Source organism: Salvia hispanica, chromosome 3 (assembly GCF_023119035.1).
Source record: "Salvia hispanica cultivar TCC Black 2014 chromosome 3, UniMelb_Shisp_WGS_1.0, whole genome shotgun sequence".
NCBI classification, from domain to species: domain Eukaryota; kingdom Viridiplantae; phylum Streptophyta; class Magnoliopsida; order Lamiales; family Lamiaceae; genus Salvia; species Salvia hispanica.
Genome location: NC_062967.1, coordinates 44,640,459 through 44,711,019, shown reverse-complemented (window position 1 = coordinate 44,711,019; position 70,561 = coordinate 44,640,459). Strand labels below are relative to the sequence as shown.

The 70,561-nt window shown below is 38.1% G+C and overlaps 7 protein-coding genes and 1 pseudogene across 14 annotated transcripts; 4 read left to right on the top strand and 4 right to left on the bottom strand.

Annotated features, from left to right (window-relative positions):
- Window positions 1–5,903: 5,903 nt before the first annotated feature.
- Window positions 5,904–8,330, bottom strand: LOC125215246 (cation/calcium exchanger 4-like). The gene has a single exon (XM_048116609.1). The coding sequence runs from the start codon at window positions 7,998–8,000 to the stop codon at window positions 6,135–6,137; it is 1,866 nt and encodes a 621-aa protein (XP_047972566.1). The 5' UTR covers window positions 8,001–8,330; the 3' UTR covers window positions 5,904–6,134.
- A 5,315-nt stretch (window positions 8,331–13,645) lies between these two features.
- Window positions 13,646–18,296, top strand: LOC125216858 (protein trichome birefringence-like 16). Of its 2 annotated transcripts, XM_048118630.1 has the most exons (6): window positions 13,646–13,876; window positions 14,464–14,700; window positions 15,460–15,594; window positions 15,992–16,153; window positions 16,722–16,917; window positions 17,231–18,296. In XM_048118630.1, exons 2-6 carry the CDS (start codon window positions 14,547–14,549, stop codon window positions 18,054–18,056), a joined length of 1,473 nt encoding a protein of 490 aa, XP_047974587.1. In that variant the 5' UTR covers window positions 13,646–13,876; window positions 14,464–14,546; the 3' UTR covers window positions 18,057–18,296. The 2 variants fall into 2 exon arrangements, with proteins under 2 accessions (XP_047974587.1, XP_047974588.1); XM_048118631.1 differs by lacking the exon at window positions 13,646–13,876 and having other exon boundaries at window positions 14,572–14,700; window positions 15,447–15,594.
- Window positions 18,297–22,784: 4,488 nt separating this feature from the next.
- On the bottom strand, window positions 22,785–26,541 carry LOC125211730 (protein LAZ1 homolog 2). Of its 6 annotated transcripts, none has more exons than XM_048111637.1 (9): window positions 26,395–26,541; window positions 25,874–26,058; window positions 25,348–25,415; window positions 24,665–24,773; window positions 24,188–24,369; window positions 24,021–24,109; window positions 23,691–23,940; window positions 23,307–23,540; window positions 22,785–23,194 (listed from the first exon to the last, which is right to left on the bottom strand). In XM_048111637.1, the coding sequence occupies exons 1-9, from the start codon at window positions 26,502–26,504 to the stop codon at window positions 23,012–23,014; spliced, it is 1,410 nt and encodes a 469-aa protein (XP_047967594.1). In that variant the 5' UTR covers window positions 26,505–26,541; the 3' UTR covers window positions 22,785–23,011. The 6 variants fall into 6 exon arrangements, with proteins under 6 accessions (XP_047967594.1, XP_047967596.1, XP_047967597.1 ...); XM_048111639.1 differs by having other exon boundaries at window positions 25,348–25,404; window positions 26,395–26,536; XM_048111640.1 differs by having other exon boundaries at window positions 25,348–25,404; window positions 26,333–26,445.
- Window positions 26,542–29,405: 2,864 nt separating this feature from the next.
- Window positions 29,406–33,433, bottom strand: LOC125216865. 2 transcript variants are annotated; one of them, XM_048118643.1, is made up of 3 exons: window positions 33,134–33,433; window positions 30,466–30,587; window positions 29,406–29,901 (listed from the first exon to the last, which is right to left on the bottom strand). In XM_048118643.1, the coding sequence occupies exons 1-3, from the start codon at window positions 33,393–33,395 to the stop codon at window positions 29,581–29,583; spliced, it is 705 nt and encodes a 234-aa protein (XP_047974600.1). In that variant the 5' UTR covers window positions 33,396–33,433; the 3' UTR covers window positions 29,406–29,580. The 2 variants fall into 2 exon arrangements, with proteins under 2 accessions (XP_047974600.1, XP_047974601.1); XM_048118644.1 differs by having other exon boundaries at window positions 33,260–33,433.
- Window positions 33,434–41,105: 7,672 nt separating this feature from the next.
- Window positions 41,106–43,785, bottom strand: LOC125210293 (pollen receptor-like kinase 3). Its single transcript, XM_048109845.1, has 2 exons — window positions 42,429–43,785; window positions 41,106–41,798 (listed from the first exon to the last, which is right to left on the bottom strand). Exons 1-2 carry the CDS (start codon window positions 43,783–43,785, stop codon window positions 41,242–41,244), a joined length of 1,914 nt encoding a protein of 637 aa, XP_047965802.1. The 3' UTR covers window positions 41,106–41,241.
- A 3,819-nt stretch (window positions 43,786–47,604) lies between these two features.
- Window positions 47,605–48,653, top strand: LOC125210292 (annotated as a pseudogene).
- Window positions 48,654–54,555: 5,902 nt separating this feature from the next.
- On the top strand, window positions 54,556–55,494 carry LOC125211081 (protein TIFY 10A-like). The gene is made up of 3 exons (XM_048110767.1): window positions 54,556–54,834; window positions 54,926–55,108; window positions 55,187–55,494. Exons 1-3 carry the CDS (start codon window positions 54,696–54,698, stop codon window positions 55,333–55,335), a joined length of 471 nt encoding a protein of 156 aa, XP_047966724.1. The 5' UTR covers window positions 54,556–54,695; the 3' UTR covers window positions 55,336–55,494.
- Window positions 55,495–62,861: 7,367 nt separating this feature from the next.
- LOC125211182 lies at window positions 62,862–65,413 on the top strand. Its single transcript, XM_048110888.1, has 6 exons — window positions 62,862–63,246; window positions 63,586–63,679; window positions 64,118–64,236; window positions 64,316–64,423; window positions 64,793–64,891; window positions 64,967–65,413. The coding sequence occupies exons 1-6, from the start codon at window positions 62,932–62,934 to the stop codon at window positions 65,021–65,023; spliced, it is 792 nt and encodes a 263-aa protein (XP_047966845.1). The 5' UTR covers window positions 62,862–62,931; the 3' UTR covers window positions 65,024–65,413.
- The last annotated feature ends 5,148 nt before the right edge of the window (window positions 65,414–70,561 follow it).

Here is a 70,561-nt window from a genome sequence, read left to right as displayed (position 1 = left end):
TTATATACATTATACAAATAAAAGTAAAATTTAGTGAGGGATAGTTAATATTAAGCATATCACAACTAATAGTAATTATTTAAAAGTACAAAATTAAACCCAAATTATTAATTTGTGTGGACAAAAAATTACAAGTTTAATGTATAACAATAATTAATGCTCATAATATTTCATTCAATGGAGTGGTAGAGATGTTGGTCTCTTGACTCATAGGTCATGAGTTCAACTCCCACCAAATGCAAATTTTATAAAAATTTTAAAAATCTAGAAAACTGGTTTCCGGTTCTCGGCCATACAGGTCCGGCCGGCCGGTTCCGGCGATTTGATGCGCTACTGGTTTTATAGTGCAAACCGGACCGGACTACGCACCGGTTCGTGGTCCGACCGGTCGAGCTGGCCGGTCCGGTCCGATTTTTAAAACATTGCTTGAGACAGAGCATGGGCAGATCTAGCCTATTAGAAGGTGGGGCAAATGCACCTCCTCAATTCTTCTTTATATTTATAGATTTATTATAAATTTTCAAATATATGTATGAAATTGCACAAAATGTCCCTGCTCAAATATACTCCCTCTGTCCTAGTTTTGGAGTCACATTTTGCCATAAAAGTTCGTCCCACATTTAGAGTCACATTTAGAATTTTTCATATTTGGACATAAAATTTTACCCCATTGTTCAATAAAATTACACCCAAATGCCATTATCTACACAAAATAAACCAAAAAATAAAACAAAAACTTAACCCCCCCAAACCCCCTCATTTGACTTTCATTTCTCTCTCACTCCACCTTCCCGTCTCTCTCTATTCCTAATCGAAGGAACCCTATTCGGCTCCTACTATAATCGTCGATCTAATTCCGACGATTACTCCATCACCGTTCGCTTCTCATGGCTGATGAATGGGATGCTTTGCCAGAGTTTGAATCATTGCCATCTTTCGATACACCCCCCGGAACCCTAATTGTCCTTGATACACCACCGGAAATCATTGCATGGTTGGGAAATCTAACGAGCGGTCGATTGGTACCACCGATCGGGAAATCAATGATGGTTTGGGGGCGTTGACGGGTCTGAGGTCGTCGAAGAAACTGAGATTCCCCCACCGGCTGAGGTCTTCGACGGATCTGAAACCCAGCCACCATCTGAGGGCTTTGACGGGTATGAACGTCAACCACCGTTCCAGCCCTATGATGACTCTGAAATGCAGGCACCGTCGAAGGTCTTTCACGGATCTGAATGTCCACCACCGTTCCAGGCCTATGAAGACTCTGAAATGCAGGCACCATCCTTCCCCTTTGACGCATCTGAACCTCAACCACAGTCTTCATCAAAGGTGGAGTACACCGAGAATGAAAAAGCAATGTTGTTGATCTTGTTGCCTAGCATGAAAGATCTTTTCTAATCTGTGAGTATTTTTTCAATTCTAAGCCACCCCCTGTGTAGGGTTTGGAGGTTGTTTCAGTTGAATTGATTGAGGGTTATTGTTGTCTTGGCTGTGTTGGTTTGTTTGCTACTCCATGATGAAGTTTTTCTGATAAATTACATGTGATAATCTGTGTATTCATTGCATTGGTTGGTTTTTTGTAAACTTAGCCACCCCTTTGATGGTTTGGAGGCTCTGATTTGCAATTTTGCTCCTGTGATGAAGTTTTTCTGAGAGTTTTGCATGCTCAACTATGATTCCTCTGTATTGGTTGGTTTTTGGTGAACTTAGCCACCCCTTTGATGGTTTGGAGACTTTGATTTGCAATTTTGCTGCCTTTGGTTGGTTTATTGTTACTCCTCTGTGATGAAGTTTTTGTGAGAGTTATGCATGCTCATCTATGATTCCTCTGTATTGGTTGGTTTTTTGTGAACTAAGCCACCCCTTTTGGAGGCTCTGATTTGCAATTTTGCTCCTCTATGATGAAGTTTTTCTGAGAGTTTTGCATGCTCAGCTATGATTCCTCTGTATTGGTTGGTTTTTGGTGAACTTAGCCACCCCTTTGATGGTTTGGAGGCTGTGATTTGCAATTTTGCTGTCTTTGGTTGGTTTGTTGGCTCTGATTTGCAATTTTACTCCCCCGTGATGAAGTTTTTGTAAGAGTTATGCATGCTCATCTATGATTCCTCTATATTGGTTTTTTTTTTTTTAACTTAGCCACCCCTTTGATGGTTTGGAGGCTTTGATTTGCAATTTTGCTGTGTTTGGTTGGTTTTTTGGCACTGATCGTATGTTTACTCCTCTGTGATGAAGCTTTTGTGGGAGTTATGCATGCTCATCCATGATTCCTCTGTATTGGTTGGTTTTTTGTGAACTTAGCCACCCCTTTGATGGTTTGGAGGCTCTGATTTGCAATGTTGCTCTTCTGTGATGAAGTTTTTCTGAGAGTCTTGCATTCTCAGCTATGATTCCTCTGTATTGGTTGGTTTTTTGTGAACTTAGCCACCCCTTTGATGGTTTGGAGGCTTTGATTTGCAATTTTTCTATCTTTGGTTGGTTTTTTTGGCACTGATTGTATGTTTACTCCTATGTTATGAAGTTTGTGTGATATAAGCACCCCTGTATTAGGTTTGGAGGCTTAAGCCTCATGATGAAACTTTGCTGAGGGTTTTTTTTAAAAAAACACACACCAACCATGTCTTACACTTGGAGTTCATACAAAATGCAACTTCTAGAGCTATAAGCAAGCCTAGTTACCCTATCCCAGAATGGAGCCTAGTAATCCTAACCCAAAATGAAGGCTATATCCCAAAAAACAAGTTTACATCCTAAACACCAACCTATTTTGATGCTTATACTGTAAACCCCATGATTCAAGTGGCCTAGCTAGAAATCTAAAACATTGATTAGATGCCCTATGTCATATGAGACGCCCACATCATTCTCAGGGAGTAGTAGATAATCCAAGCTTTCCCTTACTAGATTCTCATCAACTTCAAGTGATGTAGGAAGCCCCACTGTCCTTCTCAGCCTTTCTCTGTTCAAGTGGGGTATTTTGTAGTTGTTGCCCCCATGCACTTCTAGGATCTTGCCGAAACAGCTTTGCAATGTTAAGAAAACATTGTTCAGAGTTTGTGGTGTGAGTTCCTCAAAAGAACTCCACACATTACCCAATAATTGATCTATATTTGTGGCTAGTTTATCATCTTGTAGTGATTGTATGGCCCTAAAAAGCCAAGGTCCAATACATTGGTGTCTGGGAAGTTGGCTGGTTGGCTAACTAGATGGAATTTGAATCCATCTGAACTTGCAAGAGCCTCAAATTGTGAGTCAGAGGAGTTTAGGTGAGGTTTGCCATTGTCTTGTTGGATATATATCTCCTTGCTTGCATTGGCTGGCCACTTAGCCTCGATTGCTGGAATAATCTGTGCATTATGTATGAATGAATGGCTAAGTTATGACATTACCAATGTCTGATGGGAATGTGAGTTGAAAAAATATTCATACCTAATTCAAGAGACATTCTTCCATTGCTTCCTTGTTAGCTGATGGGATAGGCTTTGTCTCCAGTGTCTCTCTTGGCCTATTCTTTGACTTCCTTTTGGCTGGAACTTGTTCTGTGAATGGGAATATGCCTATTTTACCATCAAAGATGGTCTGCCCATCTGTGCCAAACTGTGGCCCACTTACAGCACACGTTAACATCACTTTTGTGATGAATCTTTTTGATTTGCAAGACCTGTAAGGCTCATCCTCATCCGGCAACAGGTAGTATCTGTCTGAAGCCTTAGTCATGTAAAACCACTTATCATCAATATGAATTGTGTTGTGCATTGCATGATAAAGAAGCTTCCCTTCATCTATAGCTGGCTGAATATGAGTAAGACACCATCTCATTCTACTGATTTTGTTTGCTTCAGTGAGTGCTGGCTTTATGGCATTTGTATGTGGCCTTATCAGGTTTTTCTTTGCCCATCTACCAACTGTGCTTGCTAACTTCCATCTTACTAGCAACTTTTTTATAGCATGATCTCTCAAGAAAAGACAATTTTCTGAACTTATCTTCATCAAAATTTAGTTTACCTGTCTTCTTATTATATCCTGAAGAGGCCCATCATGACAACAGGTTTCTCATCTTCAATGTGTTGCTTGGCTATCCCCCAGTTCAAATGAACCATGTGGCAGTGCTCCAGCTTGGCATTGTTGTTGAAGGAACTACACAATATGGTTCTTCTCTTGGCTGCTCAAATTCTGGGTGGCCCTTGGCCCCTGCTCTGGTTCTGCCTCTTGAAACTGCTCCTGCTCCATATGTTGCTCCATCTCATGAATATGCTCATGCTCTATCTGTTGCTCCATCTCTTGCTCCATCTCCATTGCCCTATGATGAGATTTCTCTAAGGGTAATTTAGCTATAAATACCTTTGGTTGGTTTGTTGGTTGGTGGAGTTCAAGTTGTTGGAGTAATGGTGGAGTGAATGTATTTATAGGTGCAGTTTAGCTTATATTTGGTTTTGGATTTTTCCCTCCAAGTGATTGTAATGAATTTTTCCCTCCTCAATTTGGAGTTTGAGTTAATGAAAATTGAATTTGGTTCCCTCTTTAAATTTGTTGAGATGTGATGGCCGAAAAAACAAGGGTGTGCAATGTGTGAAACATTTTTTTTTATTTTAACTTTGGCATAGCTTAAATTTTTGTAAATAAAAAAGAGTAAACAAGTTGGAAAATTAAAAACCATAAGTTTAAATCATTTAAACAACCAAACTTATAAGTAAAAAAAAACAATTTTAAAATCTAAAAAGTAAACTCATCTCACTTTCCACCAACTCACTTCATTTATTATACACTCCACCATCTCACTTCATTAATTACACTCCACCAATTCCTTAAAACCCTTGTCCTAACTAATTGTGACTTCAAATATGGGACGGAGGGAGTATAAAATTTCGTATAAATAATTTTGCCCCTCCTACAATAAAATCCTGGCTACGCCCGAGAGACAAGAGTAAAAATTCCATGATCTTTTCATACAATGTTGGCATAATGATGTGGTGTACCTCACGTCCTCACCATTAACTTCTTGACAAATAGAAATAAATAGGGCCCACATGCCATATGAATTGAACACATATTATTTTTTAAATTGACGGAATAATAAGTGAGTAAACGTCCATTTACTCATTTTATGGAAACATCCGCATAATGATTGGCTCTGCATGGTTGCACGAGTGGCGTGCTAAGAGGCCGCTGCACACGAGTCGTGCAGGCAGGGACGGAGCTAAATGAGCTCAACAAGGGCCAAATGTCCTACTTCAAAAAATTTCATTTATGCTAGTTTGAAATATCCTTATATATACTCTTTCTCGAGTCCTTAAAATGCCTTTTATGTATATTTTTTCCTACTTATATAGAATTCCTAACTTCGTCCCATGCTTGTAGAACTCGTGAAGTTTCATCTTATGCATGTGGTTATGAACTAAGAAGGAAATAATATACTTGTATTAGTAGTACCTTCAAAATGTAGTAATACTACTCCCCTCCCGGTTGAATTTCCAATTGAGTTATAGTAGTAAGAAATAAGATGAGCCTATTAAGACTAAAGACAAAGACAATGACATTTGCATTTTAGGATATTGGGGGTGTGGAACATCCCAAATTGAACATATGCAATAGAATTCGCGAGAATATTTAATAAGGGCACAATAGACAGATTTATTTATATATTAAATAACTTTACTTACTAATAGATATAGATTAGAATTGGTCTTCAATTGAGTAATTTTTAAGAGTTCAAATTCAATCAGAATTGTGACTACCGATTACAATGAGATTCTATTAGTTAAAACAATAATACTATAAACAACGGTACTAATATAACATTATTGCGGTTAGATAAAATAAAACGGATATTATCGGCAGATCAAATTTTGTCAAACAATAAACAATATTATAATATGTTTAGTGTTCCCTACATATGTCAGCAATTAAATAGAAACTCCTATTTTAGGATTGCATTCAATTACTAACATACCCGCTGACCTAAGCACACACCCCTTCAACATTTCATTTATATACAAACACTAGTTAGCTCTACTTCTACCCAAACCAAATCTAACTAATCAAAACTGGAAACTTCAAAGTATACACAATATCTAATTCCACATATTGCAAAGATCCAACACAACACACTTAAAATTAGCAACACTTTTTCCACATCAAGTGATTGATCCATCCCCAACAGCAATGCAAACTCTCAGACTCAAAAATCCCAAGTAGATCACCATTAGGCCAATCCCCATCAGCCTCGTAGGCCGCATATCGTTCCGTGGCAAGACAACGAGCGCCCAAACGAGCCCTACGGTTAGGAAACCGAGCGTGTAGTAGAGAGTGCTATCCTCAGGCACCACGTAGGATGCTGGTTTCTTGGACCAAGCTCCGATGAGCAACGAGACACCCAGCCCAACCAAGATGTTGAACATCGGCCCAGCATAGCACCCGGACATAGCAACCTGCACGCCATGTCCCCCGTTCAGGGCTATGGCCATATTCGACATTAGGTCACCCATCGAGTTGCCCCATGCCAAGATGGTCAGCCCCAGCAGCGACGCCTTGATCCTCATGATAACACCGAGTGCCACCATCAAGGCCACAAGCTCATTCGCGATCATGTAGAACCAGACAATGCTCATCACGAATCCCCCAAGAACCCATGGGAGCAATAGTTGTGTAGGTGGATGTTCAGTACTGGTGAATATAAGCGCGAGGAGGCCAAGCGTTGCCCCAACTGCAGCACCAATGAGGCATACAGTTGTGTTAGCAGAGCTCCAGACAGACGCTACTAAAATGGGCGCAAGAAACGCGCTACAAACAGCACATGTTTTCGACCACCTTCCCTCCTCAACAATGGGAATGGTCAGCCTTCTAGGGATGGCCAACGGCATCTCTAGCAACTTACAAAGACCGGACCAAGAGCACCACGGCCGCTCACACCTACTATCCTCCTCCTCATTCCAACCCCACAAAACCTTTTCACTTTCACCATCACCATTTTTACCAGGCTCGTGGGAGTAAATTGCGACATGCGACGACCACATCCAATGGGGAAGCCTCGATTTCTCAAGATACGGCACACCATCACCAGACTCTAGCAAGGGATGCTCAATATCCACCTCTGCGTTCCTACAAAGTGGCAATAAAGGCCTCGAGCTCCCACCATCCGAAATCAACAACACCCTCTCGCGGCTCCTCAATAGCTCGTTCGCAGCAACACAGATGGCGTAAAACACGTATATCAAGGCAAACAATATAGCCCCCCAAAGGCTCACCTCACCCACAAACAAGATTGCCCAAAGTGACACAATGGCAATGAGGAAAAACCCCACATCCCTCAGAAAACACCTCCTATCAATCTGCACATTCTTATCAGCTACACACAATGAAACAGTCCCAACCACAATGCAGGTCACAAAAACAGCCCCTCCTAACACACTATTCAGCCCCACATCGCCCGAATCCCTCCCCGCAAAAGCAGCAATGCTAGCAAACACATCGGGAGCCCCGTTCCCCAACGGAAGCAGAGTCACCCCTGCAACCGTTGGGGGCAATTTCAACAGATTTGAAAGCATCTCCAAACAACAACAGAAGTAATCAGCTGCTGTATTCCCCAACAAGTAGAACAACGCAAGCAACCAAATCCCTAACACTAAATACCCCAAAGGCTTAACCTCTGCACAATCGCAGTAAAAGAAAATCAAGTAATTGATAAAACCTCCTGAATTGCAGTCTGGATTAGCCCTCAAATACTCGCATTCTGTGCTAAATCCACTATGCTGGTAAATTTCGGTGCAAATTGTGGGATTTTTGCTCGATTGGAAATTCCTCCCCTGCGTGATCGGGTCAACAATCGATGAATTTTGAAGACGATCATCGCTCACGGCTGTCTTCTGGTGATAGCTCAGCAACGGCTTCTCTGTAAACGGACCCCCGTTTTTATACACGAAGAAAACAAGCAATACCAATACGCAGAGCCCATTACAACTTCCCCGAAATTTCGAACGATTAAGACAACTGAGAAATCCCATCGCTCGAACCCCACAATTGGACTGGTGAAATTAGCAGATAGCGACGGTCAATTTGAGGAAGAAATTCAAAAAAATCTGAATAAATGGGCTAGTGAGGGTGAAATGAAAAGGACTGGGATTTCAATTATCAATCGAAATTCCCCATAAACAGCAGATGAAAAGTTTCGATTTTGATCATGAAACCTGAAGCAGTAGAAGAGGCGATAAAGGGGGAGGAGGATTTCAAGTGTGTGGTGTTGCAGAGAGTATGGAAATTGCAGACTTTTTGGCCGAATCTCTGTGAAAAACGACAAATAGGATCGTTGAATTTAGATACTATAATTTGGAGTAAAGAGAATAATTAATAAGTAAAATAGAAGGAGAGAATAGGACGCGTAGATTAGCGAAGAAGCAAACAAGAGCGTGTAAACGGGGAAGACGACAGGACAGGTGGTGGAGTAAGGCTTCATTTTGGAATATGGAAAGGTAATGATGACATGCTACGTGGATTTTATGCTTATTCCATACACATTGGAATTTGGAATCATTATTTGTTTTCTCTATTATTTTTACTACTTTAGATTAAGATTCAATTATTTTATTACTATGTTAATTCTAGACATCTAAAAGAGTAAAATATCTGGTTCAATAATTTAAGAACATTCCATATCATCGAGCAGGATCGATCACTTTAATTGATTCTAATAAATGGCCAAGATCTAATAATTGACAAACGTTATATTATTACAAAATTAGTAGACATATTTCACCGAATCAAATAGTACTAGTATTATAAAACTACTCATATCTAATCTCCCAAATTGCACACTTCTTTAGAGAATATTTCAAGTGGGTAATTAAAGTAGGTATATTTGTCGGCAAACATATCAAGTAGGAGAACTATTTGTCTTTTTTATATTTTTAATATTACGGTTTATCTATGATAATACAAATGCAGTATTATTATATATACATATATTATTTTTAATTATATGATACTCGGAGCATCCATAAGACTCATCTCTCTACCATTTAAACTTGATTATTTATGATGTCATACAACTTTTTACTCCATTTCTTATTCAAGAGGTATTGGAGCATCCATAAGACTAATCTCTCTACCATTTAAACTCTTAATTATTTATGATTTTATACAATTTTTTACTCCATTTCTTATTCAAGAGATGAAATCTATAAGCAATCATCTTTCTAACATTTCTTTTTAACTATTCATGTATTTAACTATTTTATTTTATTTTCATTTTTTCCCAACCTATATTAGTTTAAACTAAATACTAGTATATATTAAAATCTTAAAATAATATATTATTACACAGTTGAAATCCTAAAATTACAATTTACTATAAGCGATAAAATAATAACTCTAAAATCGAATAGGTAGAACAAGCCATTAACAAAATTTTAGTGGAAAGCAACTACTACTGCTGGCGAGTTGCACTGGAAAAATATTACGGGATATTGGCTACTAATTGTCAAATCTCGATTTAATATGTTCAATTAGATCTTCCTAGAGTTGGGTATGGGTGATTGAATCGCAAGTCGATGTCTGATGTTGCAAGAACTCGCAGAATGGTGCCGACGCACATTGGTGTGTGGGACCGTTTGCAGTGGAGCTTTCAGTTGTGGTATCTTCTTCAAACCAATTTGTCGCGTTTGGTCATTTGTCTTCAATTGTCATATTATACAATACACGCATACATGATGCCAGAGAAGACTCCATATACCTAGAACGGCTAGATAGTACCCTGAATGCTCTTGCATCTGTGCAAAAAGAACACGGATGAGCTATTGTGGCATATTGAGTGTTTTCACGAAGGTCGGCTACCCCAAATAGATATCATTAGCTAGATAGTACCCATGTTCTAGCATTGACGGTTGGTCTAAAACATCGGTGAAGACGTCAGAGTGGTTCAATATGTTGATATTATTATTCAATCCGGGGACCCCGAAAAATGCATGCTAAACTCATAGGCGGTAGTCGGCGACTACCTCTAGCACAGTCATCGAGTAAGAGCCTTTGTAGCCGCTTGTGTATCCTCCCCTTCCCCTCTATGGTATGAGACAATTCTTCCATTATCAATGCATGTAGTCAATGTTGTCAAGCATCCCGAGGAAACCGTGGCATGTTTCGTGAAGATGAAGCAATTGGGGACAATTTTAGTTGGTGGGTTGGCGAAGATATTCCACCTCGAAGGTTTCGCAAATGCCTAGATTCGGAAGCATTCAATTACTCATCGAAGATATCCTACATTTGCCCAGTAGCAAGTTGTTGGACTGCAGATGTACACTTTTGTAGTGTCGTAAAACTCTGCTGGCCAGTAATGTCGTATCGTTCTTGGAAGTACTTGTCACAGACCACCAACATATTTGTGATGCGAAAAAATAACTATTGGCGAATGCGGAAATGGCGTCGGAAGTATTCCTTTCCCCACCGTGGTTGCTCTGAAAATTAATCATGAACGAGTCTTTGAGTGCCTCCTCCCGATCACAATGAATGTAGCATCACATTACAAGGTTGTCATAATACTCTTTACTACACTAAGGCAATGAACCTAGCTAATTCCTCATCTTATATCATACTTGAATTGAGAATAGAAATTAGAAAGAAAATTGAGTGAGACAAGAGTTTTTTTTGTGTAAAAAAAATTATGTGATGAATGAGGTATTTATAGATGATTTTAGAATGAATTGGGGGATGAAAAATTGAAAAAACAATAGTATGACGGTTATATTTGGGAAAGTGAGATAATTTATATTTTTTGTAATTAATTCCCATTTAAAAATTTAATTTTGAAACGATCACCACCCAAAAGTTCTTTCTTTTTTCAAACGGGTGCATTTTTTTTAAGGCGGATACGAGGTCTTCCACTTATATAATGCCACGTGGGGGGGCATGTCTCGCTGGCTCACCTTCTCCTTCCTCTTGAAGGAGATGCTTCCAATGTGTCTCCTGCGCATCTCGTCTCGCCGAGATGAGGCCAAGAGTTTTTTTCTCATCGTTGTGGATGCTATTAGTTGTAGGGGAAATGATTTCAACATACCTTATATGAGCACCACCCCTCGTTCGGTATACTTTTAACGTGATTGTATTGGTCTACTCTCTTTGTTCTGTTACTGTTGGATCATATTTCTTTTTAAGTTGTCTCATTACGCTTGAGTTATTTTTTTATTTGAGGTAAAATACAACACTCTTCATCTCTTTTACTCTATTAAACACACTTCATATCTTTTACTTTATTTTCTCCTACTTTATTCATCTCTTATCTTTTCTTACTTTATTTTCTCTCATACTTTATTTGCTAAACTTCGTGCCCAAAGAAATACTTCAACACTATTGGACCCGTTTAATAAGAAAGATAGAGAGAGTATTGTTAGAGTTTTGTATACTTCACATTTCGAGTGATTGAATATTGTAAAAATTCTGATTTTATGTTCTACGGAATAAAACAGATTATTTTATCATAATGATATTTTGTTTTTATATTTAATGGTTGTTTTTACGTATTCCTATTGAAATGTATAAGAAACAAAACAAGTTCAAATCTTTGGTCAAATTATGACCTGAAAATTGGAAACATATTATTAAAACACAAAATTTCAAATTATTTAAATGTCTCATTTATATACTAACATATTTTTGTTCGAAATGACTTTGTTTCATTGAAATACATTTTTTTCTTATTTATTTATTCTAATTAAATAATACTCCATCTGTCATGGAGGCGTATTTCTTTTTGGCTGTCTCATTGTAAGTGACAAATTTCCTTTTATGACAAAAATTTTTAATCTTTCTTACTATGTCATCTCTCCTACCTTTTCTTTTTACCTTTTTTCTCTCCTACTTTATTTTCTCGTCAATTAATAACTAAATACCACTACCTAAAACACGTGTCTAAAGAAAATGTGTCATATATAATGGGACGGATGGAGTACTACCGTTTTAAACATTATCAAAAACATCATTTTATATATATAGATGGGAATAGCTATTTCTTTTTCAAATTTTAATTTATTCATCCGAATTTGACCGAACTTAGAAATTCAAATAACTATTTTTAATCTGTCCCTAAAAGTATACTCTCTTCGTTCCACTTTAGGAGTCCGGATTTATCATTTTTGGTGTCTCACTTTAGGAGTCCCGGTTGGAATATTCCATAAATAGTATTAGGCCTCACATTCCACTAACCTTTTTTCACTCACATTTTATTATAAAACTAATATATAATAGTAGGACCCACATTTCACTATCTTTTTTCACCAACTTTCCTTTACATTTCTAAATACTCGTGTCAAACTCAACCGAGACTCTTAAAATAGAACGGAGGGAGTAAATTATTTCCATTTGCCGATCAGTCCTTTAAAATTAGAAATTTTGTATTTTAATTTTTTTTTCTTGAATAAGATAAAATTTATTCTCAATTAACAATACTTAACACTTAAAAATACTGTACTATTATTTTTTTTAATATTAAATTTATAGTTTTCATTAAAAAAAAGATGTCGGCTGACCCAACTCTGGTTTTCGGTGCAAACCGTCAAAAGGTACGCGATGAGTTGGGCTTGATGGGCTGATGGCATTTAATGCATAGACTATTTTGTGGAAACATCCTAATTTTCGAATATCTCTCTATCCATCAACTTTATTTTAAATATGGAGAGAATAAAGCATGGGAGATAAAATAAAATATGAAGAAGAGTGTTTTTATTTTTAGTAATGAATATTTTAATTGGGACAGTAAAAAAAATTGTCATATTAAATAAAATTGAGGGAGTCTTCCTCTATTTTAATTATTTATTATTCTCTTTATCTCATTGAAGATGATCCACTTTTCTTTTTAGTCTGTTCCAATCAAAATGACCAATTGCTAAAAATAGAAACACCCTTCTCTCTACTTTATTCTCTCTCTTACTTTACTCTGTCCCCATCATACACAAAATGAAGACGCATAAATTCATGTGCCGCCCAAGGAAAGAGTCATCTTCCTTGAGACGAAGAGAGTACTATCTTTTTCATAAAACAATGTCAAAAAAGAAACTATTCTTTTATAGTGGCACGATGGGAATTGAAATTACTCAATTCTATTTTCTAGATGATACTCTCTTCATCCTTTTCTTTTTCAGTTTGTCTTACAAAAGAAATCACATTCCTTATATGAAAAAAGTTCACTTCCACATCAAAATAAATATACCACATCTGTCCATAAAAAATAATCAAAGTTATAAATGAGACGAGTTTTAATGTGCAATTGGCAAAATAAGAGAGGAAAAAGGAAAAAGTGGTGAAAGTAGTGTTAATAGATTGTGAAGTCCACGTTAGAATGTTGTGTAGGATTAATATTTGTTTAAAACTTTTCATATTTAGAATTAGTCTAATTTTATGAAAAGAGGTAGTATTAATTTTTTTTTCAATTCACACACAAAATAACATTTCTAAAGATTGAGTGCAATTGCTAAGTGTGCCATTTATTACGGGGGAGGTCCACGTGCAGTCCTTGATTAAATAAAGAGTAGTAATTTATAATTTTGAAATTTAGTTATTTACGGGCGGATTAGTGCCTGACTTATCAATCATTAACATTAGACATGAAGAATACAATGGTCTCCACTCCATGATTTATTATTCTTCCCCATCATTATAACAATCTGCAGTAACAGTAAATTAATTATATAATTAAGGCTTAATCTTGTCTTAGTTCTTCTGATTCTATAAATTATTATCGCTTTGATTTAAATCATCGCCTCTGATTTCCTCCTCGTCTCCCTCCATCATCTCTCTCTCTCTGCGCAATTTGATGAACATTCTTTCGTGAAGAAGACGCGCAATTTTCACTGAATTCGGGTTGCATCCCGTAAAGATCCACGCCTTCTGATTCCTGGTAAACATTGCTGGATCGGTGGCTTCAGTTTCTGTTTTTGATCGATCTCGGTTTGTGTTTGCGATGTGTAGTTTATTGCACTGTTTATGATTTTTGTAGAGTGCGATGAACTGTGTTTACTGTTTTGGCTGTGATGTGAAATTGGATGAGTTGGCAGTTGTCGTTTGCATCTTACGTTTGGCATTTTTGGGAATGGTGAATTGAACTCGAATAAAGAATTGAAGCTTTTCTGCTATTCATACTTCTAGTACTCGATAATCGAGATCTGTTGTTAGGTTATTAGTTAATTTGAGAATAATTGTTGGTTCCAGAAAAAAAAAAAAAAAGGATGATGAACTCAATTGAGCTACAAATAAGTAAACTGAACTCTTAATCGGAAATCGTGTGATACAATAGAGAGTTCAGTTACTTAATTGTAACAAATTGTATGCCATTCATCGGTTATGAGGTGTAGCATTAAGCACGTTAAAGGGTAGATAACTATCTAGAGATGAAATTCTATGAACAAACATATAATTAGTCATTAGCCTGTGCGTTTGCAACGTACAATTCACGCTGAATTTTTTTTTACATTTCATATTTTGCAGTACCTATATTTCTGTTATCATGGGATTTGCGATCCTGATGATCGGATGAGTCTAAATCTGATTGCTTAGAGCTGCTATTAAGGATGAAACAAGGCATACAAGGACTAAAGATCCCACAGGTCTCCCTCATCCTCATTGGTTTAGTCTGCACGACTGTGCTTGTATTGGCATGGACAAAGAGCTCAGTTCTCACCGCTTTCATGCCATCTCCGGGTCGCGTCCTGCCACCGGATCTGGGTATGCTGCTACTATATTTTTCATCCCATCACCGCTTTTAGTTGTGCTTGTATTGGCATGGACAAAGAGCTCAGTTCTCACCGTTTTCATCCCATCACCGGGTCGCATGTTTTTTGCTTTCTATGTGTCGGTACAGAGTATGGAAATGTGCTATAAGTATGTACATGTCACATGATATTTAATTTTGTGGTCTCTATTCAAGCAAATCTGGAAAAGAATAGTAAGTAGCTGATATCGTCCACTTCACTTCACATTGTCTCCAAATTTACCTTTACCTGTTTCTGCCCACTCTATATGTTGGATTACTTGATCCATGTGGCCTGTGTTTGCCAACAAGAAAAGAAGTTACTATCTCAAAGATTTTTGGAGCGCGAAGATGAATGTGAATTGTACTTTTGAATGCAAATGAAATAATTCAATGGAGGGAAAATGATCACTGCTAGAGTGCTAGTCTTGTGCTCCTTCGGACACTGTGATCCAAGTGACTAATTCTGTATTCGAATTGTGCTGCTAGATTTTCCAGGTGTAACATTTAAAATATTTGCAATGATTTTCTTTCTCTATGTTTCCAATCTTCTCTATATGCATAGTAGTGAGTTTATGCTTCACTTTGTTCTTTTGAATAGTTATGGTGCTCCTTTTTGTCGAATTTTATCCATGTCAAGACTTCAGAAATCAGAAAGATCTGAAAATATTGCACAAGTGATGAAACTATTTTAATTCTGTATTCCCCTTGACTGTTATAGATGGTACATTCAGGTGAAATTTTCAAGGGTACCAACATTTCAGCACAGACAACATTGGAACAAGTTGAATCATTTGCTTCATCCGGTGGGATAGAACTAAAAGGCGAGGGAGAAGATATTAGTAATAGTAAAAATACCAATGAAGAAGGTCTGTATAGTCTTTCATCTGGTTCAGCTATTACAATAATTGGCATTTCTATCATGGACTACTAGAAAGGAGATTAGAGTTGTACTATTAAATTTTAATTCTTTCAACATCTTTTTGGTGCTGTTTTCTATCTGGGACATCCAGTGTAACCAACTCTTTCGTACGCTAAGTTTCAAGTGTGTTTCTTTCTCATCGTTGTAATCCCTTCTCTCATTTTATTGGTAGAAAATAAGATCAACATGTGCACTTTTTCGTTAGCATCTGTATATATGTAGTTTCTTATTCACAAATCTGTTATGCAAGCACTTGTTTCTGTTCATATTGTTTCATACAAGCACAAGTTTCCTTTGTGATCTGATTCCTTAAAACTTAGTTCTTGGTAACTTTTTATCTGCAGAGAGTTCTCCGAGTGTTCTGAAAGGAACTGGATCTGAAAAACCACCAGGAGGAAAAAGTAAATCAAGAGAATCAGAGATTGTTCCAGAGAACTCTCCTTCTGTAAAGTCATTTGTCAAAGGAAAGCGAACAGAAAACTCGTCAGCTACTATTGGAAATAAAGGTAAAATACGATTATGAAACATCTCATCAAGCTTGTCTGTTTGGAGTGTATGCAATCAAAGAAAGAGGCTATAGGAGACACCAATTTTTTTTTGTATAGATAGTATAAGAGTGATTGTTCTTTGGAATAGAGTAGGCATTCCTGCAAAGTAAACGAAAAGTGGTAAAAGACAAAATATACTCCCCTCCTTTCCAACTAAGTTGAGTCATTTCATTTTATGACAAAAAACTAAATATCCAATCACTCTTACTTTATTCCATCACCTACTTTACTCTCTCTTATCTTTCCTACTTTATTCATCTCTTCTACTTTTCAACACAATTTCTAAATCTCCATGCCCAAAAGTCTTGACTCAACTTAGTTGGGACAGGGGGAGTAATCAAGAGTAAATTTTCAACTTAATATATTTCTTGAACTGTCCCTTGGTTCTAAGTTCAATTGGCCTATTGTGCTTTCTCCCTTCACCTGTAACAATCTTATTTTAGATATCATATGCTGGATGGGTATCTCATGTCATGACATAAAGAATGTTGTTTTCATTTTAGCTAACCCATCTTAATCATTTTAGGTTGTAATTATGCCAAAGGTAAATGGGTTATTGATGATAATCGTCCGTTGTATTCTGGATTTGGTTGTAAGCAATGGTTGTCACCTATGTGGGCTTGTCGCCTAACACAACGCATGGATTTTGAGTATGAAAAGCTTCGTTGGCAACCCCAAAATTGCAAAATGAAAGATTTCACAGGACCCAAGTTCTTGCAGAGGTAAGTATTAGCGACTGAAAAAACTCATTCATTTGTTTGCTGAAACTTAAACTGCCTGAGTCTGCTTTTTAGAATTTACTTCTCTTGGCTCATTCATCTCTAACTCGTTACTCAGTGACAATATTGGCGAGCTGTGAAAATTTCTGAAAAGATTTGAATTGCACATGTTAGCAGTGCAGCTCTGTTTAGCTAGAAGTGTTGGGTGCTTTACGTTTGTCTGTAAATATATATTGATATGCGTTTTCAGCTCCAACCACAGAGGTTTTTCATTGCCATGTCATTGTGTAAATTCTAGCACTTCTATTGCTTGCAGAATGCAGGATAAAACTTTAGCTTTCATTGGGGATTCACTGGGTCGACAACAGTTCCAGTCTCTCATGTGCATGGTAACAGTTGGGGAAGAAAGAGCTGATGTGCTTGACGTTGGGCGTGAGTTTGGTCTTGTTAAGGCTCGTCATGCTGTAAGACCAGATGGATGGGCTTATCGGTTCCCCATTACAAACACAACCATCCTTTACTATTGGTCAGCTAGTCTCTGTGATTTGGAACCTATTAAAGGGTCGAACCCTGTCGATTTTGCCATGCACCTGGATCGCCCCCCTGCATTTTTACGGCAATATCTTCATAAATTTGATGTACTTGTCCTGAATACAGGACACCACTGGAACAGGGGAAAACTTAGTGCAAATAGATGGGTCATGTACGTTAACGGTGTCCCTAACACTAATAAGAAGATTGCAGATATCGGGGGTGCCAAAAATTTGACCATTCACAGTATTGTGAAATGGGTTGATTCACAGCTCCCGTTGTTTCCAGGTTTGAAAGCATTTTTACGGTCTCTATCGCCCAGGCATTTTTTCAACGGGGACTGGGACACCGGAGGTACATGTGATAATACCACGCCACTTTCCGGTGGAAAAGAAGTTCTAAAAGACGACTCTAGTGATCCTGTGGCTGCACACGCGGTGAAGGGAACGGGTGTTAAGCTTCTTGACATTACTGCTTTGTCCGAGTTGAGAGACGAGGGCCATATATCCCGGTACAGCATTAAAGCCACAGCCGGTGCGCAGGATTGCTTGCACTGGTGCTTACCTGGTATTCCCGATACATGGAATGAAATATTATATGCGCAGATTTAATGAGACGAACCCAGGGTTCAGCAGAATCGCGTTCGAGATCTGTTCTATGAAGGGAAGGAGCTACAACGGGTAAAAAAATGATGGATGCGGTCAAGCCAGAGCTGGGGCCATGAGATCACAGAGGCTCGAATCAACCTTTAAAGAGAAAATAGCTATGTACTACTATTTATAAAATGATTCTTCTCCTCTCCTTTACCTCTATAAGAGTTAGTAAAATGTTAGTAAAATACTATTTTGATATGTTATTCGTTACTATTCATACTATGGATGAGTCAAATTGGAGAATGAAAAGGTATACCGTCTCATTTTCGGGTGGGGATCCTCTGCTGTGCAAACTGCACAACAGCCTGCACAACAGCCCCTGTTACACCCATGTGAATAAAATAATCAAATTAAATAATCAAATCAAATAAATCAAATAAATTAAGTAAATATATGCTCCTTCCGTCCCATTAAATATGCAACATTTGTTTTTCGGCACAAGATTTTAGATGGTGTTGTTTTGTGAGTTAATGAAGAGAGAGTAAAGTAAGAAAGAAGAAAAAGGAGAGAGAATATTGTTTTCAATTTTAGAAACGTTTCATTTTTAATGGAATAAACTAAAAAAGGAAAACGTTTCATTTCTAATTGGACAAATGGAATATTATTTTATTGTTATGTGAGCAACATCACGGTCTGCTGTGCAAACTTGCACAGCAGGATCCCCACCCCTATTTTTTGTTTCTGTAAATACATATATTATTAAAAATGCATGTTTATTAAAAAATGCATGTTTATAGTATTTTGTTTAGGACACATAATATACAATGTTTGTAAATACATATATTATTAAAAAAGTGAAGCACAAATGCACAATATATACTACTAGTATTTTGTTTTATTTTGAGTTAAAGTTAAAAAATGAAGCATAATCATATTTTTGTTTCACATGAAAGTTTTGATATAATCTTAAAAATTAGTTTGACTCGAGTTCGGGAAACCTTATTTTCCGGTAAATTGTGTAAACCTTAATCTTTTGGGAATTAAATTTGTAATATTATTCCTTCCGTACTGTTAGAGCATCCACAATGCCGGCTAGCTGGTTGCTAGCCGATTCGCGTCGCTAGCCGGTCGGCTAGCCTAACCATTGCAAGCGGCCAGCCTGAAATCGGCGAGAAAATCGACGTGGGCTGACCGATGCGCTGGCCGCCATTGTGGTGTGCCGATCGGCCAGCGCCCTATTTCGTTTATTTTTTAAAATTTTTTGAAAACCTATATAGACGCGATTTTAATTTCATTTTCATTTGCACCACTTGTTTTAACGAGTTTTCCCTCTCTCTAAATTTTTGTACAAGAGCATCATCGAGCGATGGATCACAACAACGAGTCCAGTCCAGCCTACGAGTGGATCTTAGACTCCCACGATACCCGTGGGATCTGGATGGGGCCGAGATGAGCGGGCGAGATGGGCCCGAGGATTTAACGTCCCTTGGAATCGGTTGATGGGGATGATGGGCTGGAGTGCGGGGGGGAGGGGGGGAACCAGGGAGGATGCCATGGGGGATGCCGGGCGACGGGCAGGGGTGGAGAGGTATGCCCCAAATGCGACGGCAGCAGATGATGCATCGGATGATGGGGATGATGCCCGTCTGCGCAGGGAGGGATGCATCCCGGGATGCAGGGGTCACCGGGGGGGACATGGTCTATCGTCCCTCTCTGGATCTTTTGACGGCTTCATCTCACACGTCGATCCAAGTGGAGACGCAGTTCACTGGCGATGATCTTTTGTCATTGCATGACATGGGGATCGATCTCGGGGATCCGGACACTCCCGTTCCAGCGGGGCGGGCCGCGCCGAAGAAGAAGAAGACGCGGGGAAGGCCAAGGCGGTCGGCGAGTCGTCGCAGCCCGATGTTGACGACACCCCCACCCGGAAGAAGTGGACGGAGGATGAGTATGCCGGGGGTGGCCAAGGTGTGGTTGACGGTGTGCGACGATCCGGCCCCCGGTTGCGAACAACCAGGCGGGTCGTCAACATGTGGCGAAGATTAGAGCTGCCTGCGGGAGGAACCGCCGCACGGGAAGGACTACAGCGGGGAGGAGTGTCGGAAGGGGTGGGAGCGCATCGGGGCCGCGGTCGGCCGTTTTTCGGGGTTGTACGCCAACGCCCTCCGTCGGCTCATTAGTGGGCGGAATGAGGATGACACCCGGAGGATAGCGGAGAGTCGGTTCCCCTTGGCGGGGAAGTATAAGAATTTCAACTTCTGGGAAATGCTATGTGTTGCTGAAGGACTCCGAGAAGTTCCGGGCGGGGTGCGACGCTGGGTGGCCGAAGAAGCGAGGCTGAACTATTCCGGCGACTACAATGGGCAGCAGCGGCGGATCCCACGACCTCCCACCGGATGCTGAAGAGTTTCGGTCCCCTCCATCCTTTGCTCGTCGCCCTCGCCTGGTTGGATAAAAGCGGGCGCAACGGGTAGCGAGGGGAGGATCCCCCCTATCGCCTCAGGAGGTCATCTCGGCACCCCCCCCACGCGAGTACACCTTATTCTCGCGTAAAAAAACGGAGGAACGTATGTACAAGGTCTTCCAAGAGTAGAAGGCAGCAACTGACCCCACGGAGAAGATGTTTCTCCACTTGATGCTCGAGAACATGCGGGTGGATTTGAATGCCTCGAGGGCACTGGTGGGGGGTTCCGACGTGGGCTCAGATACCCCGGGTGGAGGCGGCGACGGCGACGAGGAGTAAAGAGTAGGCGGGGCTCGTGTGTGGAAGCCCTTTATTTTTTAAAAAAATCATGTATTTTTTTTAATCTTTGTACTTTTTTTTTAATGAAATGAATTAATTTTCCCGTATATGTGTCGTAAATTTAATTCCGTAATTTAATCGTAATTTTAATTCCGTAAATGTAGTATTTTTTGAATTATTTTTGTTGCGGTTGGTCTATGGCTGGCCTAAATCTGATGTGGCAGGTGAATTTTTAGTTCTGCTGACGTGGCAGGGAGAGAGAGTGGCTGGCCTATGGCTGACATAAAGCCACTGTGGATGCTCTTATAGTTGAGTTATATTTTTATTTTGAAAACTTCCATCATATAAGTACACACATGATTAATTAATTCACTAACACTACTACAATGATGTAGACCCTACAATTCACTAACAATACTTATTTTACTTTTTTTCTTCTCTTTTACTCTTTTTCTCTTTTTCTCTCTATCTATTACTTCCAATCAAAACTCGTGTCATATACAAGTATATCTATTTTTAGTGGACGAAGATAGTATTGCAAGTAAAATATTAGTGTATTTTTTCATCATTTTTAAAATTATGGTAAAGATCTGAATTGACTAAAAATAAAAAATTAGTGTATTTTCTCATAATATTTAAAGTTTATATAAAAACCTGAGTTGACCAAAAGATAATGTATTTTTAAGTTATTAGCCCTAAATAATTATGATATGCTATATGTTATCCTAAGGTCTAGGGCGTGATCAAGTGCTAACTAATTCCCAATTCATTACGAACTTCAATATAGTGTATTATTATTATTTGCTCAAAGACAAAATTTTATCAATATAGTGTGTAAATTTAAATATCAACATAAAGATATAAGTATATCAATATTCTTAACGCGACTTTTATGTTGTTTAACATACAAAATTGAGATTTTAGATTGGAAATTAGTTAGCATTTTAACACGACCTAGTTATCCTATTTTCTGTATATTAAATATGTAAAATAAATAAAATAAACAAATAAAAATTTACTAAGTATAAAATAAGACTCTTTGGTAATCTCTTCGTCCGTCATTAGGAGTCACAGTTTACCATTTTAGTCCGTTCGCCATTAGGAGTTCAGGTTCACTTTTACTATTGATGGTAGGTACACCACACTTTCCACTAACTCATTCCACTCACATTCTGTTATAAAACTGATATCTCCTCCGTCCGCCATTAGGAATCCCGATTAACTACTTCAGTTAGTTAGTCCGTTCGTCATTAGGAGTCTCAGTTTACTTCTACTAGTAAACCTCACGTTCCACTAACTCATTTCACTCTCATTTTATAGCAAAACTAATATATAAAAATGAGTCTCACATTCCACAATCTTTTCCATCCAATTTTCTTTATATTATTTCTTAAAACTCATGCCAAACTTAAATGGCATTCCTAATTGCGGGCTGAGGAAGTATTACATTGTCTTTTCTCATCCACTATCTTTTACCTTTCTTAAAATCTGTGTCAAACTTAAATGAGACTTCTAATGACGGACAGATGGAGTAATAAGTATAACCATACTTGGATGATCCTGGAACTTGTCTAGAAATAACTTTAACGATCGACTTCGGCGCTGCTAATCTAACTTTTCCATGAGATCCTGTGGTTCTTTTATTTTCACATTCAAAAGCTTCCTACTATAAATAAAACTTTGCCTATTAGCATAAGGCTTTCATTAGAAGAAAAAACACCACTGGAAGTTGTACCACATGATCGCGCTACTAAATCTGAGAGAAGAAAACTTGGTGCACTCTCCGTCCCTTATTAATTGAAGCCATTGACTTGACATGGATTTTAAGAAATATAATGGAAAGTGGGTGAAAAAAAATGTGGAACGTGCATCCTATTTTTATATATTAAGTTTATAATAAAATGTGAATATGATGAGTTATTGAATGTAAGGTTCATTGCCAAAAGTAGTAAAGAGTAAGAGTGTCAATTAGTGAGGGGACGAACGAAAAAGGAAATTGGTGACAAGGGAAAGGAAGGAGTAATTTATTAATTTCTAATTAATGAATAAAATTTATTTCGTGTAACAGGTACAATGTAAACCTTAAAGTTGAGTTCCACACTAAACTGCATGCAACCCATCCAAACCAAATGATGTTCATTGCTAAGAAGAGGGCTTTTCCGGCATTGATCTAAACAGACAATAGTTGTATTAACATGGGATATCTGTAGACAGTACTTACGTTTGCTCAGTCTGGTTCCTTTATGATATTCTTGTAGTGTTCTCTCACCAGCGGCAGCTCATCTTTACTACCTGATGGTGATGATGGTGACGACACTGAGATATGATGGAACGTCTCCTGGATCTTCGTCATCCCATCATGCACTGGCTCAATTGCCTGGCTGATAGTCAACACGACATCCTTCACAACCTGCGTCTCAAAATTGACAACCTTCATCAACATCTATGTTTGCAAACAGACGAACTTCGCCTATGTAAATGTTTCATGATTCATGAATTGAATGGGTAATGGAAAACCTGACCTTATGGCCTCCTTCAACGACAATATCCTGAACGCTTTCTGTTATATTTGTTCCGTGTGCCTCGACCTTGGTTTCTGTTTTCTCGACAACTGACTCTTCTTCTTTATCACCTTCATGTATCTCAACTACAGCAGTTGTATCTTCGGTGGTAACCTTCCCATAGCCTGATGCCGGTACAAAATGATAGGGTTTTGCTGAGAAGACAAATATGTGAGCTACAGCTGCAATTGCCATCTGTCAAAGAGAAAAAAGGAACAGAAGCTCTATTTACTGAAAAATGTTACAAAAAAGCAATGAACATTGTATTTAAGAAATGCTAAAACGTTGTTGAAGTAGCACAGGCAGTTACTAAGATGCATGAGCATGAATTTCCATGGTGCTCACCTCTGTGCAAATCATAAAATCCTGCAGCCCGGATTTAAACTTTTTCTCCTTTGGCAGAGCACCAAAATTGCACAACAGGACAATGCCAACACCTTGCCACCATGTTGCAAATACAATAGCCTTGAAGCTTATAAACTTCGCAAGTGGTTTTATGGGTTGGAGTTTTCCGTGTGTTACATTGTAAAACTGGATGAGGCAATACAAGGCCCACATCTGGCTAAAATTCAAAACGGTTGTTATATATGGGTACCTGATAGTATAAAACAAATTGTGTTAATAAGTGGCCAAAACTATTCGCTTCGTTAACAGGTTTAAAAACATAAAACATACCCACAGTTCCACTTAAATTCTCCGTCACCATACACTCCACATAGCTCAAGGAGAAGTGCTAAGAGTGCGCAAAAAGTCTTCAAAATCATCTGTCAAGTGTCCAATACCATAAGCATGTTTCAAGTAAAAGAACCATAACTGCGATAAGGATAAGCATGGGAATTTACATATTGTACTAAACCAAATCTTATTATAGAGAACAACTCCTTTCCAAGCAAGCATGGATGAAAGATAAAGTTGCAAAATGTCCCGTGTTGTAGTTGTGAACTCTTTTCGTTTTCGAGCAATGGCTTGCTAAGTTGCTTCTTTGCTTCATCTTCAAGAATCTCCATGACTTGCAGTTCACCGCCTATCAAATGTTATTTCCATGTGAACAAATTTAAGACATATAATCCTGATACAGCCAAAATGAATCTAATAGGCATTCTGTAAGTTTTCTTCATTGAGATGAATAAATGGAAGTTTTTTTAATTGATATGTATGAAAACGAAATCTTCCTTTTGTTTTAATGTAAGTGCCAAATAACAATTGTTGGAAAATTAGAATTCTAAGATGAAAAATAAATAGTAGTAAACAAAAGAAGGATGAAAAATAGCCTATCTGAATCTTTCACATCTACAGCCATCCGAATATGCATCCCTTACCGAGGCACGCAACCAAGTAGCTCCCAAATGCATAAAGAGCAAATGCTTCATAGCAATTTCTCAATATATCACAAGCAAAGGACAAGTTTGCATTCCACAAGGACAAAATCTGGAAAAGAAAGATCATTTATCAAACTATCATAAGTAAACAATAGGACGCATCCTCATGTTATAGTACATAATATATATAACTATATACTGTTGGGCTGTCATGAAAACTACTGTGGTGTGAGAACGTGAGAAATTGCACTTAACATATAAAGTTACTAAATTTGCAGTTCGATTATCTATATTCAAGAAAATAGAATTCTTGCCCCTCTTGGGATTCAATTCGAACCAAGGAGCTGCTTTCACCATAGCCAAAGAAACTATAGATATTCATGAATGTCTGAAAATAGTTCTCGTTTCTCACAATATATGTCCTTTCTCACAAAATATGTTAGTTCTCCCAATTTTGATGCCACCTACTGATAAATGAAAAGAAAACTACATAGGTGACTTCAGTGGTAGGATAATCTTGGAAGGATTAAAGTACTAATCCTTTAATCAATTTTTTGTATTGCAAATCCAATTTGTTATGCCTTTCATGAAAGGCTATGCTGAATAGTGCCACAGTATATATGCTCATTTTTTCACAAACAATAATATTAATACTAAGACTAAATAACCAAGAATACACTTACTGATTGAGTTGCGTACACTGGCACTATAAAGATAACAGCAACAACCCATTTTTGCTCCTGACGAAAAACTAAGACGAATTAGTGAGGGTTAATTACATCCAAGTAAGGCATACCACCATAGTTATAACAGTATTACACTGTGATTAATGCAAGATATTTCCCATTGAAAAATCCAATACTGCAGCTTCTGTTGACCAAATTTGAAATATGATTTTTATATTCTTAGGGGGGCATTTACTTTTGAGGAGTACTCCATATTATTGAGTATGTGAAGGATAAGCAATGGACTAGCAAAGTATATTTACTTTATCAATCTTCCCTCTACTGAAATTCAACACCCTAAACGCCATAAAAAGATTAAAATACACTCTCAGTGAGACATGAATCAAGCAAAATTAACTCAAATGAAAAAAATATATCAAAGGTTTAGAGATATCCCAAAAATTTCAATCTATGCTAGTAAACAATGTATCCTCAATGTGACAGAATAGAGCAATTAAGATAAGGCGTTGAAGGTGAGACTAACCGAAGGTCTGGTGTACCAGCGGAGATGCTGGAAAGTTAGGAGAAATGAAAGAAGTAATGCTACAGAAACAAAGCAGGCAGCAAGGCATAGTGCTGGCCAGTAAAGATCTGTATAAATGTCTGGATACACAAACAAGTAGAATTCCATTCCACTTGCATCTTCTGCTATGCAATTTCAAATTCAATCTGCCAATATTATGATTGACATTGTGAGTAGAGAGAGTATGAGCAAAAATGACAAAATCAATCAGCAGAAAAATCACGAACTCAATCCTCCAACTTACAATAGAGAGAAAACAAAAAATGAATTCGAAAAGGAAGCAAAAGAGAAGGAAAATTGAGTAATTATGATCATATCATTCTCCAATCGTATTTCTAGGTAGGGAATGGTAAAAGCCCCTTGTAGAACCCTCAATTTCAAAATCTCGTACAAATCTCACTAATTTACAAAATGCAATACCGAAACGAAGCGAGAATAAGACGAGAATGCGACAACAAATAAATGTTGGAATATATGCGTACTTAGTGTTGGAATTGGGGTAATCTATGGAAGCATAAACAATTGATAAAAATGGAAATGAAAAGGGGATGAAGTAGAGATCCAGTGGGATTAGTCGCAGAGATAGAAGCATGCAGAATATCAACACGTCTCAGCAAAGGTGACACGTCTCTATGTTTTGATTTTCTTTTCTTAACAAGATGGGTAGTATAGTATAACCTTCCAATTTAATACCTCCATCAACTACCAATACATTACATTGTTATAACTCTATTTTTAAATAAATATCTACATGGAAATGATATGCAATATACAACCACCATCCGTGAGCAGTTTAATGTATGTTTTGTTCTGTTCAAGAGCATCTCCAATGGGACGGATGTCCCATCGTCCTTTCCGACAGACTTTTCAAAAGCACTCTCTGCCACGTTATAAGGACCTTCCAGAACACTGCTACGTCATAAGGACATCCAACTGCACAGTGGCGGACATCCACAAGGACATGTCGGACTTCCACAATAATAAAAATTCACAAATTCACCAAATTAAACAATTTACGGAATTAAAATTTAAACACGAATATGGGGAAAATGCAACAATTTTTTTTTTTTTTTAAAAGTATACATATGCGTTGAATCTATATAGTTTGCCGCTAGTCGAACGGGGGTCTTGTACAAATGGAGTTTGCAACGAGCCGTATATATAGAGTTTTTTTTTAAAAAAATTAAAAATGCATCGGGACGTCCGTCGGTATGCCACAATGGCGGACGTCCGCCCGCCGTCGCGATGGACGTTCCGGGAATGCCGCGGATCTCCTGTGTCCGCATCCGCCCACCCCCGCCCCCCACGCTTAGAGCATCTCCAATGGTACATAGGCCAGCAATAGGCTAGCCATTCTCTCTCCTGCCACATCAGCAACACTAAAAAATCTACCTGCCACATTAGATTTAGGCCAGCCATAGGCCAACCGCAATAAAAATAATTCAAAATATACTACATTTACGGAATTAAAATTATGATTAAAATACGGAATTAAATTTACGAGACATATACGGAAAAATTAATCCATTCCATTAAAAAAAGTACAAAGATTTTATAAAAAAAAGTACATGATTTTTTTTTAAAAAAAAGGGCTTCCACACACGAGCCCCGCCACTCTCTACTCCTCATCGTCGTCGCCGTCGCCGTCGCCGTCACCTGCCACGCTGCCAGCCGCACCCGTGGTATCCGAGCCCACGTCGAACCCGCTAGCCGTGCCCTCGCGATTTCCAAATCAACACGGATGCTCTCGAGCATCGAGTGAAGAAACATCTTCTCCGTGGGGTCAGTGGCGGTCCTCCAATCTTGGAAGACCTTGTACATCTGATCTCGCGTATGGTTACGCGAATGTAGAGTGTACTCGAGGCGGAGGACTGGGGCGGAGGATCTGGACCTTGCGGGGCGATAGGGGGGATCCCCGCTTCTACTCTCGAAGGTGAACTCCTTATACTTCCTCGCCAAGGGTGAATCGATTTCGGCTATCCTCCGGCGTCGTCCTCATTTCCGCCCACTACTCTGAGCCGACGGAGGGCGTTGGCGTTACAAATTCGCAAAATCGGCCCACCGTGACCCCGATGCGCTCCCACCCCTTCCGGACCTCCTCCCCGCCGAAGTCCTTCCCGTGCGGGCGTTGCCTCCTATAGGCAACGCCTCCGATCTTCGCCCACATGTTGATGACCAGCTGGTTGTTCGCAACCAGCGGATCGCCGCACACCTCCAACCACCCCCTGGCACCCTGGGTGTACTCATCCTCCGTCCACTTCCCTCCGCCGCTCAAAGGGGTGTCGTCACCAGCCGGCCGCGGATGACTCGCCGATCGCTTTGGCCTTCCCCCGTCTTCTTTCTTCGGCGCGGCCCGGGCCTCGCTGAACGGAGAGTATCCGATCCCCCGAGATCGATCCTCATATCATGCAGAACCAATGGTTCGGCTAGCCGATCGACCAGCGCGAAGAATCGGCTAGCCGGTCGCTAGCCGACCATTGGAGATGCTCTAATGGCGGATGTCCCGCGCGGACTTCCCGCACGGCGGTCCGACGTCCGCCGGGACATCCTCCATTGGAAATGCTCTTAGTAGTATTTAATTTATTTTAATATATTAATACTTTTTATTGACATTTTCAGTTTTATATATTTTTATATAAATGCGCATCGTCGGTTTTTTTTTTTTAAAGTCGTTTTATTGAAATACAACAGCAGTTATAAAAATGAATGATTTTCAACTACCAAAAAACCAAAAAAATGAAGTATTCTATTGTGAAAAATAGCATACTTCACAATTTTAATAAAAGTATCTTATTTTTTTATAAGTACTACCTTGGTCCTAGAATAGGAGCCCACATTTGACTCGGATTTTAAGAAATATAAAGAAAAGTGAGTTGAAAAAATTAGTGTAGTAAAGGTCTCACTTTTATTTATTAGTTTCAAAATGAATGTGAGTGGAATGATTTAGTGGAATGTGAGACCTACTTACTATTTATAGTAAAAGTAAAAGTGAACTCTTATTGTGGGACGGACTAAAATGGAAAAGTGGACTCTTATTGTGGGACGGAGGCAGTACTAACATCTACTAATTTTTGGTTACTCCCAATATTCAATGCGTCATATATATATATATATATATATATATGATATCAAATTCGATTCCACTGCAAACTTTGCAAAATCAGATGAAATATTGAAAGTTTAACAATCCTCGGGAGATATTTCTTCTACTCCATAGTCTACTATTCATTTAAAAATGCTACTGTACTAATTTATAAAGGAACTCAATTGGAGTTGGAAAAAAAGTGTTACATGTTGGCCTAACAGTAGAATAGTCAATGTTTACGCCAAAAGTCTCAAGTTCAAATCATGTACCTTAAATAAGATATTGCAATTACCAAAAGAAAAAAAAAATGAGAAGTGATGCTAATCTGGAAAAGTGTGATTTTAGCATCCAGGTGATGTAGAAGTGTTTCCAACATTTTCAATGTTTAGAGATTGGTAAGTGGGAATATGATCAGAGCAAAACTTTATTCGTACATAATCAACAAGCTGTATAAATATCCATTCATCATAGTACAAAATACAAAATAAGAGACCAGATCAACGTAGCATGAAAGAAAAATTCATGTGAACACCTCAAATCATACAGTGAAACATCATTTGTTGCAGTGACACGTAAAGGCAATTCATTCAGCCAAGGTGAGCATAGTGATGAGGGACTCGTACTTGGGGAAACGAGAGACAAGCTCAGTGCGGTTTGCCAGCTCAAAATCATCAAACTGAAATGCAGGCGCGCAGGTGCATCCCACAAGAGAAAAGTGTGCTTCGTGATCCCTTGTGGCTCGTTTAACAGCGCCATCAGATGAGATGTCGATATCCTGTGTAGGGAATGCGCCGAACCAGACATTTGGAGGCACCATGTGCTGAACTACTTGATTGTCAGCAAGTGGATCGGGTCCAAGGCATGTAAATTTTACAGTCCCATCATTGTCATTGAGTTCTACCACCTGAGATGAAAATTGGCATAACATAAGTAACATGACTTAAGCTATTGTTTTAGTACATGACAAAATGAATAGTAAAACCACACTTTTTCAGCTTACAAGATTGCATATATATCACACGAGGCAAGAATCATGTGACAAAAGAAAGGAAAATCAAATCAGTACTTCTCTACATCTTTTAGGATGCATTCTCTTTGGTTGCAAATTTATTTCGAGAAATAAGAAGAGATGGGATAATTGGTTCCCACCATTTTCATCCCATTCCCATCTTTTTGTATCCCTTGTTCTCTAGGGAGAAAAAAACATGATAAAATGTGATAGTATATTTCATGGAGTGAAATGGAGGGAAAACAAGCTGCCCAAAAAGAAAATCCTATCCTGCCCAGGGAAAATTATCCACAACTTACTGAACATGTGAAAAGATTGGGAAATAGTGAATATATTTGTTTTCCACCTTTTCCATAAAGAAAATGTCCCTTAAGGAATCAGTAATCTGAATCCAATTAACCATAATGCTAAGATTATTTGAGCATTCAGATATCATATTAGAGGTCGATGTAGACATACCGTTAGGGGTTCTCCCAAGTAAAAATGCCAGACTTCTGCGCAGGGAATGCGGTGGAGGTGAGAAACACTTCCAGAAGGCAATAGGAAGTATATGGCTGTACTGACAGGTCGATCAACCTTATCTGCAGGAAAAATTAGAATCAAGACTAAGAAAAATAGATGAGGAACTAGTACTACACCCACATTCTACATGTATTAGTATTCTTGAGTTCTAGTATAGTGAATAACAATGATAATATTCCAGCTACAAAGCCAAAAAATTAATGCAGTGGAGCAATGAATCAGTTGAGACACTGCTTTGTTATCATAAGATGCTTTGCACGCTTGTCGTGGGGAAAATCATCCCATCACCAAATCTAAGCAGCATGAAATTCTCAGGGTCAATTGCCAACAAATTCTTAATATTGAGTAAGCAAATTGAAAACATTCTTTTGAATTTCAGTATAAAAAGCACACTTATATATGGAAATTTGATTCACCCCTAAAAGTTTAGTTCCTTTGCTCCACCAAATATCTTCTGAGTATCACCTCATTTATGACTCTGTATAGTGTATACAACTATACATTCAGTTGTTTACTTTTAGCCCCGACAACTTTCCCTTTTACTCTCATTGTATCACCATAACAATTCCTACGCTTTGAGGGAAAAATACTAAATTGCTGTTGGCCACTTGGCCTTTCATAATATTAGGAAAATCATTCTATGAAACATCAACAAACACTAAATTCACCCATAAAAATAATAAAAAGGGGAAATTCAATAAATTATTAAAACACAAACAAAAAGGGAAATTCAATAAATTATAAAAACACAAAGGGAATAAGTGATGATAGAGTTTGGGGGGTGAAATGAAAGTAACTCCAGTGCGTGGTGGATTAACAATCCATTGCCTTAATCCACTTGGCTGTACCTATATCTGCCCCTGACCCTCTACTAAAAACTAATATTACTGTTTCAATGGCAAAACAACTTAACCCCTGAAAATTTCTACAACCCCAGACGGAAAAGAAGCAAAATCTAGGGTGATTTGAATTGAAAAAAGGAAAGGGAAGTTTGTCTTCAATCGCCAAAATTCTAATAATGCATGAACATTGCAAAAAAAAAACCCATAAAACTTCGTAGAGTTCCAACTTTTAGTTGCATAGCACTGCTACAGTAGTACCATAACTTATGCATGGAAGACAAAACAAGCATACAGTTATAATAATGATTTTTATAAGTGCAAAGTGCAAACTGTACAATTATAGTATATATATTAACTCAACATAAAATATTACATGTAATCCCATTTTTAACTTGAACATTAACAAATTCTGCAAGATACAGTTACTCTTGCAGGTTTAACCAGCAGAGAGAGGAAGTGAAGGCAGATTGACTTTAGAACTTGTATGCAATGCTAGTGTAAACATAATTTAGTGAGAATAGAATGGTTAAGAATATTTGCACTCCAAAATTAAATGCTTCACAAAATTATAATCTGAAGTAAGAAACAAGTGGCAGCCACTAAGATGGTTAAGAATACAAGGTTGGCCAAGAATTTCCCAAAATTTTATCTCTAGATGCCTAGATCAGTTGAAAGTGAATCAAGCGATCAAATGCTCTACTTGGTGAAAATAGACTAAATGATGCGAGCAGCATTCAGCACGTGACACTGGTTTAGATGTACGAAACCATCTACAAAATTGGGAAAGGGGACATGGCTCAGAGATGAGCCAACATACTTTGATTTGTTTAAAAGACCTATGTCATGTTAAGTCCTAACTTGAGTTCCCAACTGAAAAAAGTGGTTGGAATTGGTTAATCTAATATTCCTTATTAATACGGTGTTTCAGTATCTTGAGTTTGATTGAAAATTGAAATTGATGCAAAAGAGGACTGAATCTATCTAAATTGAACATGGTTGATCCCATATTCTAAGGTCACGTATTTTTACCTCAATACTAAAATTTCCCCAATCCTACCATTTTTTCATTTCAATGGGATATGAATCGAGAAAATTTAGCTCAAATTGTAGAGATTATCAAGGGTCTTGGGCCTTGTGTCTATTTCTATCTATCTAGGCCAATGCTAAAATATAAACGCCCGATGTTTGTTCAAGTTCAGCTCATTAAAATGTTTGCACACTTCAATGTTAATGTTAAAATATTGTCTTCTGTAGCATCAGAAGAGTCTCTTGGCACATCTAACCAATTATTTATAGGACTCTTAAACTGTAAAAACACTAGTGAGAGCAGGTGGAAAATTGCCCATTCCCAGGATACAAATGCCCATAGTCTGATCTTATGAGTTCTAAAATGTGATTCTAAAGAGATATAACCTTGATTGATTTTGGCAGCCAACGCACATCGCTGAGATCATCTAATAATCTAATCATAACAGATAAAATCCATCGCAAAACTAAAACTCTGTACTGGGGGACATACATGTTAAGCAATTGTTCATGAAAAAAAGAGCAGAATGGATATAACAGTCATAATTTTATCAAAATTGGCATTCAAGTTATTGAGTTCAACATAAAGTTCAATGAAGGCATAGTTCATTGCTAGTACTGTTGCTACATCCAACAAACCGGCGTTTCAATTGATGCATTGAATAAAAAACTAATTACAAATCAGCTTAGGAAATTACAGCAATTACGAAGACCTAAAACAGGGAAAGCAAGCCCACCGACATACAAAATGAAATCCACTAAGAAATAGAGAAATTCATGCTCAATTACGGGGAAGTAATTTGAGACGAAGAGAGTGAGAAAGCGAGTAACGAAAAAAGTAGAGAAGAGGGAGAAGGGGTTACATTGTGGTGGGAGATGAGATTTAGAGAGGTTAACAGTGGTGTCTCTGAATGTTTCAGAATAAAACCCTCCTTCTGGATGAGGTTTGAGGTTGAGCTTTGCCACGACTTTAGAGCTTTTTGGTGATGTTGATCCCATTTTCAATCTCTATCGCTTTACTCTCCATCCATTCTCTCCTGTTTATATGATGCTACTGTACCACCTACTACTTCCCTCTCTTTTTTTTTTGGTAATTTTTATTCGGGGACAAAAATATGCATTATTTCCTTATTAGTCGGTCTCACAAAAATATGAATTTTTTCAATTTGAAAACTATTTTCTCTACTAATATTTTAATTAATTTTTTTCTATAACTCTTTATTACTTTTTTAATTTAAATTAAAACTTGTGTTTATAAAAAAAATGCATATTCTTTTAAAACAAAGAGAGTAATATTTGAGTTAAATCTAAAAGTACTTCACGCTGCGTATCTTCTTATTAGTGTAAAATAATTGTTTCGTGGTGTATCCTGCCAAAATTATGTAGTTGCATATAGTGACAAACGTAAGGAGGATAGACAATACAAGTATCTTTATTACTATGATTCGCTAGTTACTACACGTGATAATACGTTCGGACAACTAAATTTATATTTTCTTCAAAAACTAATATTTCCTCCATCCTATCAAGATGGCCGTATTCTTGAATGCCACGAGATTTTAGGAAGAGTTGTTAGATGAAATAAAGCAGAGAGATTTATATAATGATTAGAGCATCTGCAACGCTGCCTCGTTGCGGTCTCGGTCTCGTCTCGACGAGACGAGACGGCATCGAGACAGCGTTGCGGCTCCCGTCTCGTCTCGGCACCCGACGCGTCCTGGCGAGGCCAGCCTCGAACTGGAGAGACACACGCCCGACGCCACGTGGCGCGCGCAGGCGGCTGGCGTGACGCCCACTCGCCGACCCGCGAGTGGGCGTCGGATTTATGACGTCATAATTCAATTTTTTTATATAAAAATCAGATTTTTCGAAAAAAAAAAAAAAAAAACGGTAATATGAACGGTCATATTTTTAATTTTTTTTTTTATATTCTATATATACTCTTCTCCATTCTCCATTTTACACACAAACACACATCTATTCTCTCATCTCTCTTTCTTTCCTCTCCAATCACTTCTATAAAATCATTCCTTTATTTTTTTCTTCTCCCAAATTTAATCAATTATGGATCCATTTGAGCAAATGCGTCGAATAATGGAAGAATCGCTAGAAGAAGATCGATGTAGGGAGGAGGAAGTCGTCGCGCCTCCTAGGCGACGCCGGACATACATCCACCGTAACCGGGAGGAAGCCGCCGCAAGGTTGGAACGTGATTACTTCAGTCCGAACCCGGTGTGGGGAGATATCTACTTGTCGCCGTTTTCGTACGTCAGGCCCGCTATTTTTGCATATCGCGAGTACATTGGCGGCACGGGAAGAGTTCTTTAGAGAAGGGTTCGACGCTGTTGGCCGTCCTAGCCACACGACGCTCCAGAAATATACTGCGGCGATCCGTCAGCTTGCTACTGGACAAACGGCGGATGCGTTCGACGAATACCTGCACGTCGGAGAATCCACTGGCGACTTTGTTTGTTGAACTTCTGCAAAGGCGTCCGGGCAGCCTTGACCGCCGAATTTCTGAAGAAGCCAACCACCGCAGATTGTCGGTTTCGCTCCGTCTTCACGAACAAGTGCACGGATTCCCCGGGATGCTCGGGAGTGTCGATTGCATGCATTGGCAATGGAAGAATTGCCCCCGTGGCGTTGAGGGGGTCATACATGAGCGGCCACAAAGGCACCCACCCCACCGTTATACTCGAGGCCGTCGCCGACTACCGGCTATGGATTTGGCATGCGTATTTCGGGGTCCCCGGCTCGAACAACGACGTCAACGTGCTCAACAACTCCGACCTCTTCGCTGAAGTTCTGAATGGTAAAGCGCCGGCCATCAACTTCGTCGCTAACAATCGCCAGTATAAAATGGGGTACTATCTTGCCGACGGCATCTATCCGAAGTGGCCAACCTTCGTGAAGACGTTCAACAGGCCTGCGGACGAAAAGCAGTCTCTTTTTGCGCAGAAGCAAGAGTCTGCTCGCAAGGATGTGGAGAGAGCGTTCGGGGTTCTCCAAGCTCGATGGAACATTATCAAAGCCCCGGCTCGACAGTGGTTTATGAAGAATATGGTCGACATCATGTATACGTGCATAATCTTGCACAACATGATTGTCGCCGACGTAGGACCTGAGGCGGGAAATTGGTTCGACCCTGAAACCCCGGGAAGCTCAACCGCAAGTAGTCCGCCTCGAACGGGAGTGCATCCGTCTTTGCAAGAGCGGTTGTCTATTTGGGCCAGGACACGTGATTCTACCGCCCACGCCCAACTCCAGGAGGATCTAATGGAGCACATTTGGGCAAAATTTGGCAACCGTTAGATGATCGTCACTAGAGAACTCATTCTTCTGATTCTTTGCCTCCATTTTTTTTTATTTGAGTTTAAGTGTGCAATTTGTAATTTCTAGTTTTTTAATTATGTCTTTTTTATTTTTTTAGGTATTTAAATTTTAATTTTATTTTATTTATAGTGAAGTGTGTTTTTTATTAATTGAATTTGTTGGAATTAAAAATAAAAAATGAAATTGAATGAATAGTTAAGAGATGGTTAAGAGATGGAGGGATGCAGGTGTTGTCTCTTAGTTAAGAGATGAGCTGAAAAGTACAGTGGGGCCCATGAATAGTGAAGAGATGAGACAGTTAAGAGACGGATAAGAGATAGCGTTGCGGATGCCCTTAGGTGGAGTAATACTCCCTCCATCACTTTGATTTGAAGATTTTAATTTATTATGATTAGGTTTATAAACTACTCCATTCGTCCCACATTTGTAGTAACATTTAGTTATGGCACGAGTTTTAAGGAATTGATGGAGTGTGTAATTAATGAAGTGAGAAGTGGAGTGCGTAATAAATGAAATGAGATGGTGAAGTGAGATGATGGAGTGTGTAATAAATGAAGTGAGATGGTTGAAGGTGAGTCCCTCTTTGACTTTTTGGTTTTTTATTTTTGTTTTAATTTATTTTAATATAGATAATGACATTTGGGTGTAATTTTAGTGAATAATGGGGTAAAATTTTATGTGCAAATATGGTAAATTCTAAATGTTACTCCAAATTTGGGATGGACTTTTATGGCAAAATGTTACTACAAATCTAGGACGGAGGGTGTATTGCTTTATTATATTCATTTTAAGTTATATTACTTATATTTATATACCATGTATTGCTTATTTTATTATTTTATCTTTTTTTAATAAAAACACAATTTAAACTCAATTTATCAAAAGTTAAAAACTCCAAAAATCTTATTTTTATCATAACTTCTTAATAATAATCATAAAACAAAATATTAGTAGCAAAGAAAGATAAATGAATCAACTATTAAAATTAATGCTCGTGCAACACTGTCAAATTTCTCAATTTTAGCTAATTAAGTTTTCTCTCCGGTTTGTAAGATCAATACTTTTTCATTTTAATCAATCCCACAATAAGAGTCACACTTCATTTTTTACCATAAATGATGAGTTCTCACATTCCACTAACTCACTTCGCACACATTTTATTATAAAATTAATATAAAAAATTTATCACGTTCCACTAACTATTTCAACTCACTATTCTTTACATTTCTTAAAACTCGTGCCCACAATAAGAATGCTTCCTATTATGGGACGGAGAGAGTAATGCTCAATTGCTATGACGGATCCAAAAAATTAAACTCGTGGGGTCAGATGCTAATAAGAATAATTATATATTTGTTAAAATAATTATTTTATATTAAACAAAATGATTAAATTATTATTTTAAAAAAATATATCATTGACTTGTTTAGCAAATGTTCATATTTTTAAGAGTAAAGGCCAAAATTGGTCCTGAACATATGCTCATTTTATCATTTTGGTCCTAAACTTTATCTTTTGAATTTTTTGGTCCTGTACATTTCAAATCGGATCACAATTGGTCCTCCGTTAACTATTCCGTTAATCAACGATCAACGATTTACAATCAACGATTTTAATCACAATTTTGACCAACTTAGGCAATTTTTAATTATTTAATCATAAAAAACATTAAAATAAAATCATAAATTATTGATAGGGGATGTAGAAAAGCCGATCACGAACGATCGAAGAGCAATTTAAACAGAACAACAAAAGCAGCTACAGTTCCATCTCGTAAAATCGAGACCCACAATACGAAAGAGTTAAACCAAAACAGAGTCATCATTGGTTGAAGAATTACTACTGATTTCCACGGTCATTGTTGTTGACAGGCGCTGGATATTTGAGTGCATTGAGCTCCATGTTGCGGAGGGCAGCTTTACCCAGATCAATCCCACACATATCCGACAACCGTACGAGGTATAGCAAGACGTCTGAAAGTTCTTCTCCGACGTGAGTTCTCTCTTCCTCTTTCCACCTAGGAAGCCCTTTTGCCACCTCCTCTTTCCATTGAAATATTTCCGACAGCTCTCCCACTTCTCCCACTTCTCCCACCTGCAACCAATTCTTCTTCTACAATCAACACTACAAACAAAATACTTACTACTTTAAGCGGAAAAAGGGGATATATGCCAAAAACCCTTTTCGATTTTTCTTGCCAAAAACCCTAGATCATTTTTGGGGGAAATAAAGTTTATAAATCAAAAACAACAATATGTAGGAGTACTTCATTTTACCAGAACAATTACTACCTCCGTCCCGGCTAAGATGGCACATTCCTTAGCTGGCACAGGATTTTAGGAATTATTGGTTAAAGTGTATAATTGGAGAGAGAGAAGGTGGGTGTAAGTATTAAAGTAGAGAGATAAAGAAAGATGAATATTTTAATAGGAGTGAGAAAAAGTGGTTGAGTGTATTAATTGGAGAGAGAAAGTTACCAAAAAAGGAAATGTGTCATCTTAGTTGGGACAAACTAAAAAGGAAAACGTGTCATCTTAAACGGGACGGAGGGAGTATATGTTACGAGGGAGAAGAGAATTAGTGGAGGAAGAAGATGAGAGTGGCAATGAGAACAAATAATTTATGATTTTGTTTAAAAAAATAATTTTGATGATTAAATAATTAAAAGTTGCTTAAATTGGTCAAAATTGTGATTAAAATCGTTGACTATTAAATATTAACGGAATAGTTAACGGAGGACCAATTGTGATCCGATTTGAAATGTACAGGACCAAAAAATTCAAAAGATAAAGTTTATGACCAAAATGATAAAATGGACATATATTCAGGACCAATTTTGGCTTTTACTCTATTTTTAATTAATGAAAATTCCTTGTACTTTTTTTCATTACTTTTATTCTGACTATCTTTGTTAATATTTTCGGTGTATTATATTAATTATATTTGCAAATATTATAATTAATCGTATTAACTAAAAATGAAAATAAATTCAAAAACGTAAAAAGGCAACGGACATCTTTAAGCAACTCAAGCATATTAAATAATACTCCCTCCATTCCATAGTAATGGAGGCAAAACTTTTCGGCACGGAGATTAAGAAAAATTGTGTTAGGTGAGTTAAGTAAAGGGAGAATAAAGTAGAAAATGAAAAAAGTAGAGATATGAAGAGAGAAAAAAGTAAAAGAGAGTAAAGTATGTGTTGAAAAATGTGTTGACTTTTACTAAAAAGGGAAACGACTCTATTACTATAGAACGGACGGAAATGGAAAAATGTCCCTATTACTATGGAACGGAGGGAGTACTAGTCCAGAGCCTTTGTCCTAGCGGCAAGAAGGTTAGACATTATTGTACGAAGTGCCGAGTTCGAACACTCTCGACTTCAATTGTAATTTCTAGAAAAATTAAAAGTAAATATTAAGTACTAATAAAAAATTATCCAAAAGCAAAAAGAACTCTTCGATCTAGTTTAAATACTAAGAATATATTAAAGAATTATATTTGTTGTCTTACGAAAATAAATTCAAACTAACGCCACCATCTAAACACCCTCTTACGCAGTTTAGCCATTCTTTTTCAAAATTCTCTTTACCAAAACAAACTTGACTCATACGAAATTCAAACTTTGCCGTTTTATTCTTTCACAAGTAATCCACTCCCGAAATTCTTTTTGTCTTCCTCTCTTTATTTCTTTAATTTTCCAAGTTTACTTTCTTATTAATTTCTCTTCAGAGTCCGAGCTTCCGTGGGTCGGAAGTGAGGCTTCCGTGGGGCGCCAAACATACGGATAGAGTTTTCCGGTGTAAGCATGGACCCGCGGTGGGGTCGGCCAACCCCGCCCGACCCCACCTGGATCCGTCTCTGTCGTCCACTATGATATGTCCATTTTTTCCATTTTGAGATGTTTCATTCTCAGTATTTCATCCACATTCTTTTTATATTCACTATGTTCTATAAAAATAAACAGTTTTAAAAAGACACACCGTGATTGAGTTATTATGTTTCTTAATATTTATGATCTAAAGTTCTCATTCCAATTTCAATATCGTCACTCGTCAAGGTCTACTACTTGCTTATGTTAAATTAATTTCGAAATATCTATTCTTAACCATGAACAATTGTAGGTTGTTACATCAAGAGTTACTGAGTCAATTTGATTTGAAGATTTTAATTGTAATGATTAGGTTTTATTAAGTGCTCCATCCATTCCAAAAGAATATGCATGTTGGGTTTAACCAGATTTTAATGTAAAATTGCTAAAATAAGAGAGAAGTAGAAAGAAATAGTGATTAAAATATTGTTAGTAGAGAATGAGTCTCACCTTATCAGAGAGATAAGAGTTTTCAAAATTAGAAATTGCATATTCTTATAGGATGAACTAAAAAGAAAAGAGTGCATATCCTTGTGGGACGGGGGGAGTATTGTTTCATTATAATCAGTTAAGTTATATTCCCTCTTTCTTTACAAAATAAAAAACATTTGAAATGACACGAGTTTTAATATACAATTGGTAAAGTAATAGAAAGATAGAAAGAAAAAGTGATTGTAGTATTGTTACTGGAGAATGAGACTCACCTTATTATAGTGGAAAAAGTTTTCTTCAATAGAATTAGCCCATTTTTAAGAGATATTCTTAAATGACAAATTTGGTCTAATTCTAAGAGATAAAGAAAGTATAACTTATATTTGTATAGATGGTACTTCAATTTTGTGTATAGATATACATGTTCTATTATTTTAGTTTTGTAATTTATTTGTCTAATACTACCTCATCCCACATTAAGTGTCACATTTAGTGTAGACACGAGTTTTAAAAAATAGAAAGAAAAATGGATTGAATAAGTTAATGGATTATAGGTTCCACTTATATATACTACCTCTGTTTTTTAAAAATAGGGAGATGTGAAATGACACGGTTTTAATGCACAATTTAGCTTTAAGAGATAGTGAGAGGTAAAGTAAGAGAAAGAGAGAGAAAAATTGGTAAAGTAAGAGAGAGGGAGAGAAAAAAGTAATTGAATTAATGTTAGTGGATAATGGGGTCCACTTTATTAGGGATGTAGAAATTTCCTAAAATGGAAAGTTTGAAAGTTGTTATTTTTAAAGAATGTACTAAAAAGGAAATAGTTGTTATTTTTAAAAAACGGAGGTAGTATTAGATTTTATGATAAAATGTGAGTAGAATTGGTTGGTGGAATATGAGATCTACTTACCATTTATAGTAAAAATAAAATGTAATTCTTATTGTGAGACAGATCAAAATGGTAAAATGTGACACGTTGTGGGACAGAGGTACTACTTATTAAATATGCTTTTAAAATTATAAACTTAATGTAATAATACTGTTTCTCATTTTCATTGATCAATTGACCATGTGAGTTGAGTACAAGGAAAATAAAATAAAAAGCAAAAATAAGAAAAGAAACGGATACCTGACATCTACACTTATCCAACACAAGGTGTACAAGAAAAATGAGTATGAATTCTACAAAAAAAAGTAGTAGTAATTTGTTTATCAAAGTTGAACGGCCTCTATACTCCTTATCGCCTCCCTCATTTCCATCCTCGCCTCATGATCCTCCTCAACGCAGACAGCCCCAATACACACCATCCTCTCCATATCCGCCACGTCGCCTCCCCCGTTAACAATCTCGGGATCAATCAGCTCCGCCGCCTTCCCATCGGCAACGGCCTCCTTGGCCAACTTCACCAGGTCGGTGCCGTTGCCGTTGTTGTGATACTGAGACGGGTATTTCCCCGTCATCACCTCGAGGATCACCACACCGAGGCAGTAGACGTCGCTCTTGGGGGTGATCTGCTGGTGGAGGACCACCTCGGGGCTCTTGTACCCCTGCAGAGACTGCGCGCTGCTGCTTAGGGAGTGGAGGGAGTAGTCCGTGAGGAGAGGCTCGTGGTTGCTCGAGAGGAGGATGTTGCTCGACTTGAGGTTTCCGTGGGGGAGCTCCAGCTCTGACAGCTCCGTGTGGAGAAACCCCATCCCTCGGGCTATGCCTTTTATGATTTTGAGACGCGTCGGCCAATCCAGCTCCGCGTGGGCGATGCCTCCATCACCTGTATTAATATAAGGATCTAATGAAACGAAAATTTGAAATGACCTAATATAACAAAATGTATTGATCTGATGAAACGAAATACTGGATAGTGATAAATGCAAACTCGCTCTAAGAGCATCATCAACGCCGGACTTTCGCCGGGCGACGGACCGCCGTCCGCGGCGGACATCCGCCATTGTCCCGCGGGTCGTCTGCCCATGCGGACGGACATCCGATAATTCTATTTTTTTTTTCAAAATCAATATATACGGCTCGTTGAACTTCATTTCACTCGCACCACTTGTGAATTTTTTTTATTGCGGGAAGTCCGCGCGGGAAGGCTATGGGATGTCCGCTACTGTGCAGTGGGAAGTCCGTATGACGTGGCAGTGCTGGGAAGGATATGGGATGTCCTTAATGACATGGCAGGAGGTGTTTTTGGGAAGTCCGTCAGGAAGGCTATGGGACATCCGCATGCATTGAGGATGCTCTTAGATTTCAAGATTTGTAATTTTTACGAGTTTATATTTTATTACATCCCACAATATACATTAGTAAAGGACTTCTAAATGTATTTTGTAAACGGAAATATAGTAACTCGACGATTTCTATTATGAAAACAAAGTGAAAAAGGAGAAAGAAAGAGTACCATGCAACACAAACATGAGGCTGCCCTTGGGCACAAACTCGGTAACCAGAAGCTTCTCCTCTTTCCGGTAATGATACGCCAACGGCGGGAGAATATTCCGGTGCCGTATCCTCCCCAGCCTCCTTATCTCAACATCAAACGCATCCTTATTCAACTTATTCATCCCCCTCATCCTCTTCGCCACCACCGGTATCGCATAATTCGCCATCGTTGCCTTATACGACGACCCCATCCTGCTGTTTCCGAGCACCTCCGCTGCCGCCTTCATCAAATCCGACATCCCAAACACCCCATTCTCCTCGTTAATCATCACAAGATCACTCGACTTCCCATGATTGGAGTGAGCCTTTTTAGTCGACCCATTCTCACTGTGGTTTCCAACCCTCCGTGAGGACCCCACCCCGCGCCGGTTTATGCTCGGCGCGTGGACCTCCACTGCGTGCTCGTGGTGGCTGTGCATGCTCGGATCCCTTCCGATCATGCTAAACATGTCACTCTTATCCTTTTTTTTAAAGAGTATCGTGACCACCAGCACCGCCACCACAACAGCCAGCACCACCCATTTGGTGGTGGCGCTGGCCATCATGATTGCCCCCCCGAGGGGAGGCAATGTGTTGGCCACAGCCTTGCATGGCTTATTGATGGCGACCCCACAGGCGCCAGGGTTCCCCTCAAATGCAGCGGCAGGAAACTGCCTCTGCATGCTATGAGGGATTTCCCCTTCCAAATTGTTGAAAGATAAATCCAAAACCTTCAGTGATGCCTGATCCAAAATCGGGAACGGGCCGGAGAACCGGTTCCTTTGCAGCAATATCTCCATCAGGCTATCGAGTTGCTGCAAAGAACCCGGGATCTTTCCAGAGAAGTTGTTCGTGTAGAGCTCCAACTTCTTTAGCGACCCCATGTGGGTGAAGAATCCGCTCGGTATCTCTCCGGAAAATCCATTTCCGGAGAGGAAGAGCGACTTCAACGAGCCGAGCCGGTTGAATTCCGGGATCGGCCCGGAGAAGCTATTCTTTTCCAAGCTAACAAATCGTAAATTTTCCAATTTCTCCAACGGCACAACATCGATGGTAGTTTCTACTTTATTCGAGAGGCCGAGGTTCATGAGAAGGAGCGACGAGACGGTCGTATCGCTGCAGTGGATGCCGAGCCAGGGCCGATCCCGGGCGCACGGATCGGTCCCGGCGACCCACGTGGGGTCGAGAGATGATGAATCCTTCAATGACGCTTTGAATTGGATGAGATGGTCTCCCTCGACGCGGAGAGAGAGAGAGGTTGTTTGAAGGGAGAGGACGAGGAGAGAAATGATGATAGGACGAACAGCGGCGGTCGTCGTCGCTGTCGCCGTCGTCATTGGATGGTGTAAGGAAGCCTCTCTGAATTCTTTTTTCCGCACAAGGCGGTATGTGTAGCTTAATTTCCTTGGAATGATGTGTCATCATTCTACGGTTTAATTAAAACTGGTGAAGGAAAATCTAGTGAATACAAATGTAAAATTGAACGTCGGCACATGTGCTAATTTTCTTTTTTTGCCTATCCTATTTTCGGTCTAATGAGAAGAGGGGTTGAGCTTGCGTCAATAAGTTTTATGGTTAAAATCAAGCGGACTAATTAAATCTATATTGGTTTGTTTGATGAGTAACTAAATACCATTTCGATATAGACAATGAATTTTAGGAAATGTTGTTTTTTAGGTTAGGTGCAAAGAGAAAATAGTATATCTATCTAGAACCAACAATGAATTTTAGGAAATGTTGTTTTTTAGGTTAGGTGCAAAGAGAAAATAGTATATCTATCTAGGGTTCTGTTAGGTTGAGATTTTTGAGCCTAATTGAGAATTGAAATGCAATCTTAGTCACTTATTCACAATTTTCGCGTGATGTCAACAGCCTGTAGTTTATGTCAACTAGGGGGTATTATCGTCAATAGCCTACACATCAAATGTTAACAGCATGCATCAAATCTCAACAACTTATAGTTGACATTATGTGTATAGTTGAAATGAATTGTATATGTAGTTGACATTATATGTGTGTAGTTGACATGAATTGTATATGCAGTTTACATTATATGTAACGCCCCACTTTTTCAAACCCTAATTTTCGGGTTATAAAATTTTTGCATTAAATGTCTTAAATGCTATGATATGTGGATTAATTGATGAGTGATTAATTACATGATGTCTTTGTGACCTAATTGCGTATGGGAGTTGAGATTGAGTTGAATAGTCAACTTGTTGATAATATGACGTGGCGTTGAAAAGTCAAAGATGTGGAAAATATGACATGGCCGCGGAATGGTCAAAGTCGTGGAAAATGTGAAGTGGAAGTGAAATTCGAATATGTGAATATTTGATGCGGAGTAATATAATTGTGGTGAATTATTTTCCCAAGGGTTTAGTGAGATTAAATAGGATTTTCATAAATATCCTACCCAATTATTTGAAATATTCGACCATCACTATTATTGGAGAAGGAATCATATTTTTCTTGGATTTAATTATTTGTTTGGGATAATTATCCAAATTAAATCCAAAGTCCAATTATACTTTAATTCCACCTTGGAATTTTCGAAAACTCCACCTTTGATTATCATGAGATTTTCGAAAATCTCATATAATAGGGAAGAAGGAATTGTTTATTATATTATTTGATCCCTTATTTATTCTCTTCCATGAATAAATATAAATATGCTAGAATATCTTACCATATCTTGCCATATCTAAGAAGATATTGTCATATCCTAATTAAATTAGGATTTGAATTTAAATTCTTTGTGGGAGAGGCATAAAAATCGCCTACTACTATTATTTGGGGAGGATTTTATTATTTTATTCTACTCCGTGAAATATTTGAATTAAATCATAGGCTAATTAAATAGCCTAGAATTTTCGAATTTCCCTAAATTCTCTCCAAAATCACGCCAACTTCTACTATCAAATCTCTCCATATCTTCTCAAATCTTTAATTTATTTAATTAAAGATATTATATCCTACACTCTATAAATAAGAGAGAAATCCTAAACCTAATTCATCAGAAACCGTCGCCCACTCCTCCATATTTTCGAAATCTCTCTCCCACTCTCTCCAAAAATTTCTCCTACTTTCTCCATTGATTCTTCATCGTTTGAAGAAGAATTTAAGCTGCAATTCAAGATTTTATTGAATAATCAAGGCTATAACTTGTTTCTACCGTTCAGTCTTTTGGAAAAGGTATTATCTATACTAATCTTTCTTCTTCTACCGATCAATCGGTGTTCTTGAGTCCACATGCATTTAGATTGAGTGAAGGGGAATTAAATTGATGAACTTGGGATGCATGTGATAAGTGTGTGTGTGTGTGACCGAGTGTGTGTGTGCGTGCATGCCTCGGAAGGCGTGCACATGTGTTGTGTTCGTGTGCGTGTGTTGTGTGTGTGTAGAACACTCATGCGCGACACGATTTGGTGGTGAATTTGGAGTTGTTATTCAAATAAAAACGATATACTAATCGTACTTTGATTTTTGGATGTTGATATTAAAGATTTATCAATGGGAAAAAGGGAAACGTGAACATGCATGATTTTGAATCAATGTTCAAAACTGATTTGTGATACGCCTAATTTAAAGGTGATACATCGCGCTCTCAGCGTGATAAACAAGGAGAAGAGAATACTTTCGAGCTAAGCCGACGAGGTGGGCTTTCTTTTAAAATAAGGACATTGTCCTAAACTGATATTGATGAGAATGAGATATGTGTTATCATGCATTGATTTATTTTGTCGTGCCTATCCCTCGTGGCTATGCCACTATTGATTTAATCGAATTCGGATCCTTGTAGAGCCGCAAACTCTACTTGGGTTAGTGTACACCAATGTTAGACCGAGTGTCAGCGTACGGGTTGGCCGGTCTAGTGACCTGGATTGCGGTCGCATTCCTTGTCATGTAGAATGAGGATATGGTAAACGTCGATGTGAAAAATGGTTGCGCGACCGTGATATTTGATAAAGAATATATATTGTGGTGCCTCGGGCCTTTCTAAAGATAAAACCCCGATGGACACTTGAAAATGGCATGATAACTATTTTTGCGATAATACTGTTTTCGGCAATGAGTCCACTGAGTATGATTATAGTACTCAGCCCTGCATGTGTTTTCCCTATGTGCAGGTTGAGCGGTGACGAGCGGGCGGCGGTGTTCAGTAGGAAATAATAACATGATCGGTTAAAACTTTAAGTGTCGTTGTGTCTCCATACATAGCTTCACTTCTCTCTTGGTCGCTTCCGCTATATTATGAAAACTTGTGATCTTTTGGTTGGGTTAAATTCTTTTATTTCGTGGGAATATTTTGGATATGGAACAGTTGAAATTATTTTGAAACTTTGATAAGCATTTATTGCGATAGCCTTTTTGTTGGATTCCATTGCTAAGGCATTATTCTTCTCCTACTTAATTGTTCATTAAATGCTCTGGTAAATTGCCTTTAAATGAGACCCTAGCCTATGATCTTTGTTGCATTTAAGTCTTCCTAGATAGCGATCGCCATTATTATTGTACCCTAGAATGGCGGGTCGTTACATTATATGTGTGTGGATTGTACACATAGTTTACATTATATGTGTATAGTTGACATGAATTGTATATATAGTTGACATTATATGTGTGTAGTTGACATAAATTGTATATACTGAAATTTACGCATACTGGTCAACAGGACAAGGTGACAGAAACAAGTAGAAACGAATTCCATGCATTTTTGAGAGATTTAAATCGATTAAAACTTGTAAACACTTAAGGAAAGATTAGATCTAACTAAGCTAGGTAGATTCAAGCACTTAAGCAACAGAAATCAACATAAAACTACCAAGTTTACCAGATCTAGCTAACTAGAGAGATTTAAAGCAATAACAAAGCTGAAACTCAAATAAAACCATAAAAACATAACTTCATTCAAACATTCAAACCAAAAGATGCTTCAAACAAATTAACTACTAAAATCCGTGACAAATGCAAGTAAAACAAGTTCTTAAACTAAGAAAGCATTAAAAGAAAGCATGTAAATGGCTGATGGCTTCTTCTGAAACTGGAACTGGACTACGGCGGCTGGAATGATTCAGGCATGATGACTCCCCGCCGGCTGGTGGCCGGAATCTTCATGGCAGGCTGCTGGATTTAGAGAGTGGAACTTAGAGCTAATGGAGCTATTCTCCCACAAAGTGTTCTCAAAGTGATAAGTGATGTAAAAAAAATGATAAAGTGATTCCTCCTTATGTTCAACTCCTATTTATAGGGTGGCTTGCCCTAATTTCTAGGGCTGCCTCTTCATGAGAAATGACAACTTTGCCCCTCTTTAGCAGTTGATTGTTCCAAGCAAGTCCTTCCTTCTTGTGTCCAGTTCTGTAGCATCCATCCTGGCCAGTTTGCACCTTTTCTTCCCATAATTGCCAGTTTGTACTTTTTTTGCTCATACTGGCTAGTTGTACACTTTTTGCTGCTTTTTCACGTCAATTCCTTCTGATCCTTTCCTCCTGATTTAGTACCTCAACCTGCACACTTTAGCAACTATTTTGCAGATATTATCCAATAAAGCACGTTATACTGACCAGTAACTAAGGCGTAGAACGAGACTCATCAGTAGTTGACATAGATTATATATGTATTTAACATTATATGTCCGTAGTTAACATTGAAATGGCTTCTTCTTCCACCATTCTCAAATTGTTAGCTATTTCATTTCTTGAATGTCTACATTGCTTCAAGAGCAACCCCCAATTCTCTAGTTGAAGACATACAACAAACTCAGCTCTTGAAATATCACAACGGAGCTCTCCTCCACTGAAGAATCTCCGGTCAACCTAATTTGGTACGGAAAATTCACCCCTTCTCAGCGCGCAATCGTCGCCGATTTCATCACCTCTCTCTCCCCTTCTCCCTCGCAATCTAACCCCTTCGTCGCCCCGTGGTGGAAAAAACAGAGAAGTACTACCACCTCACCTCCTCCAAAAATCCATTCATCTCTCTCCACCTTAACTAGCAGATCCTCGACGATTCATACTCAATCGGAAAATCTCTCACCGAAAAACACCTCATAGATCTGGCATCTAAAGGCAAGAAAATCAACGCAATTAACGTCGTGCTAACGACGTCAGACGTCGATGTTGACGGTTTCTGCCAGAACCGGTGCGGCTGCCACAGATTTAAATCGAGCGCCGTGAAGGGGAAAAATCAGAAATCGACGATCTGAGGAGTTTTACTTCGAGGATATCTTGGTAAATCGACAATCTCAGGAGTTTGCAAATTCTGATTTCGTGAAGATGGCAGTTACCTTCTTCGCAATCGCGGTGCTGCTGTCTCTCTCCTCGGCGGCGCAATCGGCTCTGGACTGCAAGAGCCTGGTGGTGAACATGGTGGACTGCCTGCCGTTCGTGACGGTCGGCGGTGCGGCGCAGAAGCCGGAGGGGACGTGCTGCTCCGGATTGAAGACAGTGGTGAAGACGAATCCCCAATCCCAGACACAAGTTGAAAACTCTAAATTAAAACACGAAATGACCATTATACCTTTTCATAATAAATTAGTCTAAAAATATTTTTTGTGTGGCAAAATCTGGACCACTCATTTAATAAAAATGAGTGGCTAATATTGCATATCAATTTTCAATTACCCTAAAAAATCTCGATTGATCATGGACCTATGTATAAATATATAAAAGGGGAGTTTTGGAAATAATTACATAAATGCCATTAATAATATAAAAAGATTTTTCTAATACACTTACTATATTATTAAATTTAAATATCAGGTTATGTAACCTAAATGAAATATTAATACTATCTCTTCATTTTTTTCATGATTAACTACCCACTAATGACATCCATTGCCACTTACCCACTAATCTATTAACTTTTGGATTTATAAGGACATTTTTCTTTTAATACTGCTACTCTTAATGGTTGATCATCAATCGTGTTGTTTATGCTGTTCTTGGAAGTAGAAGACGAAAACAATTGCCTTCTGTTGTCATGAACCTTGAGGTTCTGTTGAAGACCAAGTAACACAAATTGTGTTAGTAGCTATCCACGAGGCCCAACGGTTAGTGGTGAAAGCATTGAGATATGGATTCACCTATGTTCGCATATTGTGAAGTGTCGAATGTATAATTTTTTCATGTAGTGCTTTGTATGAATATTAGGTTGGTGGCACTCTTATTCATTTGTGTTTCCTGGACGTGGTATGCGTGGTTGCAGCTACACGGGAAGTAGGCGATGCGGGGTATACTATTAGGGTATGCAACCAATTTTTTTTCGGCTAAATGCATGCATATTGATATCGGTTATATATTCCATGCTATTTTTCTGTATTTTTATTGATGATTTTGATCGATTTGGCTATCTTCTAATATATATTTATACATGTTTTTTTGCATGTGTTTGTGATTGATCTTTTGTAGTATAGATCTAAAAGTGATTTAAATGATATGTGATTTGTGTGCAATTTTTGGTTTATAAACTTATTTGGTTATGTGAGTTTTTATTGATACAATAAATTGCTATTGTATAAATTTGCGATTTTAGAACTTAAAATAATATTAATATTGTTTCTCATACCGATTCGGTATGTGTTATTTATTTTTTCTTTGTTTGATTTCATATTTTGTAATAATTATTTTTTATTTTATATATTTATGATTTCAGATTTCATACAATGATATTTTCATGAATTTATAAAATCATTTTACAGTATAAAATAAGTTTAAATAAAAGAAGATGGGTCGTGCATCGCACATGGGTGATACTAGTTTATATTAATGCAAGAGAGAGTTTTTTCCAAAAAAAGAAATGCGACATCTTTTGTGGGACAAACTAAAATGGAACGTTTGACATCTATTATGGGAAGGGGGTATATAAAAGTGCGCGGGACCCGTATTCTACTAACTTTTTAATCCACTTCTTTTATATTTTTTAAACTTCGTGCCGAAACTAAATTGGATGATTGTTAAGAGACAGAGGGAGTATATCTTTCTATATAGTCGATATTAGGTTTATCTTATTTGCGATATTTTTGAAGTATGTTTTCCCATTCTCCTTTTATGTATTGCAATTATTTAAAAAATTTGTGTTATTATATTTAGAGATGTTAGTGCAACTCCAAACTCATGAGTTGGACTTAGAAAAGTCCCCTAAATTAAGAGGATTATCATCAGTGGCGAGCTAGATATCACATGTAATCGACCCAAAAATTTTGGATCCATTATATGTTTGTTAGCGCATGAATTTTAATGCAAACAAGTATATATCAAGTGTGAAATAAATAAACCCTAATCTAGATGGATGAAACGTGCATATAATTCTCAAAATGAAAAATGATTTTAGAGCTTTTGAATTTTTGTTACTTACTTGAAAGCTTTAATAAACCGAAGCTCACAATAAAAAAATTGATAACAAAGGAAAATTGTTACCCTAACATTTCTTGAGACTATTCGGCGATCTATTCGACACTTCACTCAATTCCACGTGAAATTGAAAGGGAATTTTGCTGGTCAGGATTCGTATATTGAAAAGTAGGTTTCGAGCAACTTTCATGATTAAAATTGCTTGTATACAAATATACAAGAAGCTCTACAATCTACTTTAAGGCAAGAAAAAGTAATATTATTACATTGTGTTTGTTTATGCATTTATAAGATGTTTATCAAACATTTAAATATACAAGAAGCAAACAAGTCTAAGTCTTTAGCATAGTAGACATGTTGTGAACGGTGTTCACAGTAGGTAACGCAGTCGATTCTTTGCAGGATAGAATTTCAATTTCACAACCTAGATAGACTTTGACTACTTATCTCGAAAGATTGTGGCATCATTCCGTGAATCCCCTTGCCTAGAGAAACGAATGACGCTGGTCGCTGGTGTAGTATAGCATTGAAAGGGTCTAATTAACACATGAAATAAGTTTTTCTTAACTACTTATTGAAAGATGAGGTCCCAGTGATTGTTATTTCTTAATCATTGTTAATTATAACATTGAACATGGGATATTGATTTTTTCATTTGCCCTGATATATCAAAATGTGTGGGTCGTCTTTTTCAATATCACTCATTTGAATTCACTTTCTATCTTACAAGACGCCACCACATGTTAACATCAACCAACACGATGACATTTGAAATCACTACTCAGGAATTGCTTAGCACTTAAATTAGTATCAAAGACCAAAGAGAAAGAAAAAAGTAATACTGCATTCGTCCATAATAGATGTCACACTTTCCTTTTTAATTTGTCTCACAAAAGATGTCACATTTCCATTTTTGGATAAAGTTCTCGCTCTCATGAATATAAAAATTATATTTTCTCTCTCCATTTAACACACAAAACAAAACCTCCTAAAATTTCGTGCTGTCACACAAGTGTGACATCTTTTGTGGAATGGAAGAAGTATTAAATTAGGGCAAAGTGGCGAAGATATCAGTTTAGTGTATATACAATAAATTGGGTATTTCTAATAAAATATGTCTGCTAAGTACTCATTCGTCCTACAAAAAATGTCACATTTTAATTTTTGGAAAAAGTTCTAGTTCACATTAATATAAAAATTTATATTTTTTTCTCTCCATTTAACACACAAAACAAAACTTTCTAAAATCGCATGTCATCCCACATGTAAGTGTAACATCTTTTATGGGACGGAGGAAGTAATAATCACTAGGAGACAGGAGTAGTCGAGTAGACATACAATTATTTGACCATGTAGTTATGCCTACTGCCATAATCATATTAACTCGTCGTACTCAAAGAATGTATAAATCCATACATGATAATGCAAATCAACTAAACTTAATTGCATGCTTTCAACGACTCAAGAATCAAATGTAATCAATAATTTTCTTTCCTATCAATCAATGTAGATTGTAGAACTCCTTTCCATTCCAAAACTCCGAGTTCATGTAAAAGTCAACAACAAAATGCGTGGCTCGGATTTAATTTGTCCATCACGAAAGATAATCAGCATACGCATATGCACAAAGCTATTTAACCCAACTTTGAGTGTATCATTGTCCCCGATGCAGCAAAGAGAACAAGTAAAAAGTAAAGAGAAAAGAAATTTCCTCAAACTTAGTGTGATATCCATAATGAAGCCATGAATTTATACCAAGAGAGGTATAAATATACATAAGCAAAATATAAAGAATTTTAGGATGGGCAGTTAGTGAAAAATTAAAAAAAATTATGGTAAATAATTTATATATGTGTGAGGAAATTGGAGGGGGCGTGAAATGGGGTGCAAAGTTGTAGGAGTTGTGGCCTACCGCAGAAAATTAGAGGAATGGTGACATAACAAGGAGTTTGGGCATGGATTGAGGCTATGGTCATGGATGCTCTTTAAGAGACTTTAGTCCTAATACTGCAAGGAATGGTGACATAACAAGGAGTTTGGGCATGGATTGAGGCTATGGTCATGGATGCTCTTTAAGAGACTTTAGTCCTAACAATGCAAGTGTCACATCGTATACTTTTTTTTTCTATCTACATTATTTTCTCTTTTACTTTACTTTCTCACGATTTTAACTATTTATTATCATTTTATTCAATTGAATGCTCAAAATAGAACGCCTCTGCTATGGTGGGACAGAGGGAGTAATAGTTATCGCATTATAAATTTACTATATACCTTATTTTAACAATTACTTCCTCCGTCCCACAAAGTTTGACACAGCGCGGGTTTTAAGAAATTGTTTGACTTTGTATTAAATGAAGGTGTGTAGTGGAATAAGGGTCTCGCATTTAGGAGATTGAGGGGTATATTTAATATCTTTTTTTGGGTAGAATCCGAGTGAGACAAACTTAGTGGAACGGGACGAAAATGATAAAATGGGACAAACTTTGTGGGACGGAGCGAAAATAGTAAAATGGAACAAACTTTGTGGGACGGACGAAAATGGTAAAATGGGACAAACTATGCGAGATGGAGGTAGGGCTGGCAAAACATACCGAAATATCGAAATACCGCACTTACCATACCGAAAAAATATCGAAAATACCGAATTTCGGTATACCGCACTTTTCGGTACGGTATGATACCTTACCGGTAGATTAAGGTACGGTAAAGGTATGGATTTTGCATATACCGCGGTATACCGCATCATACCGCAATTACGGTATGTACTGCAAAATTACGGTATATACCGTAATTTTGCGGTATATACCGTTAATAAATATATTTTTTTAATATATATATTATTTATAAAATTATAATATTTATATTTTTAAAACTAAAGAAAGATTAGAGGCATAATTCGTAAAGCAGTAGCAGCCATCATTAATTCATTATTCTGTCCTAATTCTAAATCTCAATTCTTCAATATTTTATATATCAAACAGGTATGATTTACCGCAACACGGTACGGCATACCGAAATATCGGTAAGGTAAAGGTTTTCAAATTTTGACATACCGAATTTTGCGGTATACCGAAAAATTCGATAAGGTATAGGTATGACATTTAGTCATACCGCAATTTGCGGTACGGTATGCGGTATGACATTCTCGGTGCGGTATACCGTACCGTGCCAACCCTAGACGAAGGGAGTACTATTTAATCTTTACGTTCAAAAGAAATAGGAATGGAATAGAGAGAATATTAAACATGTCCACAATTTAAAGAATTATTTTATAATTTTGGATTATTTACTATTTAAAAAACTATTTATTTTTTCTACTTTTTGGTATACACACCATATTTCACTTACTTTTTATATCACGTTTCATTATAAAATTAATATAAAAAATAAGTTGCACATTCTCCTATTTTTTCTTTTCATCAAAGCAATTTTTAAAATTATGCTTAGTTAAAATTGTTTTTTTAATAGTGAACCGATAAAGTAACAGGGTAAAAACATTACTGGCTAAGTTGTCAGATAGAATAACCTCTTTTCATTTTTATTTTCATTTCTCATTTTCTTTGGGCTAGACATGTACCGATCATCATGCCAAGAGTAAGCACGTTTTATTTGTTATAATTTTTAATTAATAAAAGAAGACTTCACCCACCGAAGACTTAATAGTGCTGGAATCATGATTAGGTTGTGGCGGTGCTGTTGCTACCTGTCGTCTCTCTCAATTAAACTATTCCCAATAAACATCACAATTTCCTCATGCTTTTTTCCATTCTCTATAGACTATACATATATCTTCACCACCACCATCATCATCTCCCCCAATTACTTTCCTTTCTTCAAACCACATCAACACCATTCATTCATCCTAGCTTTATTTTTCTCAGATCGGAGCAAAGATGGCTTCGTCGGGAAAACTCGATTCCGCCAAGTTTCACGGCGGCAGGTCCAACTTCTCGCAGACCTGCAACCTTCTCAGCCAGTATTTGAAGGAGAACGGCGGATTCGGTGACCTAGACCTCAATTTCACCCCCAAAGGTAAATTCTGTTTCCGATTTCGCTAGATTTATCCCCTTTTCTCTCTCTCTAGCCTCTAATTGTAAAATCATTTATTATTTGATTCGAATAGGATCTGTCAATCAATCACCTAAAATTGAGCAACCAGAAAAGGAGGTAGAGCAGATGACCATATTTTACGCGGGTCAAGTGATTGTGCTCAACGATATTCCGGCGGGGAAGGCCAAGGAGATCATCAATTTAGCCACCGCCGTTTCACCGATTCAGAAACCCCAGCTCCCGCCTCTTGGCTCTGGTAAACACTCTCGCTAAATTAAGTATGGATTTGTTTATTTTGATTAATGAGAGTACTTAGTTGGCTTCGTTTCTGCAGATTTACCGATTGCGAGGAAGAATTCACTAGCTCGGTTTTTGGAGAAGAGGAAGGATAGGATCACTGCAGCCGCGCCGTACCAAGCGAGCAAACCGGCGGTGAAGGAGGAGCCGTGGCTGGAAATGGGCTCTCAGATTCCGCGTCAATAGGGTTTCAGATTCCTCAAATTTCCGTTGGGTGGTTTTGTTGTACTTGTATTGTAACAGTATGATTGTAGATCTGATAGATGAGATCCCACTTACTAAACATTATGGATTTAGGAAAAAAGGTCTGATCTATACGTATGTGTGATTGATAGTTTGTTTTCATCCATGTGGTTTGCCTTCCATGATCTCAATTTTTTCAATTTCTTCTTTTAAATTTGTTATATTTGTTATAGTAAGGCCTAAATGTGGTCCTAAATATTGTTTTTATGATTTTGGTCATTAATATTACTATTTGATTTATTGCATTCCACACATTTGAACTCGAGTAGCCGTCAAAAATATTAAAGCTAATTTTGACCCAATTAAACGTTTTGATTAAAATGTTCGAGTAGCCGTCAAAAATATTAAAGCTAATTTTGACCCAATTAAACGTTTTGATTAAAATGTTTTAATATTTCAAAAATAGTTAAAAATTATTTGGAGGTACTAAGTCACGGCAGAGGCGGGAACTAATGTGAATCTTCTAGATTGAAGACTCATGAATTTGCCCCGGACTTATTCTTGTAAATAAACCCAACAAAATAAACAAGATAAACCAAGAAATGGAACAAGAAAAATGGATAAAAGGATAGATGATGGATTAGTGTTACGATTTAGGTGAAGAACAAGAAAGAAATCCCAAAGGCATTTTCACATACAAACACCTAATGGCTCCACAAACTAGCAACACAAGAACTAGCAAGCATACCTTTACAATCAACCTTAGCCCGGCAAAAAATCGAATGCAACCCGAAGGAATTTGATAAGTCTTCAAAAGATGAAGAAGGTGAGCTCTCAAATATGGAGAAATAATTCTCTTACAAATATTCAAAAGCTAATGACAAAAACCCTAGACATGGGTATTTATACTAGAGGTTAAAAGTGCAAAACAAAAGAGGAAAAATGAGCAAAACTCGAAAATCGCACAAAACGCCCGGGCCGGGCGTTTTTCTTCTCCAGGCCGGGCAAATTCTCTGTGGTCGGGCGTTTTGCTTGTTGGACTGCGCGGCTTTTGTAAAACGACCATAACTTCCTCGTTCGGGCTCCGATTGAGGCGTGTAAGGTACTCACGCGAAGCTATTTTGACGATGAAGACAATGGTGGTCTTATAAGAGAATTTGGACACCATCTTAATAGGCAAATTCTGATTTGAGTCAGACCTCCGCATCCGGCTTGGCTCCTTGCCATATCTCCACCTTCTTTTCGGACCTCAATCAACCCATAGCCCTCGATATCGTTGCATCCTATGATTGTGAATATACGGATTCACATCAGGAACAGTGAGAGTGGGGTTGCAAGGAAGGAAGACCAGATGGTCCAGAAGACCATGAACGTAACCAGAGAGCCGCCGACGAGGAGGTAGGCGTAGGAGAGGAGCGACGCTGCTTTGCTGTGCTTCGACATTACAAAGTGGGATCGGTCCATTTTTTAGTGGAGATGAGAGGAAGAGTAGTAGTGGTTGGAGGTGGTTTTATGGAGCAGAGAAATGAGGTCATAAAAGTCCAGGTTAATGGGCTGGGTGTTCGGATCTGTTCGGCTCCACCCTCACCACCGAGCTGACGATGTAGTTGCCAAAGTAACTTTCCGGCACCGGTGGGTCGTCCACCCCCTCGCATCTGCGGGTATGACGAAAAGCTCCAGCGCGTTCTCGCCGGATTTCACCATACTGCTCCAGACGTACGCCCTTACCGCGACCAACGACGACACTGTGATTGGAGAGAAATTCTTTAACAATAGATTTGGCATCACCGAGACAATGGTGATTGGAGAGTAGGAGAGCAATCGGATTAATGTTGATAATGTTGATTAATTTCCAATCAGATTCCTCTTCAATGGGAGGAATCGGTGACAAGAGAGCAAATTTTTTAATTATTTTCAAAATAATTAAAAAAATTCTAGTTTAAAAGTTTAATTTGGTCAAATTCTAATTAAACAACTGCTGACAGTTAGTTTTAGACGACACAATCCAAAATTGACTGATTCTGGTCCGTTTTCAAATGTGTGGGATATAATAATTCAAAGCGTAGTATTCATGACCAAAAACGTATAAATGTCATATATTTAGGACCACATTTAGCCCTTATTCAATGGTTATCTTTTTTTTTTCTTTTTCTTTTATCTCCTTTGTTCCAATTAAGTTGATCAAATATTTGGACATGAAAATTAAGAACTTGTGATGAAAAGCAAGAGACAATGGAATAAAGTAAGAAAAATAAAGAGTGACTGATGTTTTATTTTTTGTAAAAAAAAATAATAATTCAATTTAGTTGGGACATCTCCAAATGAATAAAACTTAACTTAATTGAGATGAAATGAGTATTTTATTAGTCCATGAGCCCCTACAATATCTATATTATTTCAACTATTTTTTTACCTTTCTTTTTACATTATTAATTACGTATTATTTGTGTTAATCTTCAATTAACCCTTTTTCATGGGATGAATGGAGTGTTGAAAGACTTATCCACTATTTGGATTATGTTATTAATTACGTATTATTTGTGTTAATCTTCAATTAACCCTTTTTCATGGGATGAATGGAGTGTTGAAAGACTTATCCACTATTTGGAGTGATAAAATATGTACTCCCTCCGTTCCATAGTAATAGAAGCATTTTTTTCGGCATGAAAATTAAGAAAAATTATGTTAGGTGAGTTAAGTAAAGAAGAACAAAGTGGAAAATGAAAAAGGTAGAGAGATGAAGAGAGAAAAAAGTAAGAGAAAATAAAGTAGGTGTGGAAAAATGTGTTGATTTTTACTATAAAGGAAATGACTCTATTACTATGGAACGTACCAAAATAGCAAAATGACTCTATTACTATGGAACGGAGGGAGTAGTAATTCTTACACAGCTCACTTAAAATTTATTAACTACTCCACCCATTTTAATACATGTGGTATCACGTGTAATTGTTATTATACCTTAATTAGAGCATCTGCAGCGGTGCTCGCTGGCAGAGACGTCGTCCGTGCCGCTGGCGCGACGCACCACTGTCGCCGCTGGAACGGCGCTGCTCGATGCATCGAGCACGTTCGTGCCAACGAGCACACTGATGTGGCGCGACGGGATTGGCCAAGCATAGCCGTTGGCATTTTCAGCATTTTTTTAAAATTCATTTTTAATTTTAAAAATAAAAAAGTAAATAAAAAAATTATTTTCCCACTTCCCAAAAAATTTTATCCGTTTTCTTTCTACTTTTAATTTTTTTTTTAATTTTTTTTCTCCAAAATTCACATTTTTCATCTATAAATACCCCCCACTTCCACACCACACTACACAATTCTAATCTAAATTCTCTCATCAATTCTCAATCTTTCACTCTTACAAAAAAAAATGTCCGGCTTAGGCGATCACCCCTCTGGCTCCCGCGGTTGGAACCACGATTGGTTCGGCTCAGAGCCATTCCCTAGTCCGGAAATGCAATTCTCGGCCACTCCTCAAACCCAAGGTTCTCAAGTTCCGGGTGGCTACCGGCCTTACCCGGTGGACGACCAAGATTCCCCCGATGGGCGATACGGGTGGACACCCGAACCCGGATCGGGCGACTCTCAAACTGCTCCTACTCGTACTCCTACTCCTCCTCGTGGCACCCGAACCCCGTACACTCCGGCGGAGATGGATCAGTTATTCAAAGCCTATTTGATCATCTACGAAGATTCTGAGGTTGACACGAACCAAACCGGGGGTAGGTTTTGGTGGCGCGTCTCTCTTCGGTACAATGAATACCGGCCGGCTGGAACCATCATACGCAATGAGAGTATGGTGCGCAATGCCATATTCAAAGCCAATGACGAAATCCAAAAATTCTAGGGGTATTACCTCCAGGAAGAGCGGATGGCGGGGAGTGGCAAGAGCGAGCTCGACATCATGAGTGCCGCCTTGGCGACCTACCAATCCATGAATTTGAAACCGTTCAAGTACCTCAGTTGTTGGCAGGAGTCGCGCCACCATCCGAAGTATAAGGGAGGCGTAGTATCCTCCTCCAGCAAACGGTCGAGGTCGGTAGCCCTATCCGACGGCGCCTCCGATGAGGTGGCTACCCAGCTTGCCGGAACTAACTTGGGTAGCCCCGATGCTGGTCCGAGCAGTTCCCGCCGGCCGCAAGGAAGGAAGAAGGCCGCCGTCGCGCCCCGACTCCATCCGCCCCCGATCCCGCTCCCTTTGTGCCACCTCAACCCCCGACCAACTCGTTGTGGACCCTCTTGGGTCAACTCAATACGGCCGATAGGTCTAACATGAATCCCGACCAACTTGCAAAACATGTGGCAATGATACGGGGTCTCCGAAGAACATTGGGGATAGAGGACTAATCTTCCACGGGGGTATTTTTTAGTCTTTAATTATTTAATTTTTAATTTATAGGATTTTAATTATGTATTTTTTATATTTTAATGTATTTTTATATTGTAGAAATGTTTTTAGTAATTGAATTATTTAAATTGAATAATAGAATGGTGGGACCCTTGAGCTTGTCCTTGCAGAAGAGCATGAATGTGGGTGTTGTGATCTTGCCTAAGATCATGGAGTAAAAGTTGGTCCGGCCCATATCCGTGCTCTTGCCAAAGAGCATGGTGTGGATGCTCTTATGTTTACCACCCATTTTTACTCAAAAAAGTCCTAATTTTGCAATTGCACTATGCGAATGTGTCAATAAACAAACTTTATACCCTTCATGTACTACTATTAAAAATGAAACATTTTATAGAGTGAATTATAAAATTGTCTCTTATGTATGGCAAGTCAAACGCCAGAGATACTCATATTTAAAAAAACATTACAAGCATTAACGTATAAGAATAATATTGTTTCAGGCTCTTTTTCATTAATTTGAGTCTTTTACCATTTTTCCTTCTCTTTTCACACTTATGCCACTGGATGACAATTTCATCTTTTTAAAATACTCTTTTAATTCTCTGTCATATGTCTTGTAATCTCTTCTTCCTCCTGATTGCTTGAATCAAACTAGACTACATCCACCTCCGGGTTTGCCCATCTTACTCGGACTGTCTCAACAAAATCCAATCCAATAAAATCCCCCAAAATCCAACAAAATTCCCATCCTCATCCTCATTGTGAGGTCAGATATTCGAAGCCCTTTTGTCTACATTTGTTTATACATCCACTGTCAGTTCTCTCGAGTTACCTTACCACTCAGTGAGCAAATCACCACGGTCTTCAGACGCGTCAGCTAGCCAAGGCAGGTCGCACTATTGGGCTTCTCGTGGTGACAGTAGTCCAGACTGATATTCTCCATCAAGGGATATATGAGCAATCTATAGCCATCATGCAAGCACTGGCTATGAAAAGAGAGCGAGCAAGCAAGTGTCTTAAACTCTTAAATAAAAATACATACCTACTCAGCTAAGGCGACGATTCCCCTATTTTGAGAACTGTTTAATCAACCAGAAAAGAAGAAGATGGATAATCAAATCAAATCAAATGAAGGTGGATGGAGTTATGATTTTGGGATGCAGAGATATGATGAAAGAAGAAATGCGAGAAGAGAGAGATGCGAGATTTGAAGTTGGTGTGAGCATAAGTGATGGCTTGAATCACTGACAGGAGATGCTCGGATCAAGAGTTGGAGATGAACTCAAGTGAGCTGGTTTGGCTGCGTGCGACACTTGTTTCAGCAGCCACCGGATCGAGTTTAAAATATAGATCTAGTATATGCCGTTGGATCAATATAGCCGTTGAACTTTTGTGTTTAAATAACGGTTAGGAGTTTGTTGACGGTTTTTTCATACTTGATTTTGTACACTCTCTTTCGATTCGATTAAGCTTAGAATAATACAAATTTACGTTTGTTTCGATCAATTGATTCTCTCATCCACTGCATCACTCAATTTCTTACAACTGGTGATAAAGTAGAAAGAAATGGATGATGAGGAAAGACGACATAGCATTGCTGGCCTTTGTGGGCTACTAAAGTCTACCATCCTAATACTCCCTATGTCCCACTCTAAGTGGAGCATTTCTAACTCGATACTGGATTTTATGTAGTGTTGTTTTATGAGTATACTGGAGAGAATAAGAAGTAAGACAGATGAAAAAGTAGAGAGAGTGTTGTTTCTATATTTAGAAATGTGTCATTTAGAGTGAGACATCCTAAAAAGGAAAATATGTCAATTAGAATAGGACAGAGGGAGTATTTAAATCAGCACAAGAAGGTTTACATAAACTCACAATCTCCTATAGATATGGTATGTCATTATACACACATAATACATGATCAAGAAACTTCTCCAATATTATAATTTAACTTCTCTAAATTGAAATTGCCATTGTTAGAGAGAGAGAGTTTTAACTGTGGAAGAAAAAAGAAGAGAAGGGAGGAGAGAGACAAAATTGCCCTCCAGTGGTACAAAAGACTTGAAATGGTGAAAGGGCATAAAAGACTTGAAATAATGAAAAAAGGGACTTTAATGATATTATACTCGTACATAGCGTTCGACTTGCCATACGTAGGGGTCACTTAATAATTCACTCTTTTTAAATTATTCTATTAAAAATAAAATAAATCATATCTACTTTATTTTCTCTTACTTTATTCTCTCATCAATTGACTCACGTAAGGAAACTACATAAAACCACAAAAGTAAATATTTTATACTATTTATGTAAGACTCGAGGGGTAAAATATGACTTATGGAATTGAATAGTATCCCTTTGTCCCATAAAAATATGTGCACTTTCCATTTTCGTCTGTCACACAAAAATATGTGTCTTCCATTTTTAAAAATATATCATAGTTTATTACCCCCTATATATCAACTTATTTACCACTCATATTACCATTAAAACACTACTAATAATATCGGTCTCACTTTCCATTAATACCACTATAGCTACTATTCTCTTTATCTCTCTTACTTTCTCAGCTTTGTCTTAATTCCAATATCAATATCATATATACCGTTCATATTTTCATGGGAAGGAGGGAGTATATAGTAAGTAATTCTTCATAATACTTTGTACTCCCTCCGTCCACGAATAAGAGTCTCATTTTTCCATTTTGGTCCGTCCACGAATAAGAGTCCCGGTTCATAATTACCATAAATGGTAAAGAGACCCCACATTCCACTAACTCATTCCACTCACGTATCATTTAAAACTAATATATACAAGTGAAACCTCTATTCAACTAACTTTCTTCCACTCAATTTTCTTAACATTTCTTAAAATCCGTGTCATTTAGACATGAGACTCTTAATTGTGGACGGAGAGAGTAATTATTTATTCAGTTTTTTTTTCTATTGTAGTTCAGGGAATGTGATAAAATGCAAACTCTAAATATTGTACAAACTTCAAACTATGACCTGGACCGATAGAAAATATCAACAGAAAATAATAGCAACAAAAACTGATGTGTTGTCATCAAAATCTTGAAATTTTACTGTTACATTGTATTGACGTTTTACGATGTTGTGTTGAAAAGTTTGTAATTTTTAAGCATTTTATTGCTAAAATGATGCAAACAAAAAACGAAATTTGGTACTGTACTTTGTAGATTATTCTCAAGGAACTGCTTAGCTAATGATCGGTCTCAAAAGAATTCAATGGAAGACAAGGACAGGTTAGCGGAAACAGACCGACTCGAAAGGGGCCTGCTACTGGACCGCGCCCCGGATTCCGAGCAGTTCAACGGCGACGATGACGAGCTGCCGCCCCTCTACACGGCGTCGTTTTCCGAAGCCGAAGAGAATTTCGTTAAATACCAGACGGCGCGGTGGCTTCTCTACTCGCTGCTGCTAATACTCGCGTGGGGCATCGGCTTGTTCATGCTCATTTATCTGCCCCTGCGCCGCTACATTTTGTTTAACGATATCCGCTCTCGGAAACTCTACCTCACTGCCGATTCAATTGTGTATAAAGTAGGAGTAATTCTCTCTCGTCTTTGCTTTTTTCTGATATCTTCCATTTTGATTGAGCTGCTTCCTTTTACTTAGCTGTATTGTTAATTTTGTTTCGATGTGTTTGGGGATTGGATGATCTTACTTTTGAGGTAATTAGGGTTTTTAGCTATGTTTGAATTAATCGATTTGCTCAGTGTTATTTTACCTGTTTTAATGTTCACATACCTTTCCAAATTCAGGAACTTAGTTTTCCAATTTATTCTGAAAGTGATGAGTGGAGGATTGAGGCTGAGGAAAAGAGGGCATATATGTGAGATACCTGTCTCTCTCTCCTAATCTTTTCTTTGGCTTTGTTAGGTAAGAAGACCGGTGTCGTTTCCATGTTTCGGGTTTCTGAAGAAAGAGAAGCATGTTTTACTGCTCTCAGTGGCTGATGTTGTGATAGAACAGGGTAAAGCTGCACAATCATTTGTTTTGGTTGAATACTTGATTCGTGTCTTTCTTTCGGATTCTGTCATATCGTCAGTTGTCTCTCTTCCACTTGTGTTCGTAATTACCCTAGACGAATAATCGCAAGTGTTGTATTGAAAAACCTGAACAAAATATGTTACTTTCGGTGTTGTTGTGAGTGGTTCATCTTGCTAAAGTGTGTCTAGTGCAGTGCATGCTCAATATGTTATCCTGTTTTACTTCAGAATTTTCATTTTGGAAGATATCAGTGATGGATTAGTCATTAGAATCGCTCTATGTTTAATCGTTTATCTGATGTGTCTGAGCTTCCATGGTGGCCTTTTGTGTTCTCTTAATCAATATTATAGCATTTGTGTAAATTAGAGTTGTCTTCACCATATCAAAACCAACTTATTAAGTCAATTGGGATATTCATCAGGATATCTGCAGTCCCTTTTCGGTGTATACTCTATTAGAATAGAGAATGTTGGGGTGAGAAGGCCTCCAAGTGATGATGTTCAAATACAAGGAGTTACCGATCCTCATGCTTTCAGGGAGGTATTATTGTGTGCTGATCCTCATTGGAATTTCATTGCAGTCATCTTGATTAATACCTATTTCTTTGCACCATCTCTAGGCTGTTCTATCACAACTGTCCATCATGAGAGGCGAGGCGTTCTCCAGAAAAATTTCTGCTCCCGATGATACTCCAGCTCCATGTATGGGTCGTTCTCCAATTGCTTCGGTATGTTGGTGCTACTAATACTAATGCTGAACTTGTCACTCATAGAGATGTTTTTAATTTACTCTCTGTCTGTTTCTCTCTGCTACAAACAAACATGCACAATGTCATATGATGAGTTGCCAGTAAATCCACCATTGAGATAATCTTGGAAAATAGTTTTTAATCCTTACTGCTAACAAGTGAATTATTCTACTTGATTTCTGTGTGGTATAGTATTTTTAACTCAATTCACAATATTTTGAAGGAGGTCTGGTCTTACTTCTGGTTTAACTATTTCTATGTCTTGCTCTACCAAACCATATAAACAACTTACTAAATTGGTTTTTTAATCTAATACACACTGTTACTCCGCCCTTCTTGGTTTGGCAGGTGTCCCCTTCAAAATTTAGGCATGATTCTTTATCTTTACCTCGCCTCGGTGAGGTGGCGATTTTGCAAAAATTAGAGGAGGTTGGTAGTTCAGTGAAGGTTAGTAAACTTACCAATTTCTGTAGATTCAGTTCTGTGTTTTTTTTTTTTAATATTAGGTGGAATAAATTGCAGAGAGTCCAAACCTTGATTGAAGAGCAGAAGCTTCAAGCATCGGAAATTGCAGAATGAAACTTGAGTTGAACTCCCCTGTATGCTACCAGTATATGCAAAGAGTCTATCTTTCAGTAGTCGAGTTGCTACTACAGTCTATATGTTCAGAAAGCTAACACCTGAGGATGATGAACCAGGCATCGGCTCCCAGGTATCGGCTGTAGCTTGTTGTGCCATCATCATTCTTATTTCCTCCGGGCGCGCTGGATTGTAAACCGCAAAACTAATATGCTGTTTTCTTGTATATTTAAATCATAAATAGTACTCCATCTATTTGTACCATTCATACCATATAATTACATAGACCATGTTCTATAACCCGTCCATGTATAGCTTGAGCCTTGAGGGCCTAGTTTGATTCAGGTGTTATATATACATACGTGAAGCAGCGCCACAGATTTTCTTGAAGCGATGGATTCAATTGAGTGAAAAAGGTTAGATCTTTTACATGTAAAGCTAATGTTCTTCTACTCGAGTCCACATTGAGTCTACTACCATTCTTCAATTTGTTGCGTCGGGTTAATAAGACGATGTCATTTTTTAACTAAAGAAACAGGCAAATAAATCACAACTGTTATAATAGGAGCAAATTAGACACAATTTTTAATGTAGCTGCAAATTAACCAGAACTGTAGGTCTGTAGTGGTTTTCTCAATAACAAAGATAAAGATAAGAGATAGCAACCATACTTCTTGTATCGTTCCCTAGATTTTTATAGTAATTGATAAATTCGGCGACTTGCTTGTTGATCTCGAATCTTTAGTGTATCTTCAAGTATATTTGTTTTAGAGTCCAATAAAAGAGTCTAGACTTTGTTTCTCAGATATGTCATTGAACATTATCAATAAATAGATAGTCTACATGTAGGCCCCACAAAATTTTCCTTTTATTATCTCTTCTCTTGTTAATTTTGTCAAAATTATTTTAGCTTTTTTTTTCCTCATCATCCTTAGATTCATTATATTAATTGTCCAAAATTTGATCTCATATGCTCAACAGTCAACCAATCAAATTGATAGGATCTAACTCATAAACTGTTATATATAAGGGAATAAATGACAAGAAAGGATATGACGAAGTGAATGATGTAGTATGAGACTATTAGGTCCTATGGACCTTCTCTAATAAGAGAAAGGATGCTTTTACTAATAAAACCAAGTTAACCAACCAATATTGGCTGAATAATCTAGTATCACTAAATTATGCATACCTCTATTTACGCAATTGGGAATTGACTTAAGTAAACATCAAAATGAATTTGATAGAGATGATCTTAATTGAACAAGAAAATAAACATCCAATAAAACGTAATTCAAAAAATTAAACCTACAATAAAAACTTAATTAAAAAAATTCCAAGCTAGAATGATTCATAAATGTCTATTATAATAGAAAATAAATATAAGGCATAAAAGGCTCAAACAATTGGTGAAATAGTCCAATAAGAAATTAGCTTCAATCTACCTAGTCGGGTCGATGTTGCTAGCCACTCATGTTTTCTCTAGGCTAAGGTGCCTATAGGCACCCGATCGAGTGTGCCTCCCTATTTGGCCGTGATCTCCACTTGGTAGGAATTCGCGTGGTCCCTTGAGCCTCCTGGTCAGGTGTCCCCCTTGGTCTCCGTCCTGTCTCACCCAATCAGGTATCATGAGACTACCCAAGCCACCTGGTTGAGTGTCCCATTCAATACTAGAGCTACACCCATCTTTGGTTTGTCGCAATTGCGCTCATCTTTGTCATTTGTTCTAAATCTAATAGAACCACGACCGGCTAATCAGTTTGGATATAAATCGAACTGATCAGTCAACCCTTAATTATAATATGTTAATGATATATGAATAATGTTGAATTAGATTATATGATACCGCATCCGTCCAATTAAGTTGAAGCATTTCTTTTTATCATGAACATTAATAAAATTGTGAAATGAGTTAACTTATAATAAAATAAAATAGGAGAGAGAATAATGTATGAGAGATAAGATAGAATAATAAAGTACGAGAGAGATTAAAGCAAGAGAGGTTAAATATTTTGTTTTTTGCCAAAAAAAATTACTCAGAACATTACGAAAAGAAATGCAATTCAACTTAGTTGGGAAGGAGGGAGTACTAAATTAAAGCCCTTTGATATTCCATCCATGATGCTCTATTTTTCTCGATAAAAGATAAATTAGGGTATAAGTATTAATTCAAATTATCTTAATTAATCCTTACAACTACCGTCCCATTAATGTAAAGGATTAACATTTCTTGTGTCTTTTTCACGATGAAGGCCCAAGGTTCTATTTCACGATCTTAAAGTGGAAACATTTGATCAATTACGGAGCTATTTAGGTTCTATATTGGATGCTAAATCTTATTTACCAATTTAATAAAACTCTTACCCATTTGTTTTGGATTGGAAGACGTGTGAGATTAGAATCTAAAACATATAATACTATCAACAACAATAATAGAAGTGCACTTTATACTCTTATGGGACAACAATAATAAAAGTGCACTTTATACGACGGAGAAAATATTCAAGTTTTATTAATATAATAATACATAAAAAAAATTAAAACATTCATAATAAGAAAAACTATTTTAGCTTTAAAATTTTTAAAAATATATTTAATTTTTATTTTATTTATATAAGTTTTAAAAGTATGTAATTATCATAATGAAATGTTCTATACTTTATAAGTATGATTAATTTTCATCATTCTTAATTGATCAAATGTCAATTTTATCAGTAGTTGCCCAATTAGGTCGCTAGACTAGTTTGAAACCCGAATATTAAGAGCATCCACAGTGCCGCCTAGCCAACCGATTAGCCGATTCGCGTCGCTAGCCGGTCGGCTAGCCGAACCATTGCAAGCGGCCAGCCTGATATCGGCAAGAAAATCGGCGTGGGCTAGCCGATTGGCTGGCGCTGGCCGACGCGCTGACCGCCATTATGGGGTGCTGATCGGCCATCGCCTTTTTTCGTTTTTTTTTAAAACCTATATAAACGCGATTTTAATTTCATTTTCATTTGCACCACTTGTTTTAACGAGTTTTCTCTCTCTCTAAATTTATGTACAAGAGCATCATCGAGCGATGAGTAACGCGGGTGGTAGCAAGGTGGTGGTAGTGGTGGGGATGTTGAGGAGTACGAACGGCGAGATGAACGAGGCTATGGAGGCCTACATGAACCGCGAGATGGAGCGGTACATGCGAAGGGTGGAACAGCAGGCGATACCTCGCCCTCCACCGGTTGTCCACCGCCGAGCGGTGATTGATCGGGATCACGTAGCTGCACATCAGCGGCTATATGACGACTACTTCGCTCCGGACCCGCGGTTTCCGGCAAACATGTTCAGGCGGCGTTTTAGAATGCGCAGGGAGTTGTTTATGCGTATCGTTGACGAGTTGGAACGTCGATATCTTTATTTCCGCTTCAGGGGACGATGCGGCTGGCAGACCCGGCCACACCCCTATTCAAAAGTGCACGACGGCAATCAGGCAATTGGTCTACGGAGGCGCGGCGGACATGTGGGATGAGTACCTCCACATCGGTGAGACGACTGCTCTGGAATGTCTGAAGTTTTTCTGTCAGGGCGTGATAAACATTTTCGGTGAGCAGTACCTTCGAAGCCCTACTCCCCAAGATTGTCGGAATTTGATGCAGATGCACGGGGAGCAGCATGGGTTCACCGGGATATTAGGCAGCATAGATTGTATGCATTGGGAGTGGAAGAAGCTGTCCGACTTGCCTGGAAGGGGGCGTACATGACCGGCTACAAGTCAAAGAATCCCACGATGATCCTTGAGGCCGTAGCTGATTACCGGATGTGGATCTGGCATGCGTATTTTGGGGTAGCTAGGTCGAACAACGACCTCAACATCCTCAACTCGTCGCCCCCCTCTTCAACGAGAAGTGTCGGGGCATCGGTTCGGCCGTCTCATTTGTGGCCAACGGTAACCGACATGATATGGGCTACTACTTGGAGGATGGGATATACCCTAGGTGGTCTGTCTTTGTGAAGACGATCAGGCACGCAAGTGATGAAAGGATGGCCTACTTTGCGGAATGGCAGGAGTCGGCGCGCAAGGACGTGGAGCGCGCATTTGGTGTGCTCCGGTCTCGATGGGCGGCAATTAAGGGTCCAACGCGTTTGTGGGATGTCAAATGCGTTTCCCAAATAATGTACGCCTGCATTATCATGCACAACATGATCGTCGAAGACGAAGGCGTACAACTGACTAGTTGGACCAATAACGATGAAGCCGGTCCAAGCCACGGAACGGCCACCCCTAGCGTACGACGTGGGGTACCTCTCGATGAAGTCGGCCGCCTCAAGGAATATGCCGACATGCGCCAAGTGGATGCTCATATTCAACTCCAAAAGGATATAATTGAAGAGTTGTGGGCACGGAGGACTGCACGGCGATAGTTTTTTTTTATTATTATGTATTTTTTTTATCTATGTACCTTTTTTTAATGCAATTAATGAATTTTCCCGTATATGTTTCGTAAATTTAATTCCGTAATTTAATCGTAATTTTAATTTCGTAAATGTAGTATTTTTTGAATTATTTTTATTTGCGACTGACCTATGGCTGGCCTAAATCTGATGTGACAGGTGGATTTTTAGTGCTGCTGACATGGCAGGGAGAGAGAGTGGCTGACCTATTTCTATTGTGGATGCTCTAATACTCCTTCCGTCCTACATTTGGAGTCAGTTATTGTTATGGCTCGGATTTTAAGAAAGAGTTGAAGTGTGTAATAAATGAAGTGAGATGGTGGAGTGTGTAATAAATGAAGTTAGAGATAGAGTGTGTAATAAATAGAGTGAGATGGTGGAGTTGGTTGAAGGTGCGTCCCTTTTGACTTTCGATTTTTGTTTTGATTTATTTTAATGTAGATAATGCCATTTTTATGTAATCTTGATGACGAATGGGGTAAAATTGTATGACCAAATATGAAAAATTTTAAAAATAACTCTTAAATTGAGAAAAACTTTTATGGCCGAAGCATGCTAGCCGATCGGCGTTGCTAGTCAGCCATTGTGGAGGCTGATCGGCCCGCCGATTTTCGATTTTTTTTTTTTTTAAAATCATATATAAACGCGATTTTCATTTCATTTTCATTTTCGTGCACCACTTGTTTTAACGAGTTTTCTCTCTCTAACTTTCTGCACAAGAGCTATCGAGCGACGGATCACAACAACGAGTCCAAACCGCGACGAGCGGCTCTCGGACTCCCAAGAGGATTCTTTTCGAGATGCTCGAGAGCATGCGTGCTGATTTAGAGATCGCGAGGTCACGGCTGGGGGGTTCCGACGTGGGCTCGGATACCACGGTGGCGGCAGCGGCGGCGGCGACGAGGAGGGCGACGGCGATGAGGAGTAGAGAGTGGTGGGGCTCGGGTGTTGAAGCCCTTTTTTTTAAAAAAAAAAAATCATGTACTTTTTTTTTTTAAATCTTTGTACTTTTTTTTAATGGAATGGATTATTTTTCCCGTATATGTGTCGTAAATTTAATTCCGTATATCGCAATTTTAATTCCGTAAATGTATTATATTTTGAATTGTT

Excerpts from the sequence above, each read along its gene's own strand:
- LOC125216865 (XM_048118643.1), bottom strand. The coding sequence starts at position 33,395 with ATGGGATCAACATCACCAAAAAGCTCTAAAGTCGTGGCAAAGCTCAAC. Across the intron at positions 30,588-33,133 it reads GGATTTCATTTTGTATGTCG|ATAAGGTTGATCGACCTGTC; the intron begins GTGGGCTTGCTT and ends TTTTTCCTGCAG. Across the intron at positions 29,902-30,465 it reads ACTTGGGAGAACCCCTAACG|GTGGTAGAACTCAATGACAA; the intron begins GTATGTCTACAT and ends TTTTCATCTCAG.
- LOC125215246 (XM_048116609.1), bottom strand. The coding sequence starts at position 8,000 with ATGGGATTTCTCAGTTGTCTTAATCGTTCGAAATTTCGGGGAAGTTGT.
- LOC125210293 (XM_048109845.1), bottom strand. The coding sequence starts at position 43,785 with ATGACGACGGCGACAGCGACGACGACCGCCGCTGTTCGTCCTATCATC. Across the intron at positions 41,799-42,428 it reads CCTCATGTTTGTGTTGCATG|GTGATGGAGGCATCGCCCAC; the intron begins GTACTCTTTCTT and ends ATATTAATACAG.
- LOC125216858 (XM_048118630.1), top strand. The coding sequence starts at position 14,547 with ATGAAACAAGGCATACAAGGACTAAAGATCCCACAGGTCTCCCTCATC. Across the intron at positions 14,701-15,459 it reads CGTCCTGCCACCGGATCTGG|GTGAAATTTTCAAGGGTACC; the intron begins GTATGCTGCTAC and ends TGGTACATTCAG. Across the intron at positions 15,595-15,991 it reads TAAAAATACCAATGAAGAAG|AGAGTTCTCCGAGTGTTCTG; the intron begins GTCTGTATAGTC and ends TTTTATCTGCAG.
- LOC125211081 (XM_048110767.1), top strand. The coding sequence starts at position 54,696 with ATGGCTTCGTCGGGAAAACTCGATTCCGCCAAGTTTCACGGCGGCAGG. Across the intron at positions 54,835-54,925 it reads CCTCAATTTCACCCCCAAAG|GATCTGTCAATCAATCACCT; the intron begins GTAAATTCTGTT and ends TGATTCGAATAG. Across the intron at positions 55,109-55,186 it reads GCTCCCGCCTCTTGGCTCTG|ATTTACCGATTGCGAGGAAG; the intron begins GTAAACACTCTC and ends TCGTTTCTGCAG.
- LOC125211730 (XM_048111637.1), bottom strand. The coding sequence starts at position 26,504 with ATGCTTCTATCTCTGCGACTAATCCCACTGGATCTCTACTTCATCCCC. Across the intron at positions 26,059-26,394 it reads TACCCCAATTCCAACACTAA|ATTGAATTTGAAATTGCATA; the intron begins GTACGCATATAT and ends TAATATTGGCAG. Across the intron at positions 23,941-24,020 it reads GAATTTAAGTGGAACTGTGG|GTACCCATATATAACAACCG; the intron begins GTATGTTTTATG and ends TTATACTATCAG.
- LOC125211182 (XM_048110888.1), top strand. The coding sequence starts at position 62,932 with ATGGAAGACAAGGACAGGTTAGCGGAAACAGACCGACTCGAAAGGGGC. Across the intron at positions 64,424-64,792 it reads GTCGTTCTCCAATTGCTTCG|GTGTCCCCTTCAAAATTTAG; the intron begins GTATGTTGGTGC and ends TTGGTTTGGCAG. Across the intron at positions 64,892-64,966 it reads AGGTTGGTAGTTCAGTGAAG|AGAGTCCAAACCTTGATTGA; the intron begins GTTAGTAAACTT and ends AATAAATTGCAG.